This window comes from Aulonocara stuartgranti, assembly GCF_965226115.1.
Source record: "Aulonocara stuartgranti genome assembly, chromosome: 11".
Taxonomy (NCBI): domain Eukaryota; kingdom Metazoa; phylum Chordata; class Actinopteri; order Cichliformes; family Cichlidae; genus Aulonocara; species Aulonocara stuartgranti.
The window spans coordinates 1,602,385-1,660,978 of NC_138947.1; the positions used below are offsets into that span (position 1 = coordinate 1,602,385).

At 44.1% G+C, this 58,594-nt stretch overlaps 2 protein-coding genes and 1 long non-coding RNA gene across 5 annotated transcripts; all 3 read left to right on the forward strand.

Annotated features, from left to right (window-relative positions):
- Positions 1-13,389: 13,389 nt before the first annotated feature.
- cmtm6 (CKLF-like MARVEL transmembrane domain containing 6) lies at positions 13,390-31,109 on the forward strand. Of its 2 annotated transcripts, XM_082552744.1 has the most exons (6): positions 13,390-13,508; positions 14,319-14,481; positions 15,254-15,374; positions 23,654-23,830; positions 27,414-27,512; positions 28,673-31,109. In XM_082552744.1, exons 3-6 carry the CDS (start codon positions 15,261-15,263, stop codon positions 28,832-28,834), a joined length of 552 nt encoding a protein of 183 aa, XP_082408870.1. In that variant the 5' UTR covers positions 13,390-13,508; positions 14,319-14,481; positions 15,254-15,260; the 3' UTR covers positions 28,835-31,109. The 2 variants fall into 2 exon arrangements, with proteins under 2 accessions (XP_082408870.1, XP_082408869.1); XM_082552743.1 differs by lacking the exon at positions 14,319-14,481.
- Positions 31,110-35,228: 4,119 nt separating this feature from the next.
- On the forward strand, positions 35,229-40,632 carry LOC309718165. Of its 2 annotated transcripts, XR_014279896.1 has the most exons (4): positions 35,229-35,706; positions 35,796-36,055; positions 37,020-37,181; positions 39,438-40,632. It is a non-coding gene; the product is annotated as an uncharacterized lncRNA (long non-coding RNA). The 2 variants fall into 2 exon arrangements; XR_014279897.1 differs by lacking the exon at positions 39,438-40,632 and having other exon boundaries at positions 37,020-37,287.
- Positions 40,633-44,854: 4,222 nt separating this feature from the next.
- On the forward strand, positions 44,855-52,256 carry LOC309717864 (putative C-type lectin domain family 20 member A). The gene is made up of 5 exons (XM_082552741.1): positions 44,855-46,608; positions 47,573-47,932; positions 48,018-48,344; positions 51,070-51,167; positions 51,558-52,256. Exons 1-5 carry the CDS (start codon positions 46,428-46,430, stop codon positions 51,693-51,695), a joined length of 1,104 nt encoding a protein of 367 aa, XP_082408867.1. The 5' UTR covers positions 44,855-46,427; the 3' UTR covers positions 51,696-52,256.
- Positions 52,257-58,594: the final 6,338 nt, after the last annotated feature.

Below are 58,594 nucleotides of genomic sequence, written 5' to 3' on the forward strand. Positions count from 1 at the left end.
GCTGTCCAAATTCGTAGACTCCTCCGAATGCAGCCGACAAATGCGTCCTCCTTTTCCCCGAATTTGAAGGATGGGTCGGGTGTGTCCTTCGTGGCCTACCATATCCCAGAATTCATAGCGCGGCCCAGCCAAACTCCAGTTTCCAACAATGGCGGCCGCTACTAAGTTTTAAAATTACTCTTATTAATCTTTCTGGGTCACAAAATAAACTTTTAACATATTTTCAGGCGAGAAAGTAGCTGTGCAAACATCAAATATCTGCTCGGTTTATCAAGACACCACATATTTGCAAAAGTGCTTCGACATTTTCAGAGACGTCTTCTACCCACCAGCTCGACAGCTAGCCGGGAGCTCGAGGGTCACTGGAGCCGCAGAGAACGGCACAACTCCCGGCACATCATGTTCAGATCACCGCGGACTTTCGCTTCTCAGGTTAAACGTGATATATGAGTCACTTAGACAACCTAAAAATGTTATTGTTGGGCTTTTCTCAGTGTTTTATTTGTTCGTGAGTAAATCAGTTTGGCTGAGATTAATGTTATTAGATTAGATTAAACGTTATTAATCCATCGGGTGATTTTCACAGAGCTGACTAAACGTCAAACAGAAAGCTGATTAAACAGAAGTGTGAGACGGTCGAGAATTTACCCCAGTGTCCTGTTATATTTTAGATAGCAAGGAGCAGACGGCCGAGTTTATTAAACTCCACCGAGACAGCGGTGACGCAGATCAGAAGGCGAGACCGTTCCATTTCACAACCGTTTACTTCCAGCCTACCCGACCTTCTGAGGACCCGGCCACGTAGACTGCGAAGGCCGGGTCCTCAGGAGGATGCAGCCCATGAATTTGGACACGACTACTCTGCTGAGTTCAGAAAATCAGTGATGGAGGTGATGGGGATAAATAATCCATGAAGACGGCGATTTTAAACGCCAGGGAAGAGAAGAATCCCTGTGCTTTTATTTTGAAAGTCCTGTTAACCTGTTAACCACCAGTGGAGAAAAATACTTATAAGGCGGCTCATGACTTTTGCACAGTACAGTACTTTTTTCCCCTTTATTTTGTCAATAAGCAAACAAACATGTTAACCTGAAGCTGAATGGCTGAGAGCAGCCGGAGCTCAGGGATGAGCGAGTGAACTCTGGGTTAGCGACTTTAATTGGACTGAATTGGAATGAATGGGCCACTTCGTGCTGTTCAATATTCAGTTGTTGTGATTCATGACTGCGGCGCATTAAGCCGCATTCGGGGCAGGATGGAAAAACAGGACAGCTGCTCAGAGTTCATGCATTTTTCACTGTTAGCTCTGTGTTCACACTGGTTAAACAGGCCCGATCAGCTCCATTCAGCGTGTTCCTGAGTTGTAGCAGTTTGTCTCCACCAGCAGCACAAAGCAAACAAACTGATGGCTGCTTACACGTCGACCGGATCAGTATTAATGCGTTTCCTGAGAGTTGTGCAGCTTCACCGGCTCTGAATCGAAATGTTCTCGTGTTGAAGTTTAACACAAAGTGTCGATATCCATCCATCCATCCATTCGCTTCCGCTTATCCTTTTTTCAGGGTCGCGGGGGGCGCTGGAGCCTATCCCAGCTGTCATAGGGCGAGAGGCGGGGTACACCCTGGACAGGTCGCCAGTCTGTCGCAGGGCCAACACACAGGGACAGACAACCATTCGCGCTCACATTCTCTCCCGCATTCACACCTAGTGGCAATTTGGATTTTCCAATCGACCTACTGTATCCCCACAGCTGTGATTTACATTTTGATCCTCGAGTACAGGTGAAAATGACCCAGAAATGACCAGCATGTGAGGCTCTGTGATTGGCTGATTGCTAGTGAAATGCATTATTTTTTAATAGACACAAAAGGCTGCAGTTCCTCTGACGTCCAGCAGAGGCAGCAGTGAGTCAGTCCACCAGACTCCAATGTTAAAACTTTACAGCAGAAATAATCATGTTTCCAGCCTGAAACACAAACTGTTTGCTCTCTATATATCATTTCTCCCTCCATAACACCTGTACGGGGTAAGAAGGGTTTTAGAACTCACCTGTTTAAATCTCAAAAAGTCTTAAACTTTGACTGTCAGCTGGATGGCGACCAGAGATGGGCAGTAACGCGTTACTTGTAACGCGTTACTGCAATCTGATTACTTTTTTCAAGTAACGAGTAAAGTAAGGGATTACTATTGCAAAAACGGTAATTAGATTACCGTTACTTTCCCGTAGGAACGCTGCGTTACTGTAGGGTTGCCAACTCCCTGAAAAATAAATAAGGGACACCTCGTGGCCAGGGCCGGGCAACCCAGTTGTCTTCACCCTTCCCAGTGTGGTGAATTTTCTAGCTCTTTTTTTGTGTGTGAAATTATTTTTTTAACCCTTTGACTTGAAGTTGATTTAAGTAGATGTGTATTCTTTGTGATATGAACACATGTGAAACAAATGATCATTTAGCCATTTATTTTTAGCTCAAAATGACAACATTAACACAATAAAACAGGTCTCTTTCTTAAACAGAAGCCTGTCATGCTTAACTTTTGAGAATATAAGTAAATCTTTCTTTAAAAGAACTCTGTCCTGCTTAACTTAAAATAATAGAAAACAATAGAAAGAAAAACATTCTTGTAACAGTGCACATTTAGTGCATTTAGTACAATTGGCTTCAGCTGAGGTATTATTTCAGCTTTTCTAATGCTAATCAGCTGCTCCTGTTTGTAAACCCACTTGTTCCCATGATTACGCATCTTAACTCATCATCATTATTCATCTATGTATTACTTTTATGTATTAGTCATCTATTTGTAATCATCCATCCTTGCAGTTGTTTATTACACAAAATAAATTATATTATCACACTTCTGGCCACATAGCGCTGATATTCACTGCACATGCCCATATTAACTTTTTCCAGCCAGGTGTTTTCCTTTTCCCATTCTTCCCTTTCTCTGAGGGGAACAAACATTGCTGCTCTAATGCTGGGCTCACACTGTGCGGTTTTTGGCCCATTTTGAGCCGATTTTTGAGTGATCGGACCGATTTTGGCCTTCATCGTGCGTCGTGTAGTATACGTGGGGTAACGAGAAGCGATTAACACCTCACGACCAGCTCCCGATCATCAATCGCTCGTGAGGGTCTCATCACAGCCGCTCACACTGCTCACGCGCAAACACGTAAACGTCGGTGAAAAAGACGGAGCAGCACGGCTGTGCAGCGTGTGATCTGGACACAAGCGATGGAGGCACAACTTGGAGAACTTTGGAAAGCTCATCCGAGCCATTTCGATGTGGCATCACAAAATGATCACGACCACAACAACCGTGAAAATAGTTGGATTTACATGCTGCTCAATCACAGCTGCCTGATCAATGTTTTTCATTAGCAATTTAGCAAAGTTGATGGTGGTAGTGTGTCTGTGTGAGTGAAAGACGGAGAGAGCGAGCGACAGATTTTCTGTTATAACCTTCATTTTATGGAGGCACAGTGTGAGCACTCAGGTCGCATCAGAGCATCGGGCGGTATAGTGTGAGACCCTGCATCGTGACCTATGAACTTCTAACCCCTGCGAGTCAATCGTGCAGTTTGAGCAGGAGCTGAATAACGTGACTGAAAAAATCGCACAGTGTCTGCCCAGCTTTAGGTGTACTGTTGTCCGAGACTTGCACCGCAGAGTCGGCGTTTGTTTCCCTGTTGGCCATGCTTGTTGTTGTGGTCATCTGTTGTCTTCCGGTATTTTCTCCGTAAGCGACCTTTCCTCGACCAATGAGATGAGCGGTAATCTGAATTGTCATAAGTGTGCTGTCAGCTCATTGGTCACAAATCAGGAGAGGGGCTGGGAATTATGTTTTCAAACAAAGCGTTAATTCCATTAACATTTATAGACTACTTTTGATTCTCACTGTATTACGGGACAAAGTGCGTCCCTTATTAGCTCAATACGGGACGTGTACTTTTGTTTCGAAATACGGGACGATTCCGTTTTTTAAGGGACGGTTGGCAACCCTACGTTACTGCGTTACTAAAACCGTGATTTTTTGCAAGAATGTCTCATGACTGTGACGTAAGCGAGTGCGACGTTCGTGACAACAGCTGTGTGCAGATCAACAATGGATCACATATCGAGTGCAGAGAGAGTATGAGCGTGCAGCGTTTAAAGCGTGGAAGTACTGACCTTACTTTGAGTTTGATTCCATAAAAAGTGACAAAAACATTAGTGTCCGCTGTGCGTGGGAAGAAAACTTCTTTTTACAGCGAAAAAAACCCCTAAACTTCCAACAAGCACCGAGTAGCTACGACGTAATGGGAAACTCACAGAGAAACTCGCGGATTCTTCCACTGACCGCGGCACACCTGCACCAGGGTAAACCTCCGCCTGCCCCACTCCTGCTTTACAGGTGAAAATAGAGCAACAGGACCGCTGAGTCTTTGACTTTATTTATTTTCTGCTGTGTTTTACTTGCATCTATTTGAAAGACTGAGTGTAAACACAAAAAATATTTTATTTTATGTGCTGGAATGTGCAGAAAATAGGTTTAAATGTTAAACTAATTTCTTCCAGTCAGAGAATGTTGCAGATAATTAAATGTTTGCTTGATGCATAAAGTTAAAAGATTAAAACTAATAAAACAAGTTTTAAAAAGAGACTTTTCCATTTGATTACATTTTATATGATGGATTATGTAGAAAAAGTAGAATTGGGCTGAAAGATCTATCGCTTTATCACCTATTCAGGTTGTAAATCGTGTTTTTAAAAAGTAACTAAGTAACTAAGTAATTAATTACTTTTGAAAATAAGTAATCAGTAAAGTAATGGGATTACTTTTTTGGGGAAGTAATCAGTAATTAGTTACTTATTACTTTTTTCAAGTAACTTGACCAACACTGATGGCGACACAGGAGGATGTAGCTGCTCGCTGTCTGCTCAGCTTCACCTCAGCTAATCAGAATCCCTGAACTGGACCTTTGACCGTGTTTAGCTGTTGGAGCCGTTGGAAACATTTTTAATGACATTATCTCACCAGTAACAGGTAATATTGATTGTGTTAACGGACAGTCCAAGAAGTCTGAGCTCCGAGAGTGAAACTAATGATGTTACTGAGCAGTAAAGGCCAAAAGGCTAAAACTGAGAAGTCAAATCATTTGTCCGTCTTTCATCTATAGTCTTTGTTCTGTGCTGAAGAGGGGGGGGGGGGGGGGGGAGGTACTGTAGTACAGAAGTACTACAGAGTACTTTACTACAGTACCTATGTGCCTCAGGGGGCGTTGCCATGGAGATGGCTCCATCCAGAGCAAATCTGAGTCTCTGTTGTTCTGTGACTGAAACACACAGCATCCTGTGATCAGCTGATTGTCAGCATAGTGACGGAGAGGAAGAGTGACTCACCGTGATCATCACCTGCTGTATAAATAACACAGTGCTGCGTGAAGCTGTGAAAAACTGCCTAAACGTGCTGCCACTGCAGAAGGACAAATGAAGGGGGCGGGGTTTCTCGGGGGGAGTGGCCCGCGACTCCTGTCCCACTGACACAAATACTCCCTGAGAACGTGGATTCATCTGCAAACAGCAGCTGCTTCACACAAACACTTTCTTCTTGCAGTTAAAAAGTGACGATGCTGTTCGTTATCAGCGTCGCAGTGCTGATGCTGTGGTTCACCTCAGGTCACTGCTGTCCAACATGGACTAAAGGATCGAGTCCAGCGCTCTACATAGTTCCACATGTGTGAAAATATCTTCCAATAAAACACCCAGCTGTTCCTGCTCTCAGCACCACTGCAGACATGAGAATATGTGCAAAGTTTAACGTTTCTATCTCTGAAAAACCTGCTGTAATCATAAGAAAATAAGACTTTTTATTGAAATTACACTAATGTAGCGATTCATCGTGTGTTCTGTCAATGGAAGCTTATTGAACTTGGATTTCTTTACATTAAAATGAACAATACACACTTTGCTCTATTTTTTTGCCCTAAAAACATAAAACACAAAGCCTGTAAAAAAAAAAGAAGAAGTTACATTTAGGGTAAAATTCAATTTTCTGTAAGCTCCACCCCCAAATTCCAAATCGACCCAGAAAGCAGATTTTTACTTATTGAGTAACATATGTGTGAAGATAACGGAGTAGAGATGAAACCTGATGAAATATTAATCATGGCACTAATATCAGATGAGCCCTAAAACGTCTTCTTCTTCTAAATACTCATTCTTTTATTTTGAAAGAGCACGGTGCTTCCTGCTGTTAGACTCTGCTGTCTGTGTGGATAAAAACTTTGCCGATAGTTTGAAAAGCTCCGGATCGCTTTAACCGCCCTGTCCTGTAACCTGTTTCAGATGTTTGCGGATGAGCTGACGGGGGAGAGGTGGCGTCTTTACGAAAACCAGAGTAGCTCACAGGTAGTTCCACATTTGCTCACGCTGCCCCCTGGTGACAGCATACAGCTACAACATGGAGACAGCGATGTGCACCTGCAGACTGCCAACACACAACCCTGGCCTTTAAAGTGTTTTTTATATCAATTCTGTTCATTTTATGTGGCATTGTTTGTATTTTTAATTTGTCACAGATTCTGTTGATAACATGGAGTTTCTGGCCGCAGGGCGGCGTGCGTGCACGACGACTGTCTCAGGGTCGCCTCTCTCCAACCTCCAGCTGACACTGGGCTGGTTTGAGGTCATGCTGTGAGGTGGGAGAGCGCGGAGTCCGGGCAGAGAAGGAGTTACTGGGCCGAGTGGAGGAGTTTAGTATGTTGAGCAGAGTGAGAGGATTTCTGCAGTGGTGAGGACGCTGTGCCGTTCTGTGTGGTGACGAGAGAGCTGAGCGTGAAAGTGAAGCTGAATGAAACGTGGTCCAAAACTCTTTCAACAAGATTAGGAAAAAGAACGTTTGTAACTTTGAACTTTTCTAATCCTGTAAAAATAATCAAGTAATCTTGAGGATGTGAGCAGAGCGGGCTCGGCGGCCTGAGGCCCTGCGAGGCGTTCAAAGACATGGCACCAGGTATTTTTAGCTGAATTTAATGTCCGATTATGCAGCTGCGGCACAGGTTTATCTGCTCGTGTTTCACGGGTTTTTATCAAAGCTGCACCTTTTACATCTCCTCCCTGAGCGTTATCGCTCTTCTTCATCTCATCACCCCACACGTCTGCAAATCAGCCCAACTTCAAAGCAAATATTACAAATGTTTCCCAACCTCTGGCTCATGTGCTGCACAGAGGTCTCTGAATGCAAAACAGGTCCTCACCGTCCACTAACAGGCAGCAACCAGGACCAGGGAGTCACATGACCCCTGTGACTTTAAACTGATTGGCTACACGGAAAAGAAAAAGATGCTGGGATTTATGAGTATCTGTTTTTGCAAACCTAAACTAAGCATCTATAAGAAAACAAGAATAGATTTTTTAAAAATGTTCTCAAATAGAAAGAAAGAACACGTGAGACACAGTGGCCACAACAAAGATTACACAGGGGTTAGAAAAAGATGCAAAAGGGCCCAAAACATTAAGCAACATGGACACAGAGGGGATGCCCAAACGGAGACACCAAACTAACAGATGCACAAAAGCTAACTAATAAACCGAGAAGACATGCAAAACGATCACAAAAGAGTCAAATAGTGATCTCAGAGAGACGTGAAGGGGGGGGAGTGGTCACGTGTGCAAAATTGGATGTAAAATGAATGAAAACTGAAAAAAGTTGTAAAATGTTGAGACCGGAAGTTATTAAAAACATGTAAAATGATCACAAAAAGAAACAAACAGGTGAAAAGAAAACACAAAGGTGCATAAAGGGCCTAAAAAATGATGATTAAAAAACTAACAGACAGAAACTAAACAGGTTAAAAGTAGAAAAAAGAAAAATATTGTAAAAAGAAGCAAAATGACAAAAAAAAAAACAAAGAAAGAAACAAAAACTGTTTTTTTTTAAACGACTCTGGAAATAAACAACAAACTATCACAAAGATTCATAAACGAAGCACAAATTCAAAAAACTGACAGGAAGGTGCTGCTGAGGTCACTGTGACGTCACCACAGGTGGAGACGGACTCACAAAGCATCGATGCTCTGATCAATAAACACCGAGAACCATACATGATACCAAAGTACGAATATCCTTCATTCTCGGAGAATAGATCATAACCGATGCTTTATCGATCAGTTCGAGCTGAGAAGTTTTTCATCTGCAGGGATAATAATGAATAACTCGTCTCTCTGTGCGTGGTTCACATTTATGAATAATAATGATCCATCATATTGATTAATGAGCCAAACACACAAAGCGATTAAGGACAAACATCCGTCTCCAGTCAGAGCTTCACTGGCTGCGAGGAAACGTCAGCGCTACCGAAGCTTCTCCTGCTTTTCAAAGTACCCGTGAAAAATCCACAGACAGTCACGGAGCTCACTGTGGGGTCATAAATCAACACCTGTGCTGTTTCTCACAAAGAAACACTAACACTCAATCTCATTTCAAAATAAAGGCCCAGTCCTTTCATGTCCACGGGACTCAGTAAATTACGTGGGCTCATTTCCACATATCTGAAACACACTCAGCCAATAGGAGCACTCCAACATTTACATTTACCCCATAATTAATACAACTGAAGAACAAAGCAAAAGAAAACAAGACTGCATCCCTCACCCATCCACCCCTCACCTATGCATCCCTCACCCATCCACCCCTCACCTATGCATCCCTCACCCATCCACCCCTCACCTATGCATCCCTCACCCATCCACCCCTCACCCATCCATCCTCCGTGAGACTAAAGACATGAAGAGGAGAAGAGGAGAGTGCTTTGACCCTGAGATGCTCAGAGTGCTGGAGTGAATCCAGCTTTAATCACCTCTCTGTCATCATAAAGGTTAAAGAATCAGGCAGGAAGTCAGAGTGGAGACATAAACAATAAAGGAATGATGAGTAAAGGCTGTGAAAGACGAAGCTCTCTGAGTTTTTACCTGCTCAGATGTTCATGAAGAAGAAGAAGAAGAAGAAGAAGCTCCAGAGCGAGAAAAGCATCCAAAGTTTCCGCTCAGCTCAGACGGACTGAACTGAGATCAGCTGCGAGCGTACGGACACACAGCTTCATCTTCATCCTCCTCCTCTTCCACCTCCTCCTGCTCCTGTGGCTGCTGGAGAGCCTTTCCAGCTTCCAGTCACCTCGCGCAGCTTTATAGCGGGGAAAGCCTCACACACGCCGGCGGAGAGGGAGCGGAGGACGTGGGAGAGGAGCGCGGGCTGCAGCGACCCCTGCAGGCCGCACACCGGCGGCACAGGCGGGGCAGCAGAGCCGGAGGAGCGCCGCTGACTCACTTGTAATAAAGCAGTACGGTTCACATTATGATCAGAGACACGGGCAGTAAAAAAATACTAATTTATATTTTTATATCTGACTATAGATTTACGAGCTTCTTTTTCGATTCAGGTCATTTTTTTCTTCCCATATTTTTAAATTATGAATATTTTTGGTTTATTTATTGATTTATTTTATTTTTGAATTTGCCTTTTCCTTCACAGATTTTTGTTTATTTGTTTGTTTTTGTTAAATTTGGTTCTTTCTCTTTGTTGTTTTTTGTAAATGAAATTGTTTTTTCTCTACTCCGTTTCTATTTATCTGCAAACTTATGATTCTTCATTTTTTTGTTTTTTATGAATTAATTTTTTTCTCTTCAATTTTCGACTTTCCACTTTTTATTTTTATTGTTGATGATGTGTTTATCCTAAACGTGTGCTCTAGTAGGGTTGTATATTTTTACTCCATTATATTGTGGTTGAAAAAAATCATTTTGTACATTTTTGTATTTGAACCCTTTGGTTGTTTCTTATTCTGCAGCTAAAGTTATAATTCCCACAGGTTGCTTTAGTTATAGGTAAAGCTGTCACACACACACAACCCCCCCCCCCCCCCCCCCCAAAAAAAACCCCAACCCTAATATGGGTGTGTATATATATATATATATATATATATATATATATATATATATATATATATATATATATATATATATATATATATTAGAGATGGACCGATCCGATATTACGTATCGGTCCGATACTGACCTAAATTACTGGATCGGATATCAGAGAAAAATAAAAAATGTAATCCGATCCATTAAATATCACGAAAGCACCTCACAAAACTTGCAACACGCTGTAACTCGCCTCAGAACGTTAGCACGTTGGAGCAGTATGCATCACGTGATAGAGCGGGGGGACCTGTCGGTGGTCTGGATAGCATGTGGAGCTTCGCTAGCAACCCGGCATTTCATCTCCGACAAAGTTATCCCCGAGAGAAGTAAAGCACGTGTGTAAGTCCATCTCTGAATGTTTGTAAAGCATTCCTGCGTTAAGCTTAACAAGCGATATATGGAGCGACTGCCTCTCCTGCTGCTACTTCAATCATGAAACTGCTTAATGATCAGCTGATCGGCTTTTCTGTCGTGAGTCCGTCTCTCTTGTTTGTTTTTGGCCCACTTTGCAGCAGAAAGAGGAAACCAGCGGCTGAACAACAGAAGCACGTTTAAGCTTGATCAGCTGTTGTTAGAATTTATTTATTATTACTTTCTACTCGAGGATCTTTTTCTACGTAGCTGACGCTGGTAACTGTGCAGGGGCGGATCTAGCAAAGTTTAGCCAGGGGGGCCGATAGGGCATTAACAGGGAAAAGGGGGCACAAAGACATACTTTTCTTTCTTATTCTCATTTAAAATGTCGAGCTTTTAATAAATAATTATCTGACACCCAAAGTTTTAATTTGATGCAAAATGAATAGAAGTCAATTACTGTATATAGTGACTATTAAGTCTAATATATATACCCTAGTAAGCTATACTACTTTTTCCTTTGGGAAGGTACCATCTGTGCAGTCTGCAATTTTGTTGAAGAAAGATGTTGAATCTATTTAATATTTCTTGAAAAATAATTGATTTCTGTGCATTTTTTTCACACTGCATCAAATTAAGGTTGATTACGTCGATTAAGCATCATGAGGTGGAGCGTGAGGGGTGGTTCCCTATTTTTTATTTATTTATTTTTGTTGTTGCTGGGAGTTGGAACCCTATTAGTTAGGTTGCTTAATATTTATGCTAAGTACTCTTTAAAATACCAGAATAGGGAGGATGGTGTAGGTTTAAGTTTATTAGATTGATCAGTATTGCTGAACTATGAAACATTTTTTTTGTATACAGGTATAACAGAATAGCTTTAGTGTAGTTGTTGTTTTAAACTTGAGTATGAACTTGCAGACTTGCAAAATGCAGCAAGATATTTAAAAAAACAGTTTTGTTGGTTAAAAAACACTATATCGGATTCATATCGGTATCGGCAGATATCCAAATTTATGATATCGGTATCGGTATCGGACATAAAAAAGTGGTATCGTGCCATCTCTAATATATATATATATATATATATATATATATATATATATATATATATATATATATATCTGTGAGCGCTAAAATGACTCTGTTACTATGTTACTGTAGAGCCAACCAGTCGTTCTCTAAAATTGAACATTAACTTTCTTCAAAGTGATTTAAAAGTCCAAACACCCACAGCTACAAACATCTGGCTGGCACTACCCTCTTCTAGGTTCCCTGCAAAGGATTCTCATCGCATCATTATATGCAACATGCAGCTTCTGCGTGCTACAGTGTTTGTAGGATGACCACAAGGGGGCAGTATTTACACTTTAAACAAAGCCACTTTAACTGGAAGTGAACAAAAGCTGAATTTGCGAGCAATAGCATTTGCCTGCACATAGAGCTTACACCGCTGTCTGTATATGTCATCATCATCATTCATTTGCTCAGTAATAAAGTGACCGAGGTATTTCACCTTTTTATGAACTTAAAGAGTTTTTGGGGCCAGTTTAAACAAAGGGAAATTTAGCTGTTTATCCTGCTTGGTTCTACATATCAAAACAGCACTTTTAGCAGCATTGTACTCAATGTCATATTGCACACCATATTCAGTACAGACATTGAGAAGCTCCTGTAACCCAGCACTGCTTGGACTAAAAACAATCAGGTCATCGGCATACATGAGATGATTTATCAATGTTTTACTGTATGGACAGATCATCAACATATAAATTAAATAAAATTGGAGACAAAATCCCACCCTGTCTAACACCATTGCTGACACCAAAGGGGGCAGAAATACTGCTTCCTCATTTAACCTGCATGTTCTGATGAGCGTACCAGTAAGAGAGAATCCTCACGATGTACTGAGGAACTCCCCGTCTCTTCATCTTATCAAAAAGTGTTCTGTGGTTCACTCGATCAGAAGCCTGAGAGGCATCAATGAAACACATGAGGACAGATGAATTTTTAGCCCTGTACAAACTGACTATTTCCTTGAGTCACATGTCAGTGTCACAGTGGCACATGTCAGTGCCGTGCTTTGGTTTGAAGCCAAACTGATTATCCAGAGAAGAGATGAACACACTAACTCTGTCAAACAAGCTTCTTTCTAACACCTTAGATAAAATACTGGCTAGTGCAATCGGCCTGTAATTTTCCAAACATCTCACTATTGCAGCTTTGTCCTTCATAACTGGTACCTTTAAAATACACAGCACTGAGTCTGGTAATATGGCATGAATCATAAACCCAGTGAAGCAGAGCGCTAGAAGAGGAGCTAGCCTTAAACTAGCATGTTTTAAATGTTCTAACCCTAACCCAAACCAGAGGATTTATTATCAGATAACCTATGAATGGCTTCATATACTTCATGTGTCCTTACACTTATTGTGTCATTGCTCATGTCAGAATTGTCCTCATATGGTTCACTTTTTATACAGTTAAACGACGCGCTGTAATGCTGTCTCCATAACGCTGCAATGTTATCTGCCCCAGAAACACCTTCAACAGTTGATGGCAGAGATGGTTTACAGTTATTAAAAGCAAGTTTATTGAACCTATTAGTATTATTATTATTATTATTGTGCTGAATGCTGTTTTGGTCACTTTGTGTTTTGGTAACATGTTTCTTGTTCGAGTCCATTGTTTTTCTTCCTTGTCGCAGACACTGTCTTAGTCTTTTTTTCTTATTTTTGCCTCTTCATGTCTTAATATTGTCTTGTTATCACCTTATTTATTTATACTTGACATCTTATTTTGTTTCAATTTTTCCTCTTTTTTAACTTTATTTCCTTTTTCTGAATTTTTGTCACTCTCTGGTTTTGATCACTTTGTGTTTCATTTTGTTACTTTTCTCTGATTTTACTTTATTTCCTTTTATTGTCACCTTTTTTAAAGATTCATTTCATTTTTGTTTCTTTTCACGTATTGTGTCACCTTTTCACGCCTTTCTGTCTTATTTTGGTTGTTTGAAACTCTTTCCTTGTTACTAGTGTTGAGCACCTTTATTTTGAAAATCTTCCCGGTGTGTTAGGCACGGCAGGGCAGAATGCGGAAGTCTGAGTAATATTAGAGAGGAAGACGGCTTCGAGTTGAGTCTGAACTTTACAGCTGGAAACTTTATCTTCGTCCTTAGCGGCAGAAAACTGAACGGTGAGTTTCTGAACATTCGCGTTTTTATCCACTTCAAACTTTATCCTCACTTCCTGTTTTAGTGGTTACGTTACGCAGATTTCAGGCCACCATCAAAAGTCAATACGAAGCCCACTGCGCGTCCGTTTCACTGGAAGTGCGACGTACGCCAGACTTCTTTCAGAATTAGGTCAATTTTATTTTCCAGGGTCGTTTCTGGAGAAAAGCGCTGAATTAAAATCATCGCAGAATCTTCAGATATTTAGTGACCGAGCCGCTCTTCATTTCGGCAGCAGCCTCTTCGTCTTTATCGTGTATTTGATCGCGGGCCGTGTAGGCTTAAAAAGTTGGTTTATCACCGAATAATCTGCAGAGTAGGGGCGTGCCGTGTGTTCCGTTTGTCGGGACACTCTGACTGGACCTGTAGCTGTCTGTAATCACAAACTCGCTCATTATCAGCATTTCTCATTGCAGTTCAGTGTTGTGGTTCAAACATGGCCGACTAATGGCTTCATAAACTGCTCTTATCACACCTGAGCTGTGCTCACCTGCCCCGATCACTTTCGCTTTCACTACTGTGAAAATGAGAAATTGATCTGAAATGTCCTCGCAGCTCCGCGGAGAAGCTCCACGGAGAAGCTCCACGGAGAAGCTCCGCGGAGGCTGAAGTGCAGACGGACGCGTGCAGAAATACATTCAGCGACCTTTCAGCGCTTTTCACTTCATTTGTACTGCGTGACGTCATGTCGACCTTGTTGCTGTTTATGAAGACAAACGAGCCTGACGCCATATTTAGATCTGAGCTTTTTTCTTTCACTGTTTGTTTTTAAGGTGGACTTCGTGTTCCGGCTGCTCTGAAACAGGGATTTCCCATCGTTGGACATGAATACATCACATCTGTCCTTAAATCCAAATCACTGCTTTAGTTTTCTGCTCAGCAGCTTTAACTTCACGTTCATTCAGCGTTTTAAAAGCCTGTAATCCCACCTGCTGTGTAGGTGCAGCTGGGTATTATTATCACTATTATTTGTTGTTGGTGGGATTTTAAAGGTGGTCACGTGGTTCCTGTGGAAGTGGGCAAGCATTTGAGATATTATAAAATGACTTCGTCTCCCGTTGAATGTGACGTAAACCAGGATTCAGTGACGTGAGCTTTGACCCCTGACCCCTGGGACTGTGTGTTGATGTGGTTTCCGGTTCTCCTCCTTTGTGAACTTTGAGGCTGCTGCAGAGATGAAGTCTGATGGTGGGAGGAGCTTTAATAACGCTGCTGTCCTGAGAGCTGGCAGATCCGAGGCCTGCAAATCCGAAGCGAGGTTAACGGGTTAGCGAGCTTAAAGCCACGGTTTTCAGTCCTCTTTTCACCATCACCATGGTAACTGATGCTGAGCAGGCCTGACTTGAAGTGTGTTTAAAAGTGCCACGTCTGGATTCTTTAGCAGTTTTTGTGCTGAAGGAATTTCTCTATGAAACCTGCTGAGCTGGAACTTACCGACTCCGCTGAATGAAGCAGGTTGGGGCAGCAGCATATGTTGCCATGGTGATGTATCTTTGCGGTTATCCTTTCAGGTTTACCTGACGGTCCAGGTAAGCCTGAAGTTTCCTCTAAGCCGCAGGTCCCGCCTCGTGCTGCCGGCCTCTGGTGTGAGATTCGAGTGACATTTATGGCTCTGAAATATTAGCACTGCAGCTTTTTGTCCCTTTTAGAGCAGAAACCATGAGTGTGTGGTGTTCGTGATCTGACGCGTCTCTGTTCTCTCTCTCAGCTCCATCATGGCTGAACCAGTTTATACTCCCACCACGACCCCAAACCCCGGAAACAGCTTCTGCCTGATCCCTTCGGCCCACCTGGACAGAAACCGCTTTATCCTAAAAGTCGTTGAAGTGGTGAGTTCAAAGATGCTCAGACTCATGTGACTCTTCATTAGCCAATGAGATGCTTTCGTTTAGCATTCATTCACACCTGCAAACACACAAACTGTGTGAAACCTTCAGGGTTTCCTCATCGTCTCAGCTCATTGGCTGAAACTTAAACGTGAGCTGCTCTGTGAGCTGACACTGCCATCATCAGTGTCCTCTGTGTGCTGCACGTCTGCAGACCTTCAATTAAAACTGTTCAAGTAAAATATTCAGTTAAAAAAAAAAAATCACAACCTTCCTCAGATTTAAAGTTAAATAATTAAAAGTTGTTTTTATTTGAAATCAATGATATTTAGTTGGAATAAGAATTATCGAGATTGGGATTATTTAAACATTAATGTTGGTAAATGATTAAATCGTCCTTCAGAGTAAGTTTCAGATATTTGTATCGCTCTCAGGCTCTGGCCCGACCTGCACGCGCTCTTTAAACTTCCTTTAACAGCGAGGATCGCGCCCCTGCAGGAAGACGCCGGGCCCTTCCTGTGCAGAGGTGCTCAGTTTTCTGTCCGGTGTGGCAAACAGTAGCTCAGTCTGAAAGCTGTGACAGAAGAGCAGGTTTCTGATGCTTCAGAGAGGAAAGATTCATTATTTAGGTGCTGAAACTGTGTTTGACATGTTGCTGAAACTTTGCCTCAGATGTCTTAAAAGACTCTTTGTCTCTGCTCCCTCACCTCTGACTCTCTGCTGTGGGTCTGATGTTTCTGTAACCGTCCACTGTGCAGGAAAACAATGCAGCGGCTGCTGCGCTGTGACTTCCATGAATTATGCACATGTGCAGTGATCCTCAGTCAGAGTCAAACACTCAGGTTCTCCTGCAGCTCAGTGTTGGTGAAACAGAGTTCAGCTCTTTACATGTCAGAGCTACAGAAGGAGTAGCAGTGAAGAAACGCACATGCAAACACACGGGGCCCGAGGCGTGCCTGAGGCGTGCCCGCGGGGCCTCGGCTCTGCAGATCATAACAGTACAGCTCAGAGAAAAGTGACCACTGACCATCTGCAGGCTGGACCGTATAAAACAACCTGAAGCGACGAGTGATGTCTTGGTGGCCAAGCCCAGCTGTGTAGCTGACAGGATCTGTTCTAGTTTCAGCTCATTTCAGGGTTGTTACTGTGGAAACCCCCCAAAAACCGAAAGCAACCGGCTGCAGAGTCGATCCTCTGCGAGTCTCTGCAGGCTTACGACCATCAGCTGACTGACAGGAAACACTGAGTGTGAGAAATGGTGACAGGAATCCAGAACAGTCTGCACTCATCATCGGTCTGTAACGATGATGATGATGATGACTTGTTTGCTGCTTTTAAAAAAGACTTGTAACTCTGAGCATTTGTACAGCTGAGCTGGATCCATGCAGGTGAGGTGATGCTGTAATGTCCTGGCAGGCAAACATGCTAAAATAGGCGAGGAGTGATGAAGGTAACCAACAATAATATCATCGCTGTGGACAAATCCTCCTGGACCGAGACCAAAACAACTCTGCGCACCTTTCAGGATTAAACCAGGTGCACTTGTGCTTTCACCTCAGTTTGTTTAGGATGTGCAGCACGCTCCTCACACGGCCTCCCTTCAGGCTGCTCAGCACAGGAAATGCCTCCGCAGTTTGTGGCGCGTTGACAGTCCACTGCCAGTAATCAGACAGGAAGCTGCTCCACTCTCCTGCAGATCTGTTTAAAACGGGGTTTGCAGCTGGAACCAGATGTTTAACGGAGGCCTGAACAGAGCTGATGTGTCTTAGTTTGACCTCACGAAGCGCTGACCTGCTCGTTTAATAACTCCAAAGGAAGGATCTGTCATCAGCGTAGTCTTGTTTCACGAGGGATCCCCTCGCTCTTATTGTGAAAGTTCAGTTGCTGCTAACTAACTCGCCCAAGCACATCCTGTCCCGTGTTTCCCCCTCTGATCCAGTTCATGTTGTGGTGGTTTTTGACATCTCTTCAGTCACACGTATTCCAGCAGCCGGAGGTGGACGGCAGCACCCCCACCGTCCTGGGAGACGAGCAGACTAACAGACAACAACAAGAGTTGCTGATTATTTGCTCGTCTATTTGGTACGAAGTACTTCAGAAACCAAACATTTGCAGAGCAGAGTTACGCGTGCGCCTGTGTACATGTATGAAATTATGTACACAGCGGTGATATTACCACAACAACACTGTGGGACATGAAGCTGGATCTGCAAACCCCGGTGGTGCCGCCTCTTTAACAGTTGGGCTGTGCGCTCTTTACAGACGAAGAGTCGTCTGAGCTAGAGCAGGGCGATGCGACCGAAATATTTATCACGATGTACATTTGGAAATTTGCAATAACGATATAACTGACGATATAATTGATGCGAGACAAAATACTTTACAACTCCACAGCTTTATTAGTGCAAAAAACATCAATGTATTTCCACTGAAACAAGCAGCTGTTTTTTATCTGCATTAAAGTTATATAAACATGTAACAGTGCAAATGCAAACTCCTCGCTGACAGTTTAACCAAAAGGCATTTCCAGTGGAAACTGGCCGACACATCCTCAGCATAACCATGTATAATATCCACAAACCTTAAAAAGAGGTTATACACACACAATACGGTAACATTATGTTGAAGCACAGTACGTATCACTCCGCGAGGCTCCGCCTACGACAGCCGTAACGCTCCGACAATCCATCAAGCGGTGCGGCTTCGTAGCTCAGCAAAGTCGTACTGAAACATCTGACAGATGTTCGAGCGCCGTGCACATAAAATCGTTTCGAGGTCAGTAAACACAACCAGAGTTCATACATAAGGCACACGGGATTATAAGGGGCTCTGTCGACTTTCAGACAAATCAAAGGATTGATTTTAAGTGCGCCGTATTTTCCAAACAACACAGTAATAACGACGGCCCGCTAGCATGCTCTACCAAAAATAGTGCTTTGTTGTGTATCTGACGGACGAAAGCTAAACCAGTTCCACCAGTGAAGCTGCAGCGTTTTTACAAACCAGTTCTGGTTCATGGTTTCATTCAACGATCCGCTTTCGCTCTTCTGGTTCTGCGTCGCCGCCATGTGCGTATGTAAACAAAGGCACTGCACATGCGCGTTTTACCCATATTCTATCGCCATGTTTCATTTTCTTATCGTTGCCCAACATTACACCAGTGTTATCGTGAACAGTATGATATGACCCAGCACTAGTCTCAGCCGACAGCAACACAAAACCTGCTGCTGAAGTCAGGCGCTCTTAGATAAACCGTGTTACCGCCACGCACCGAACGACTGCGCGGAAACACTCCCGGCGTGAAACGTGCTGACATCTGTGAGTGTCACACCACGGTTCCAAAAACAAGAAGCGAAATCTGCGTCAGCTGCTTTTAAGCTGACTTTTTAAAAGTGTCGCTGCGTCAGTGAATCAAGCAGATATTCAAACACAGCAAAACAAATGCACACTCATGTTTCTGTCCATTTTCTCCCATCAGCAGGGGGCGGAGACTATTCCATCTGGCGTCGTACTCACACAGGTGGTAAACACATTCATGTGTATGTCCTGACCTGTGTGCACCGGAGTGAGGACGCTTTTATTGCTCTCAGAGCTGCATGGCAACCACTGGTTGCTAGGGAGAAATGTATATCTGTTGCTTTTGTGCAGCGATATGGCAAAAGTTACCGACAGTTTCACTGAGAGCAGTTAGCGAATGTTTGGAGACACGTCTGCGATCTGTTCAGGACCACTCACTCTGGTGCAGCGCTCTCTCTGCATCTGACCTCTGACCTCCAGCAGCCAGTCGAGGAACATGCCGTGGTGTCTGCAGGCCGCTGCATGTACCACACGTGTGCAGGTGCAATGATGACCAAACCAGTCTGTGACTTCCTGGTTACAGGAGACGGGGATGAGGTCGCTTTGGTGCTTTTAATGTGGAGGTTCTGTCTTAGCTGAAGTGTGACTCCACACTCACATCCAGTCTGTGGCTCCGGGCTCGGCGGCTTCTACATCACAAACTTTAGACACAGAATTTAACAGCAAAACAGGAAGTGGAGGTTCGTTTGTTGGGGACTGTTTTCAGGACAGATGAATGCGCATTAGCAGCCGGACGGTGAGGAGCGGGATGGGTTGGTTAGCCGTGCTCCGTGGTGCGAGGGAACCAGTCGCTGTGTTTGTGTGTGACCTCTCTGTGACTGGATCTTCCTCATCCAGCAGCTCTTCAGGAAGCTGCAGAACGGGAAGTGAAAGTATTGCGGAGCGGTCAGTTTGGCTGTCGTTAGCAGATCTCAGAGCTGCTGTTGCAACAGCTCAGTGAGGTGTTCGGTGGGAGGACGACGCCTGCATCCGGCCCCGGGAGTCTGGAGGGAGCTGGCGCGGGTGGGTGCTGGGCAGAAAGAGGATGTGCGGTCAGATCTTTGTGAAACCTTCCTGCAAAATAAACTGAAAGCCACAGACTGAAGGAGGCCCAGGTTAATGTTTTTCCACGTGGGCTCCACCAGAGCAGCTTTGCATGAGTCACAGCTCAAAATAATCCATGTTTATGTCCATACTCAGCCTCTGTCCATCTAAACTTCTGATTGGCTGCCCCTCATAACTGCAGGTTTGAAAACCAGTATGTAGCATTGCGTTACACTTAACCCCAGTCACCACATGCATGTGCCGTCTGCCTCCAGCCTGTTCATCCACAGAGGTGTAGTTACAACAGCTGAGTGTTTGGGTGGATGTAGACCACTGCAGGCGGAGGACTGCAGTGGCGGAGGACTGTGGACTCAGCTGTGAGAGATTGGAACAGTCTCTGACATTAATCCGTTTTGGGCATAAATCCTATAAGTCGTTTAGATCCTCGTCATGTTGCTGCTTATTGTCTTTGTTTTAATCATGTTAGAAAAATATAAAAATCTCTGAAAGTTGAGAATCGCTAACAAACACACACATGCACCTCCTGGTCGTCTGAAGGTTAAAGCAGCGCGTTTGCTGTTGTCCAGCTCCAATCCCTGCCTCTCCAGGTGCTTTCACAATAAAAGCTGTCCACTGTCTCAGTGCTAAATAAGTTTATTGTGAAACAGACAGGAAGTCCCGGTGAGTTTTTAACAGCAGCTTCACTGTAGACTCGTGCGGGATTCCCACTGTGACTTCCTGTGGTGAGTTTAACCCCAGTCAGCTGATTCGCGCCGGGTCACGTCTCACCTGTCCGTGCTGAACAGGAAGTCTCTCGGGGTGATCTCAGGGTGTGCACGCTGGCCTGTGTAGGTTTCTAAAACCCAGCGTTTCATGAGTGACGCGTTTGTAACGTTCAGTGTTTTCATTACTGCAACGCCATCAGACGTCTGCTTTTACAGCAAGATGAAAGGACAAGAAGAGCTGCTGTTTTTCACACGAGCGACCGCAGAGGCGCAGCCGGGTGTCGATGCAGTTACTGCAGCTGTTTAAAGCGTTGATGAAAGAGGAGCATAAAGAACAAAACACGTCTGAGACACTGAGAGGAGCTGGGCTCTTTGTAGTGAAGCTTAGTGGAGCGTAAAGCTCTGATTGAAACGAGCAAAGACACTGAACGCTGCTTCACCTTTGAACCCGTTAAAGCGTAACAGGAGGGACCATCAAGGTGACCTGAGCAGTTTGTCATATTTCAGGATCTTTGTGGGACAAAAGGCCTCTGTGTGCATCACATTCAGTGATGCACACAGAGGCCTCGAATCAGAGCAAACTTCGACTTTCTGTTCCAGGTGACCTCAATTTCATGCGAGTTTCCAACCCTAAGACCTCAGATTTGTTTTTGAGCTTGTACATCGACAGTGAGACGAAGCTGTCAGCGTGGAGTTCCACATTACCGCCCCAGGGCGAGAGCGTTTTCGCCCGCCCTGTTCTGCAGAGTCGCCTCTTTGTGTTCCCTAAAGTAAACCAGCTTGGACACGTGGAGGAGATCCAGCGCCGGTGACGGACACACGGTCTTCTACAGACATAAACACAGCAGAGGTGCACGAGAAGGTTTTTGATTTCCACGCTGCTCCCACTCGCTGCCTTTCTGATTTGACTTGGAGATTAATGTTAACAGCACGGTGGCGGCAGCCTGACTGATGACAGCGATGCTGGAATTCAATCTTTGCATATTTATGTTCGTATAGTTCCACGTAGTGAGGGAAGTGAGAGCAGATCACTCAGCACGTGCAGGATGTTGGTGACGGGCACAAACACAGTGGCAGTATTTACAGAAACACTCAAAAGTCACTCAGATTCTCTCACGTTTCACGTTTTCTGCTCCTAGAACCAAGAAATATGCGTCCCTAAAAGTGTTCTGGTGGTACAGAACATGTAATCAGATTACTGAAGGAGAATGAGTCATGTGTGTGTTGCTGACTGAAGGATAAAAGTATCGGCGCCGCTCTCGCTGACGTCAGGCGGTCTGCTGCTAGCTCTGTGGTTCTGGGTTCGTCTGTCTGAAGAAAAGCACAAAGCCTTTTTATAAGCTGAGGCTCACTTTAACATGGAATATTCCTCCAGTTAAACTCGCCGCTGTAACGGAGACAGAGGCTGGCGTTCGGTTTAACCACGAGGACAAACACGCGACAGCGAGAGGAAAGTATCCCTGCACACGTGCACAGACGCTGGTTTGTTCCGCCTGGTTCCTGATGATCCCGACTCTGGATCCTGGTGCTTATCTGTCGGCGTGACGATCTCCTGGGTCTGGACGAGCGTCGACTCTACTCTCAGCTCTGTCTTTATGCTCATTTTGCAGCTTTACTCGTGATTTTATTCTTTTACGAACTACCTCATGACCACGGGTGAGCGTTGGAACGTAGACGTGCTCTCAGTCATCTCATGTCCCACCTTCCAACCACCGTGAGCTCAGAGGGAGGGCTCTGCAGAGAGCCTCAGGCCTGAAGCTGCCGTCTCGTCCCAGCTGCTCCGCACTCGCCTACGAACCCGGAGGTCGTGGTGTGAAGAAGCCGACGGGACGGCGTCACCTGCAGAAAGGAGGTGTGCAGCTCTGACACGCCCCTCGAACGTTTCAGACGGAGGAAATCTGGCAGGCTTGGACTTTCTCGAGAGTGCATTCGACACATCGTGTACTTACATCTGGACCAATCAGAGCACACTAGTGTCATTTCTTAAGGTTTCTGTCCTGATAAGTGGTCAGAGAGTTGGTGTGGTCCTGACTTGCTCCTTCAGCGGTTACAGGAAGCTCCTCCTGCACTGCGCTGCTCTCTGAGTCATTTAAAGGTCTGTTTACATTCACAACACGAGTATTTCTTTATAAAAACAAAGTCGAGTGTTTGGGGCCTGGAAGAGCTCAACCACAAACTCCTCCATGTTTGTAGTCCAAACATCACCCCCTCCCCAGGCTCGCACTGCCTGCTCTTTCAGGTCCCCAAACCCGGGGGGGTCTGAGGGGTGAAGCGCTCCTATCGACTCCTGCTGGGTGACGGTCTCGTGGTCTCGCCGCTGTGGTGGTTCAGATGTGCTCAGGGCGTCCCTGCGATGGCTGCTGGTGTGGAGCAATCGCTGTTGTTGCCGCCCACACAGAGCTGAGCGGTCGGAGCGGTTCGACCACAACTTCTAATGAAATGCAGCAGAGCCGGCGCCTTTGTGTTGTCACGCCGGCCTGAAACTGCCAGCAGCCGCTCAGACTGGAAAGAGACGTCACATTTCAACAAATAAGCTGCCGTCGTCTCAGACAAGAGGACGAATACACGGGGCAGCAGCTGACAGAGGCTGGAGGTCTGTTTCATACAGGAGGAGGAAGTGGTGACTATCAGGTCAGTTTCTCCCCGTGTGTCGTAGTTGCAGCGTTCGATGCCGGGAGCAGACGTGCAGAATAAAACAAATCAAACACGCGGAGCGTTTTTGGCGCCTGGTGAATAAGTGAGCTGCTGAAGAAGCTTTCAGCGGGAAAAGTGAAACAAAATAACATTTTATGCAATTATTTCTTCATAATCATCGAAATGTCTGACAAAATATGAGAATAATCATTATTGTTATCATGTCAAACTGCAGCCCACTGTGGTCCTGAGTGGGCCGGTCCACTGAAACTGCACGTTTTATTGTAAGACTCAGGTTTAACTTGGTGAACCTGCAGGTCCATCTCTGCATAGCGCCGTCCTGAGTAAGTGGGCGGCCGTGGTTTCACAGGCCGTGACAGATTCACAGTAGTGTTCACAGGTCGGGCTCTGCTTTAGGAGAACATGTCGCTCTAACACGCCGACCGTTTGATGTATGAAGCCAACAGGAGTGGTCCCAGGAGCCACCCTGACTTGTGTTTCTATTCTGTGCTCACCTGTGCTGACTTCCTGTTTCTCCCTCAGGTGCTGTCCTTCATTGCCTTCATCCTGGAGGAGACGGTGGACAGCTGCTTCACCTGCTCTCCTCTCTACTTCTTTGAGTTCGTCAGCTGCACGGCCTTCCTCTTCACCCTGCTGCTGCTCGTCCTCCTTTCTACTAAGCTGCATGAAAAGATTCACATCGGGGCCTGGCCCACTGTGGTAAGAACCTGGAGATCGTGTTTCAGTCGCTCTTCTCCGCTCGCGTGAGAAAGATTCAGAAGCTCAGTGACCTGAACAGAGTTCATGTCTGGCTTTATTTAGAGTCACTTCCTCTTTCAGAGCACAGTCTTTGTTCAAGCTCACTCCAAACTACAATAACGACCCGACCGGCAGTCGTTAGAGGAGCAGGTCGCTACATACATGTTCAAAGTAACCCGAGTCGGCCCAGCACTCGTTCATGAGCTGTCCAGAGAGTGCTGAGCTGGCATTAACCCGGCAACACATGATGCTCGTGGTCCGTGTTATTCATAATCCAGTCCTTTGACTTCAGTTTACACATTTAATTTTGCATCGTTTTGAATTTCTGGACAGATGAGGAACTTTTTACTATTTTAACCTTGACTATAAAAACTGTCTTTGCATTGGTTCGCTGAGCTGCAGCATCAGAGCACGGACAGCGCAGCGTGCTTTCTGTCTGCGATGTCAGAGTAACTCTGAGGGAGTCGGGTACTCGTGTGAGTACTCGAGTAAAATCAGTCTGAGGAGGATGCGTGGCGGTGGCGTTTGTCCCGGCTCTCCTCCTGCGAGCTTCGCTGTCGTCTCGCACCAGAATGAAAACAGACGGTTTATTTTAGTCTCTCCCTGATGACACTTCCAGCTCGCAGTCTTTCATCTTACAGCGTGGGTGCAGTGAAACTCGAAAACGAGAAGCGGACTGTTTTCTTTTTGCAAATTCAGACTCAGCAGGGTGGAAATGTTTGCATGTGGAGCTGCGAGTTCGACAGCTGTTCTCAAAGCTAATGAGGGTTCCAGCTTCAATCGAGCCCTCGCCCTCTGCCTCTCTGATTGGCTGAGCACAAACCAGGCCGCCCCCACCTTATTTGTTTTTCATAGAGATGAGATTTAAAGTTGGCCAGTCAAACGAAACCTCCCTGTTAAATCATTCACGTGGAAATGAGCCACCTAAATAAAGATGCTCATAAATAACTTCAGATTAAAGTAATTAAAGCGTTCCTTCATTTTCACGTCCACATGGAAAAAAACCTGCTCTGAACTTTGAACCAGGAAAGCGTGGGATTGGATGCGAAGAGGGGGAGGGGTCAGAGCATCAAGAGTTTGATCCAGTAAAGTTGGCGTGAGTTCACGGCTGGTATCTGCAGCCGTTTAAAGGCCGACCTTTGAGAAATGGCGGCGCAGCTTCATTGTTTTGGTGTCAGCCTTAACTCTGCCAGAGACGCTGCTTCCTCTGCTTTTCAGAGGAAAAGTGAGCGTGGACAGGAAGCCGGAAGCTGAAGGCCGAACCTTTCCGCTGCACTGATCTTCAGCGGCGCTGTCTTTCCACCGGAGGCCTCAGCTCCACCGTGGTGTGTGGAAACAGGAAGAGGACACCGACCGCAGCGCGGTGCTCACTAACACCAGTGTCTGCTCAGACGGCTGACGAGCCACAGAGTTCTTCCTCATCGTAGCCATTAAAGAGAAACCTCAACATGACGAGTCTGCCCGCAAAGAAACACCAGACAGGAACAGCAGCAGCTGAACTTTCACAATAAGAGCACGCTGTCACAGGGAAGCGTGGTGAGAGGCATTTGAAGCCCACGCTTCCACAGTCAGGTTTCAGAGGTGACCCGTTCCCATCTGTTTTATTCCTGCTGCTTAGGAGGGGCAGCCAATCAGGAAGAACTGTAATGGCGGTCCGAGTGTGTCTGTTTGCTCTGTGTGGTCTTTGTAGTTTAAATGAAGCTGAACAAAAGAACAGAGGAGCTGAAAAAACCGTCGATATGAGAGAAGCGCAGAGGCTGAAGCATTTTAGCCACCGCCTCGCCATCAGCGGCGGCTTCCTGTTTAGCACTCGGGCCTAAAGGCTGATGGCGTCGCCCTGCTGTCAGGCAGCGTGGACGCCAACGACTGTGACAACGTGAGAACGAGGTAATGTAAGATTGTCACGGTCGCTCCACAGACGCATCTACTGTGTGTTTGACGAGTTTGGATCTCAGTGATCGGGAACGTTTGTGAACATCACCTTTCACTTCGGTGCCACAGCGAGTGCCCGCCAGCTGTGGTGCGTTTAAATACGAGTACGAGCGGTCGAGCCTCGTTAGCCTCAGAATGATGGACTTATTCGTTCCCGCTAAACGATGAATTAAAACGAGATACGGCCCCAAACTCAAAGCGTGCACCGCACCGTGTCTGCAGACACGCCTCACACCCGCAACAAGTCACACAAAGTCTGAAGTCAGAACTTGGTTTTATCGCAGCTACGACTTTAAAGACGTCCCAGAGTACGTACACACACACACACACACACACACACACACACACACACACACACACACACACACACACACACTGTGGCTGAAAACCAGTAAAAGCAGCTGTCATATAACTGTGTGATGCTGCCACCTACAGTCTGCAGACTGAACTGCACTTGTAGCCTCCAGTCAGATTCCGGAGTGTTAGAACTTATCTTTGTGCCACTACTCTGAGCGCACGTAAACAGAGTTTTCAGGTGCAAGTGTTGTATTTTGAGGAGAAATTTATTTTGAGTGAACAAACTTCATTGCTGCGTGCAAAAAATGTATTTCAGTGTTTGCTATTATCTCCACACACACACACAACAGCAGCTCCTCTCGCTCAGTTTTTGCACTTATGCAAATATGTGACATCTTGATGAATCGAGCAGATATTTGAAGTTTACACAGAAACATTCTCGCATGAAAATATCTTAAAAGTTTATTTTGTGACCCAGAAAGAGTAATATTTCAAACTCTGCCACTCTGTGTTCCTCCGCCACTGCCTCCTTTGAGTTTTGGATGAAATGCATTCTGGGATATTGCATTTTGTCATTTCGAGCTGATTGGAGACCAGAACAGCCAATCAGATATTTTTGCATCCAAGTCTGTGATTGGCTGGTTTTCTGGCACAAATATAACGGTGTAGAGAAAGAGTTGAGCGCGCACGGGCATAAACGTTGAGAGCGCGAGCAAGTGCAAAAACTGAGCGAGAGGGTGTGTGTGTGTGTGTGTGTGTGTGTGGATAACAGCAAACACTGAAATACATTTTTTGCACGCAGCAATGAAGTTTGTTCACTCAAATTCAGCTTTTCGTCACTCAAAATAAATTTCTCTTCAAAATGCAACACTTGCACCTGCAAACTTTGTTTCATGCGCTCAGAATAGTGGCACAAAGATAACATCATAGAACTGATGGATCAAAGCAGCAAAACATTTTAACACACCGAGACTTGTTGGATTGTAGCTCTGAATATGAACTTGGACTTAAACCAACGTGTGGATGTTCAGCAGGATTGTCTCCATGAAAATCTGTCACATGTGAAGTATTACAAACAGAGCTTTATTATTAAGTACAGTGAGGCCGTGAACGGTGAGTCGAGGGTTCAGCATGCTGAAAAAAATCCAGACTCAAGGCTCAAAATGAAGCGTGTGGCTGTTTTACGTCACGCTGCAGCGCCTCCAGTTTGAGAAAAGTCCACTTTTATTGTTTTGTTGATCCGGTCAGATTGAGGGCGGCAACTCGGAGACTGTCGGAGGCGCTCGTCTCACCTTCTTCTTCTTCTCTTTTACAGGACATGATTTACACCGGGGTCATCGCTGTGCTGCTCTTCATCTCCTCCTGCGTCTTCGCCGCAGACCGCGGCTCTTTGGTTCAGGCAACCGTTGCTGTGGTGAGAAAACGTCCTCGGACTCGCACTACCCTCCTTTCCTACCTCCTGAATCTTCCTTTTCCTTTTCTTCTATATCTCCTCCTTTCCTTTCCTTCCTGGCTGACAGTGTGTGTTATAGGGCTGCCACAAAGGATTATTTTGATAGTCGACTAGTCACCGATTATTTTTGCGATTAGTCGACTAATCAGATCATCATCCATTGGACGTACAGGTACAGCTTATTGCACCAGCAGCATCTGCTCTTATATAACTATCATTAGCTTACAGCTTTAAGTGTTTAAGGTCTGTGCTAACTGAAGATAAAGACAAGATGATAGTTTATTAAATTTTAATGAAATTTGCAGATTGTTTCGGTGAAGTTTAATAAACTCCTTGCTATCTAAAATATAACAGGACACCGGAGTATATTCTCCAGCATCTCACACTTCTGATAATCAGCTGTCTGCTTGACGTTTATTCAGCTGTGTAAAAACTATAACTTTAATCTCAGCCAAACCGATTTACTCAGGAACAAATAAAATACTAAAAAAAGCCAAACAATAACATTTTAAGTTATCTAAGTGACTCATATATATTTAACCTGAGTAGCGAAAGACGGTGGTGGGTTTGAAAACGATTTGCCGGGAGTCCGGTGTTCTCACGGCTCTAGTTAGCCTAGCCCCCGGCTAGCTATCGAGCTAGTGGGTAACAGACGTCTCCGAAAACGTCGGAGCGCTTTTGAAAATATGTGGTGTCCTGATAAACTGAGCAGATATTTGAGGTTTACACAGCTACATTCTCCATGAAAATATGTTAAACGTTTATTTTGTGACCCAGAAAGAATAATAAGAGTAACATTAAAACTAACTAGCTGCCGCCATTGTTGCAAACTGAGCTGGGCCGCGCTATGAATTCTGGGACACAGCTGCTTCTTCTTCTTCGGCGTTTAACGGCAGCTGGCATCCTTGTACATGCAGTGCTGCCATCTTCTGTTTCAGTCCGTTATTACACTCTTAAATCCTGCTACTTATTCCTGCGTCTTTTGGGATCTTACAAAGCTTCAAACGACGCGTCGACTATTAAATCAGTCGTCGACGATTTTGATAGTCGACTAATCGTGGCAGCCCTAGTGTGTTATCAGGTCACCTACAGCAGCGCTCTTCTTCTTCTCTGTCGTCCAGGTCTTTGGGTTCTTGGCGACTGTGGCGTTTTCCATCGACTTCGGCCTGATGGTGAAGAGCAAGGGGCTTCCCTTCCTAAACAAAGACAAGAAGCAGGAGCACACTAACGGCATCCAGACGCCGGCAGAGGAGGAAAGACTCAAAGCCAACGAGACAGTTTAAGCGTCTTTCTGCTCATACGCGTGAGGTCGCTCATTACTTTTCCCAATATTCCTCTAACATGATAGTGAAGGGGTGGAGCTTCCAATGCTGACCTCACGTCCATGTTTTTTTTCTTTTTAAATCCAGTTTGTAGTTCTTTTCCCAGCGCTGAGGGCGCTCTGTTCAGAAATCATCACCCTGTCGCTGTGCAGAGCGCCGAAAACGAGAGACACTAAAACCATCAAACCACTAAATCTTCTGCTGTAGTTTAGATTGTAGGATTTATTTTTACGCAGTTTGTGATAAACGCTTTGCTTTATCGTCCTGTTGTCATAGAAATAATCAGATGGACGAGAAGGAAAATCACAGAAGTGTTTTCGAAGGCGTCGGCATCTCCGATTGGTCCGAGTCTCTCCAGCAGAATCCTGATATTAAAATATATTCTCCTTACTTTTAATTTGAATGAAATGTTGCACACCAAGGAAAATATTCCTGATTGTTGAAGTACCGTCTGTGTCCCTGAACGCCTCACGATGCTCAGGTCGAGACTGAGAGCGTGCTAAAGTTGATTATTCATCAGCCTTACTTGTGTTGAAATGACTCGGAGTGTCCAGCAGGGGGAGACGTCTGCTCGTCAACCATCCAGGGGCTGTTTCATAAACGCTCATTTAGTTGATGCAGACGAGTTAAAGTTCATTTCATGTTTTTTATCTGGACACTGTGGAAATGCGGTCCTTTGCCAAACGTGCCTTAGTCCTCCTTAAATTCTCCCTGTGGACCAGTCAGGTTTATCCATAGCCTGTATCTAAAAGATGGACCTAGCTGCTGTGACATCACCTGTTGGTTGGTGATGCACGCTTCTGTTTTTTGTTTTTTTTTTGTTTGTTTTTTTTTTTGAACGCTTTCACATGAAACGAGCGACAGCCTTTGTTTTCCTACCAGAGTCGTCGCCCCCTGCTGGACATTACAGAGCATTAGCTTTCAGGTCTTATAATGTTTTGTGTCACTCTTGACATTTTAAAAGTGAAATTGTGCCTTTTTTTTAAACATACTTTTTTACTTCCTGTCTGTGTTTGATATCTTTGATGCCGTGTGGACAAATATGAATATCGGGGGTAATTTAGCAAAATCAGCTCAGAGCTTTTGATGATCTCTTTTAATGCTTTTATTAACTGTTATCACTAATTATGGCCTTGATTTTGGGCTCAAGCTCATCAGATAAGGGAGAGGACTCTTAGTGACTCTTGGTGATTCTAATCGCTGACGTGTGAATGTGTTAAAATGTAACAATGAAAGGGTGAATATCAAAGTGTTTGTTTGAGGTTTTCTTCCGTCTTTGCTCTCTGCTGTTGGCGGCTGAAGCTGACGTAGCTGCAGGTGTGTGAGGGCGCCGTGGAGGGGAAGCCTCCGCAGCATCGTTAAAAAGAGTAACATTAGAGAACTTGAAAAGGATACTGCGTGCCTACAAATGATCTAAAATTGAAATGTAAGAGGAATGGAGCTCTTTGAGTGAGCAGGGATTCTCCTTTTCTTCCTGTTCCTGCAAGTTTTTCCTCCTGTCTGTCACTCGCTGATGGGTTTTCTCTCCAGTACTGTCGGGCACCTCTGTCGTTGTAAATGTGTCCGTGGTTCAGTAATCCGTCCCCCCACACACACCCACACACACACACTCAAACTTCACTAAAGTCACATCAAACTCTAAATTTTATGCCCAGAAAATGAAGCGGACTGCAGTTTAAAGGCAAACGCCATCTGTTTTTGTTTTTTTTACTACAAATGTAATATTTTTAAACGTTTAATTATAAAAAGTGTTTTTTTTTTCTTTATTTCTGAGGTCTCATATTTTTTTCTTTTTTTGTTTTGTTTTTTAAATTGTGTCCATTTCTCCAAAGTCTCAGGAAATAAAAAGTCACATTAACCATGAAAATGAAATCAGTGAGAAGTTTGAAATTCAGAAACATTTGAGAGCACATGAAGCAGCAGACTAATAAAGAACAGGTTTTTATACAAACTTTTCTACGTTTGTAAAAATGAAAAACACTCTGTGATGACGAGGACATTTGTTAGTAATCACAGTACACTGGACACTTCCGTGTGTGTCGAACAATCCAGAAATCTGAAATCATTTCTATTTGGGACCAAGTAAAGTTGATCTTCGAGACAGAGCCCGTTTGTTTTGTATATAAGTTTCTCTGATGTTTGTCAGCCTGTGTGTGAACGTACGGTTAGGATTTCACTGTCTGTAATAAATTGCTGCAGTTTCTTTCTGTCAGGTGATAAAGAGATTTTCAATAAATACACGTGTTCGGTTTCTGTTTTCACCCACAAACATGAAAAACTTTGGACTGAAGGTGAGTTCTAGAAAAATCTGACCTCATGTTGAAACAGAAATGGTGTCAAAGCACCCACAGCTTCAGGAGGGTCTCTGAGGAACTCTTCATTAAAATACATCAAACTTATGTCCTAATAAATATATTCCTCGCAATGAGGGAGGAGCTTCAGAGAGGGCGTGGCCATCTGTGAGCCTGTGACTTCAGTTGGTGGAAGGCTGAAGCACAGAGCAGTGTGACGGTTTCACCTATGACGAACTTTTTATCACCACTGGAGCGGATTATTCTCAGTCTTCATTAGTTTTACTGAACGCTTGCTAATATTAACGATTCGTGTCAGAATCAGGAGACTTTGTTTCCATTAAACATCAAAGTGCAACATGCATAGTAAAACTACATTAATGAAAGAAAAAAGAAGTACTGTGGCTGTGTGATCATGTGTGTATATGCAGATGACAATGAAATCAATAAAGGCTGACATCATCAGTAAGTAGAGAAATTTACATTACACATGCTTCCCTTAGGCAGTATCGTTAGAAGACATAACGTCTTGATGCATCTCAATCATCCAGGTAAGTAAATCTCCAGAAGTTGATTCTGTTCATCTGGACGTAGCGTTTTGTGGGAGAAACGTTTCGTCATCATCAGGTGACGTCTTCAGTCTCAGCTGACTGCAGGTCTCAATCTTATAAACAGTTCATTTGCATAATGACTGAAACCAGCCCACTGAAGGAACAATGGGCTGGGAGGTCAGGTCCTTAATCATAATTATGCAAATTCTCATGACCATTGATCAACAACCACTGACCAAAACCCACTGATCAAAGACCATTGACCAACGGCCATGAGTACCATTCGCAGAGGCTGGAAGATCAAGGTGCACCCGGTGGAGGTGGGGTGCAGGGGCTTTGTTGCCAGTACAACAGCAAAGCTGCTTAGAGACTGGGATCAGAGGACAGGCGCAACGGCAGGCTATAAGAGAGCTAGCTAACACTGCTGAGAGGACCAGTCACTGGCTATGGTTAAAAAGGGCTGACATCACTCGGTCAGCTAACCACGAGAGAAAAGAAATTCTCCGCTCTTCTTCCCTTATCTGGGAGGCAGTGGGGAGGAAGAGCATACAGCCGGATCCGGCGGGGAGGTGTGGGAAGCCAGATCGGGCGCCCCCCTTCCAGCTCTCCTCTCTGCTCTCTCCTATCTTGTCCCTTTTGTCTTACTTCTCTCGATCACCTTTTCTATCCCTTTGAAGAAGTGAGGCTCCATAAATGCTAAACAGGTGAGTATTATTTGTAATAATAATAGATAGAAAATAAACTGTAGGAAACTAAACAGAAGAAAGAAGGAGAGAAATAATAAGTTAACATAAACCACTGACACTCCAGGGCCTGACCAACCCTGGCAGGGCCTCCTTGGATGAGGGATTCTAGTGATAATGGCCGAAACACCCGATGAATCCAAGGTCCACTGCTGATGATGTGTCCCAAATTTAAAATGATAATCTAGATCAGATCTCTAATCCCTAAACCTAGCCAAGAAAGGAAAATGGCAGATTAGCCTGGGTAAAAGACCGGCAGTTGAGGCACACAACGATGCGTGCTGCTGGCAAAGTTTCTGGGCTTTCCTCATAACAGCCGTCCCTCAAGAGTCTCTCCATCTAAACAAGCATTATCAGGGACTGTAACACCTAGTCCTCACTGAATCTCTGTCTCTCTTCCACAGCATGTCTTTATCCTGTCTTCCTTCTCTCACCCCAACCAATCACAGCAGATGGCCCCGCCCCTCCCTGACCATGGTTCTGCCGGAGGTTTCTTCCTGTTAAAAGGGAGTTTTTCCTTCCCACTGTTGCTAAAGCAGTGGGGATCGTATGCGATGTTGCCTGTAATTTTTCATGTGTCTGCGCAAACACACAAACACCCTGAGCGGTGCCTTGGACCACTGTGAGTAACATCAGACGTGTTCAGTTTAATTCTTCTGTTAAAGTATTTCTGTTAGAATACACTGGAACTTACGAATACCCCGTTTCATGAAAAATTCAAGTTATGAATGCGCTGAACGGCGATATTTCTGCCCGTGTTACGGCAAAATGCCCGCGTAACGAAATCCGCTGGCTCTGATTGGCTGAGCCTCCAATGCCCACAATGTCTTCTGAATCACGTGACAACCCCTTGGCTTCCGTACTTGCGTTTCGCTGTTCCACTTGAACGATTTATTGTTGTTCTAGTTAGCAATTAGCCTACAGCCTATCGTTCAGCATCGCCTCACTCAGAACACGCGATGGGTGCTTCGACCCTCGGGAACAAATCGGGGTTCCGCTGTAGCTCTAATTAAGTGCATTAGCCCACTTACAGTGAAAAGTGCAAACATCTTGTCCATGACCTGTGCAGTATATTAACACCAAATTGGAAGTGAAAATTACTTAAACCCCAATTTTGAAAACAATATTTTTTCATGCTCTGACTTGTATAACGAGTCTGTGTGAAGCTCCTGCTGTGGTCTGGGAGACAGTCCTGGAACTCTTTGTCTGCAAAATACACTATTTAATTACCAATGTTGGGCAAGTTATTTTGAAAAAGTAATTAATTATAGTTACTAGTTAATTCTTCAAAAAAGAGTTTTGCAAACAACAAAGTTGCAGCTGTTTACCTAAAAATGCAGCCGAGGCAGTTTTTATAACCATTTCAAACTATTTACAGAACAATCAGGTGTTCTGCATCAAATATGAGTCACGCAAATTATTTGTGTCCACTACAAAGGAGAAAATCACAGCCTGATCCCTGCAGGCCTGACAGCAGCAGGTGTAGCACTGCTCCTGCTTCCACCTGCGTTTACACTTTAATCTGCCTTTGGTGGCTTTTTGGCAGAACTGCGACATTCAGCAGCCGCCTCATTGTTCTGACACACAAACTAAAACTATCCACAAAACAACACATTAACTACACACTCCAAACACGCTAAACGTCACAAATCTCTCACATCTAAAACCTCGCTCTCTCTCACCACCGTCACTCCTCAAATGAATTGTTACGTATTGATTTCAATTTGAATGAAGGTTGGATTGTTTGTGCGCGGAGACTGCGTCAGCAGGTTTTGCATGCGCGCAGCTCAGAGGAAACATTTGTGTTTTCTCTGTTGTCTTTGTTAATGCAGGGTCTTCACCTTACAATATGAGCGCCTCGAGGCAACATTTGTTGTGATTTTGCGCTATGTAAATAAAGCTGAATTGAATCGCGTGACGTTGACGTAGAAAAGAAAGAAATATGTGCAACAAAAAAAACCTGTTGCATAAATCAAACATGGCAAAAGCCGGAGTGACGAAATTAGAAGAATGATTGCAGCCTGTTGGCAACAAACTGACAGCAATCACATCCTGACTCCCACATGTCACAACCCGGTGTTTCAGCTAACAGGGCGAGCTGAGGATCCAGCAGACATTCCCAGGAAAGCATCATCAGCGTTCACAGTCTGATGATGGAAAGAGTCGAGGATGGTCCACGTATCACATGTAGGTTAAAAATAAGAGCACATCACACATGATAACAAACATGCACTTTTCAAGCTTTGTCCAATGAAAGATCAGAAAGCAGGTCAAACATCCAGGGTACCACAGATCCTTTCACAGACTGTTATACTGTGATGCTGATGTTCAGCGTGGTTTCTCACCAGAGCTCAACAGAAGCATTAAATCTGATGTTTACAGTGAAAAACAGCAGATTGGAGAGGGGGAGGTGAGAGGCACATCAGCAGCATTTTTCCACTGTTTGGTCATTTTGATGAAATGTTGCGACAAATAGGAAATTTCAATGTTTTCTATTAAGAGGTAAAAGAAAATGAGGTTCAGAGCTGATCGCAAAGAAATCAAACCCAGTGTGTCAGTCAGTGTCTTCATCAGCACTGCTGACCACACGTTTAAAGAAGTCGTCATTCAGTCGGCTCATTAAAACGTAAGGATGGCAGTTTGGGACAAAAACAGTCTGTGGGCTCCTGTTCCTGCTGGCAGGTAAGACGTGTTTAACATTTTTATGTGTCTTATTGTAGCTGCTTGTGTTTTCACGTCAAACCTTTCTTCCTGGCAGCCCGACTTCTTTACGTTTCGGAAACTTTGTTTTAGAGCTTCACACACAGCAGTCTGTATTTTCTGTCTGTGAACTGAGTCACTGTGTTCGGATCTCAGCTCTGTGTTTGCTCTTCTTTAGGTGCTGTGGGTCAAACTGTGATCTATCCTCTCAGGTCTACCTGTGATGTCAGAGGATCCACTGCCACCCTCCGCTGCACCTTCACACCTCTGAAGTCTTTCAAAGTGAATCAAACAGAAGTTCCACCAAAGATCGTCAGAGTCCTCTGGTGTCAGAACCACCGGTACTGCTACACTAACACTCCGTCTGTGTGTGACAGTGACTCAGCAAACATCGATCCTCGTTATCAATATCTGGGAGACAAGAAGACAAACTTTACAGATCAGAGATGTTCAGCAGGGAGACAACGCAAGCTTTCGCTTCAGGATGGAAGCTGATCATCCTGAAGGACGTTTTACTAACCAGACAGGAGTGACTGTCAGAGTTGATGGTGAGAGAAAAATGTCCTGGTTCTGACACAAATATTAATCTTTAATATTAACGACTGTTTATTAAAACTAATGATCACTTTGATTTTAGATTCGTCTAAAATGAGAATAATCAGCTCCAGTGATGATAAAAAGTTGAGCAGAGGTGAAACCGTCACACTGCTCTGTCAGTCTGCACTTTCCACCAACTGGAGGTCACGTGGTTCAAAGATGGCCACGCCCTCTCAGACACTGGCCCCTCCCTCCTTCTCATCCTGACTGCAGAGGACTCTGGGAGCTACACCTGTGCTCTGAAGACCAACATGGAGACTGTCTCTGAGCCGCACAGCCTGCAGGTGGAGGCAGAGGCAGGTTGGTGTGATCAGTTTCTCTCAGATTTTCTTCTCCGTCAAACAGCTGCATGATGTTAAAAGTTTAGGTGGTTAAAATTGAGTCTAACACAAGTGCAGCCTGTTATTGATCCGTCTGCAATCAGGGAGTCTTAAATCAAGCCCACAAAGGTCTGTCAGTGTGTTTGGAGGCACCGTTTCAGCTTCCTTTTGCTTCTTGCTTTAGTTTCAGCTGTGAGAAAACACCCAGTCTGTTTTTATTCAAACACATGGATATATTCTTATTTCTGTGACAGCTTTGATGTTGGTTAAAATGATTCAGTGTTTCTTTGCATTGCTGCGACTCATTAACAGTGTTGGGACTAACGCGTTATTAAGTAACGTTACAGTAACTACGTTATTATTGTGGTAACGAGCACGGTAACTAGTTATTATGCCAAAATCAGGAACGCGTTACTCGTTACTGGGATTTAGATAGGCTCGTTACTCGTTACTTCGTGTGGTGGCATCGCGGAGCTTCCACAGATTCAGTAACATTAGCAAGTGGTGGAGGCAGCAGGTGGAGGAGGGAGGAGAGACCCGAGGCGGCCCCCGGTCCGAGTGTCAGGTGAACTGAACTTCAGGTAAGAAGTTACGACCTGCAGTCTCTCTGGGTCAGATATGAACCAAGTTTAGGTGGAGTTTATTTTCGTTATGCTGACTTTTTCGTACTGCGTAGTAGCTAGCATGACGGAGTTTCTATACAGCTGGGTGGTGCTATGTTACTGATGTTGAACTTTATTTTGTTCATAAGGTTAATTATTAGAGTGGGAAGTGGGAAACATCCCGTAAAAAACGGAATCGTCTCGTATTCAGAGAAATTATTATATTATGTAATATTACGCGCTACAATGAAAAAGACACAAAGCTGGAGTTATTCTGTCTTTGCTGCACAGCTGCCTCTTCTTCTTTCATCCTCTCCCCTCCCTCTCCTTTTGCTCTTTCAGTCATGAAACTGATCGATCTGATGTTGGCTGGAGCCACAGCTGTAAAGCTGCTGGTCATGATGTCGGTTGGATGTGTGGTGAGAGGGAAACATGAAGATGAAACCAGCAGATGTCCTTACTGAATCATCAGAGCTGTGATGGAGAAACAGGTTTACCTTTTAGGTGACATGAATGAGTTGAAGTTATGAACTGTTTCTGTGTGTCCTTCATGGTCCACCATATCCCAGAATTCATAGCGCGGCCCAGCCAAATTTCAGTTTCCAACAATAGCGGCTGCTACTAAGTTTTAAAATTTCGTTTGGCTGAGATCAAAGTTATTAGATTATTAGATTAAATAAAACTTTATTAATCCATCGGGTTGGTTCCTCCGGGATTTTCACACAGCTGAATAAACGTCAGCGGGTGTCGGAGTGGAGGATGCCATCCTGTACCTCCTACACAGAGCCCACTCACACCTGGATGGGGGAAAAGGCACGGTCAGGATCCTGTTTCTTGACTTTTCCAGTGCCTTTAATACCATCCGGCCCTGTATGCTTCAAGAAAAACTGAACAGGATGGAGGTGGACCCCTGCCTGGTGGCTTGGATCTCCGACTACCTCACCGACAGACCACAGTACGTCAGGCTGAAGGACATCACGTCTGACACTGTGGTCAGCAGCACAGGAGCACCACAGGGAACTGTGCTGTCCCCTCTTCTCTTCACCCTGTACACCTCTGACTTCTGCTACAACTCTGAATTATGCCACATTCAGAAGTTTGCAGATGACACAGCCATCATGGGGTGTATCTGGGATGATCAGGAAGAGGAGTACAGAAGTCTGGTGAGGAACTTTGTCGCATGGAGTCACACAAACCACCTGCAACTCAACACCTCAAAGACTAAGGAACTGGTTGTGGACTTCGGGAGGTCCAGAGAAGGTCCACTGCCGGTTCAGATAGAGGGGGAGGAGGTGGAGGTGGTCAACAAGTACAAGTACCTCGGGCTGTGGGTGGACAACAAACTGGACTGGTCATGCAACACAGAGCACCTGTATAAAAAAGCCCAAAGCCGACTGTACTTCCTCAGGAGGCTGAGGTCTTTTAACATCTGCAGGAAGCTCCTGAGGATGTTTTACCAGTCAGTGGTTGCTGGAGTACTTTTCTATGCTGTGGTGTGCTGGGGGAGCAGCACAGCAAAGAAGGACTCATCCAGGCTGGAGAAACTGATCAGGAGGGCTAGCTCTGTGGTCGGCATGAAGCTGGACACTCTGGTGACAGTGGCAGAGAAAAGGACACTAAAGAAACTGATGGACATTATGAACAATGCTGGGCATCCTCTGCACACGGCCATAAACAACCAGAAGAGTCTGTTCAGTGACAGGTTGCTTCTCCCCAAGACAAGAACTAACAGACTTAAAAACTCCTTTGTCCCACACGCCATCAAACTGTTTAACTCCTCTCTGGAGGGGAGAGGGAGGGGAAACAGGAGGACAAAGGAGGGAACAACTAAGCTGTAGTGCCTCTGCACCTCACTGTGCAATACCTTTTGTGCAATACTTTTTGTGCAATAGACTCAATACTTGAAATGTGCAATTCACTTGTATTTTTATTTTTATTTTTATTTTTATTCCTATTTATTCTATTTATCCCCTTCGTATATTTTATTTATATTGTCTCTGTATTTATATATATATATATATATGTGTGTGTGTGTGTGTGTGTGTGTGTGTATTATATATATATATATATATATATATATATATATATATATATATATATATATATATATATATATATATATATATATATAATATTCTGTAACTCTGTAACTTCTGTCGGTGCTGTGCTTTTTTGGAAATCGAATTTCCCAGAGGAACCCACCCGAGGGATTAATAAAGTTCTATCTAATCTAATCTAATCTAATCTAAAACAGAAAACTGATTAAACAGAAGTGTGAGACAGTCGAGAGTTTACTCCAGTGTCCTGTTATATTTTAGATAGCAAGGAGCAGACGGCCGAGTTTATTAAACTCCACCCACACAGCGCTGACGCTAATCTGAAGGCTAGACCGTCCCATTTCACGGCCTCGCACTTCCGGCCTTCTCGGTCTTCGAAGGACCCGGCCCACGTAGACCGCGAAGGCCGGGTCCTCCGAAGGATGCGGCCGACGTTTTGGGACACAGCTTCTGTGTCTGAGCACATGTGACGGTGCAGAGCCGGGGAAGGCGGGGCTTGTTCCTTCCTAACCAGTAGGGGTGTTAAATAAACTCTTTGGGGTTTTATTTCATATTTATATTATTTATCTGTTATTATTGATTTACTTTAGCTCAACTCAGTGATTAACAGAATAATGAGGAATCACAATTAACAATAACAATGTTGTATTGCATTACTGAGTCGTGTAAACTCACTGGGTTACAACATCATTGTGTTCTCTAGTTCTTTGCAGGAACGTGAAACCAGGCTTCTACATGTCATTCAGCAAGTGGGAGAATATGGGTTGAACCTTTCTCCCCAAAAGTGCTCCTTTTCCCAAAGTTCAGTGCGATACTTGAGACACATTGTTTCTAGCAAAGTTGTAGAGACTGATCCCGAGAAGCTCAGAGCTCTCAGAACCTGGCCATGACCCCAGACACTCAGTGAGCTCAAGTCTTTTCTAGGCTTTGTAGGGTACTATCGACAGTTTGTGAAGGACTGACCAAAACCTGTCAAACCCCTGAATGATTTCACCAAAGGCTAACCACCACAGAGGAAGGGCAGAAAGGTAACACCTGGCCCTAGTGGGTATTGAACCCTAAAGTGCTGCTTTCCAACTGTTTTTGAAGTAATCATAGATTTAATTGGAAAGTAAATCTTAAATGAAATTAAATCTCTGCTCCAGCACAGCTGGATTTCATTTCATTGATTTGCACATCATTGCTGATCATGTTGTTTACATTTTCACAATAACTGCTGAATCCAACTGTTACATTTGCAGTTTTAACAAACAGTGAGGAACTATTACTAAATATATGTGTTGGATATGTTTAAAATGACATTTTGAATGAAAGATATCTGCTGGTGTGTGAGCAGTTGAGCTTTTCCGCCCTTTCCAGAATTATAATGGTTACAGCTTCACTCAGATATCACTGAGGCGGTGACGCAGCCATGCAAACACAGTGATCGCATGCAAAACTCTGCTTCACATTCAAATGAAGACACAAACCTGAGACCTGATGCAGCAGACGTGTTCAAGGTTTGATGCTGTGAGAAAAGCTTTATTACACTTACAGACTAAAACTGCAGAAGAAAGTCAGAGAGGATGAATACATGAGCAATGTTTACTGTTTATGACCTCAGTCTGGCTTCATGGTTTCACAGCTCACTCACCATGTGGTGGTTGATGGAGGTCAGTTTGAGTTTGCTTCTCAGATGAATTTGAATAAGGCCGATTTTTGCATTAAGAAAATACTCCTGATATCTTTAAACAAATAAACCTGAATGAACACTTTCAGCCTACGTCTGGCTTTACATGATGTACGAAGCTTTTCTGAGAGAGGATTTAGGAGCAGATGTTTATTATGTGGATGATTTTAACTGTTTCCAGTTCAGCAGACTGGATGCTTCTCTTCCAAATAAAGATGATCATATTTCAGTCCTCACTGTGTTTTTGTTTATGCAAGAAAATGACCAGAGTGAGAGCAAACGAGGCTCCATTTAAACATGTAACTCAGTTACATGTGGAGATGTTAAAAAACAATAATAAATTGGTTTAAATACATTTTATAATATTTATTATGAAGAGAGAGCTGAGTGTAAAAGCAGATGATGTCACTTCCTGGTGTGCAGACTAAACCGACCCACAGTCTTCCTTCTCACATATCACAGAATTCATAGCACGGCCCAGCCAAATTTCAGTTTCCAACAATAGCGGCTGCTACTAAGTTTTAAAATTACTCTTATTAATCTTTCTGGGTCACAAAATAAACTTTTAGCATATTTCCAGGCGAGAAAGTAGCTGTGCAAACTTCAAATATCTGCTCGGTTTATCAAGACATCGCATATTTGCAAAAGTGCGCCGACGTTTTCGGAGACGTCTGTTACCCACCAGCTCGATAGCGAGCCGGGGGGTTCAATGGTCACTCCAGCCGGCGAGAGCAGCGGACTCCCGGCTTCATCGTTTTCAGACCGCCACTCTGTCACTACTCAGGTTAAACATGATATTGAAGTCACTCGGAGAACTTTCCTTTTTTCTGTGTTTTATTTGTTCCGGAGTAAATCGTTTGGCTGAGATCAAAGTTATTAGATTATTAGATTAAATAAAACTTTATTAATCCATCGGGTTGGTTCCTCCGGGATTTTCACACAGCTGAATAAACGTCAAACAGAAAACTGATTAAACAGAAGTGTGAGACGGTCGAGAGTTTACTCCAGTGTCCTGTTATATTTTAGATAGCAAGGAGCAGACGGCCGAGTTTATTAAACTCCACCCACACAGCGCTGACGCTAATCTGAAGGCTAGACCGTCCCATTTCACGGCCTCGAACTTCCGGCCTTCTCGGTCTTCGAAGGACCCGGCCCACGTAGACCGCGAAGGCCGGGTCCTCCGAAGGATCCGGCCGACGTTTTGGGACACAGCTTCTGTGTCTGAGCACATGTGACGGTGCAGAGCCGGGGAAGGCGGGGCTTGTTCCTTCCTAACCAGTAGGGGTGTTAAATAAACTCTTTGGGGTTTTATTTCATATTTATATTATTTATCTGTTATTATTGATTTACTTTAGCTCAACTCAGTGATTAACAGAATAATGAGGAATCATAATTAACAATAACAATGTTGTATTGCATTACTGAGTCGTGTAAACTCACTGGGTTACAACATCATTGTGTTCTCTAGTTCTTTGCAGGAACGTGAAACCAGGCTTCTACATGTCATTCAGCAAGTGGGAGAATATGGGTTGAACCTTTCTCCCCAAAAGTGCTCCTTTTCCCAAAGTTCAGTGCGATACTTGAGACACATTGTTTCTAGCAAAGTTGTAGAGACTGATCCCGAGAAGCTCAGAGCTCTCAGAACCTGGCCATGACCCCAGACACTCAGTGAGCTCAAGTCTTTTCTAGGCTTTGTAGGGTACTATCAACAGTTTGTGAAGGACTGACCAAAACCTGTCAAACCCCTGAATGATTTCACCAAAGGCTAACCACCACAGAGGAAGGGCAGAAAGGTAACACCTGGCCCTAGTGGGTATTGAACCCTAAAGTGCTGCTTTCCAACTGTTTTTGAAGTAATCATAGATTTAATTGGAAAGTAAATCTTAAATGAAATTAAATCTCTGCTCCAGCACAGCTGGATTTCATTTCATTGATTTGCACATCATTGCTGATCATGTTGTTTACATTTTCACAATAACTGCTGAATCCAACTGTTACATTTGCAGTTTTAACAAACAGTGAGGAACTATTACTAAATATATGTGTTGGATATGTTTAAAATGACATTTTGAATGAAAGATATCCGCTGGTGTGTGAGCAGTTGAGCTTTTCCGCCCTTTCCAGAATTATAATGGTTACAGCTTCACTCAGATATCACTGAGGCGGTGACGCAGCCATGCAAACACAGTGATCGCATGCAAAACTCTGCTTCACATTCAAATGAAGACACAAACCTGAGACCTGATGCAGCAGACGTGTTCAAGGTTTGATGCTGTGAGAAAAGCTTTATTACACTTACAGACTAAAACTGCAGAAGAAAGTCAGAGAGGATGAATACATGAGCAATGTTTACTGTTTATGACCTCAGTCTGGCTTCATGGTTTCACAGCTCACTCACCATGTGGTGGTTGATGGAGGTCAGTTTGAGTTTGCTTCTCAGATGAATTTGAATAAGGCCGATTTTTGCATTAAGAAAATACTCCTGATATCTTTAAACAAATAAACCTGAATGAACACTTTCAGCCTACGTCTGGCTTTACATGATGTACGAAGCTTTTCTGAGAGAGGATTTAGGAGCAGATGTTTATTATGTGGATGATTTTAACTGTTTCCAGTTCAGCAGACTGGATGCTTCTCTTCCAAATAAAGATGATCATATTTCAGTCCTCACTGTGTTTTTGTTTATGCAAGAAAATGACCAGAGTGAGAGCAAACGAGGCTCCATTTAAACATGTAACTCAGTTACATGTGGAGATGTTAAAAAAACAATAATAAATTGGTTTAAATACATTTTATAATATTTATTATGAAGAGAGAGCTGAGTGTAAAAGCAGATGATGTCACTTCCTGGTGTGCAGACTAAACCGCCACAGTCTTCCTTCTCACTGTAAGCGGCTGTCTCCTCCTCTCTGTGGAAAACCTTCCCATCAGGCTGCGTCCTCCACCTCAGCTTCACCTCCTCAGTGACTCCTTGCTCCACCAGCTTCTCCCTCACCTGAAACACAGTTTTCACACATTAACAGAAGCTCCTCATTAATCAATCACTGAGACTGATTATTGACAGTGTAGAGAGAAAGCGTTATAACCTGATAAAGACACAGTGACTGATTTCTAACCAGCACAGGATGATTGAATTTCATTCTTCCCCAGTGATGTATCTCATCAGCAAAGACACACAACTGTCAAACTTGTCTCCACTGATCTCAGTGACATGTTTAACAGTTGTGTATTTGGACATTTTCTTCCCGCTTGTTTGAAATACGACATGTTATCAAAGTCAGAAAGGTCGAGATCCTAAAAAGCCTGTGCCCCAGTTTGGCTGGAAAAGCAACGATGATGATGATTGGTCCACCATCACACAGTCCCCATCTCCTGATTGCAAAGTCAGAGGCAGGAGCTGGACGTCGCTGCCATCGGACCACTCCCAGCTGTTGCTCAAACCAATCCAGGCATATGACAAAGAGGGAATCAGCCATCTATTTCCATTCACTGAATAACTATCATACATGTCTGACGCCAGCAGAGTCACGATCTCCGTGTTGTTCACCACACTGTTGACGGTGCTCAGGTCTGTGTACCTCTCCCTGCAGTAGGACCGAGCGCCATGAAAGCTCCTCGAGTCCTGCACCAGGATGTAACGGCCAGCATCACCTGGAAGAGAAACGAGCAGACAGAGTCAGAGCACAGGCTGGAAATGTTCACCAACAACATTCGCCTTTTTTAAACTACAAACTGATATTTTTAAGAAATGCTGATCATGATATCTTTTCTTCGACTAAATGTGTTTTAGTTGTACATAATAATATAAATATATAAATATATCTATCTATCTGAGAGACTATTGTTCCTTCGTCGTGGTGCTTTTAGGTGCCGATGCCACTCACCGCTGTAACAGATGAAGTGCTTCTCTTCTGAACAGTCTCTGGTCGACCAGAATCCCAATGCAGATACCGTCACACACTTCCCCACACCAGGCTCGCCTGTGCCCCAGTTTGTGACGGTTGATTTACCTGTTCCAGTATAAAACCACTTCCAGGGTAACATTATACCACGGAGTCAGGTACTTCTGATTTGAGACCTTAGTTTTCACAGGAGCTACAGTATCCAGAGTCGTACGTAGTGAGGAGGTAAAATTATTAACAAGATAATCGACCTCTGTTGGGGTAGTGTCCAGATAGCTGCTCTGCTCTATGTTGGTACAGGGCATTGGAGATGATAACAGTGGGTGGATTATATTCTTAAACTTAGTTACAGCGCTTTCAGAAAGACATCTACTGTGATAAAGTCTACTCTCCACTGCTGTGTAATCAATTATTGTAAAAGTAAATGTTATCAGGAAATGATCAGACAGCAGAGGGTTTTCAGGAAACACTGTTAAATGTTCAGTTTCTATGCCATATGTTCAAACAAGATCTAGAGTGTGATTAAAGTGGTGGGTGGGTTCTTTTACATTTGAGAGAAGCCAATTGAGTCTAATAACAGATTAAATGCCATGTTGAGGCTGTCATTTTTAGCATCTACATGGATGTTAAAATCACCCACAATAATTATTTTATCTGAGCTCAGAACTAAATTAGATATAAAGTCTGAGAAATCAGACAGAAACTCTGTGTAAGGCCCAGGTGGACGATAGATGATAACAAGTAAGACTGGTTTCTGAGTTTCACAGCTGGGGTGGACGAGGCGAAGCATCAGGCTTTCAAATGAATTAAAAGTCTGTCTGGGTCTTTGGTTGATTAATAGGCTGGTGTGAAAAATTGCTGCCACACCAATTGTGGGCATATAAATAATGTTTTATTGAACAACTGTGTTGAAAATGTGTTTTGTGAGGCTCAACCGGCTCCTTCATAGAAACTGCCCGGAGCCTAACCAGAGGCTGAGCTGGAGGCCTCAGCTACCTCTGAACCAGTGGGAGTTTTTAAGTCGGACCTGCCACGTCAGCTGGAAAATTGAGGTTTCTCAGTCATCCAGGTCATTGTATTCTAAGGAGTGGGCTTTAAGGTGTCTGGGAAGGGATCTCAAAAATCCTCAGAACTCTATATTGGAGACACCAAAAAGCCATTTCATAAAGGCATGGCACAACATAGAAGAGCCACCTTGGCGGGACAGGACTTGGCTCTCCATCTGCATCTAAAGGACAAAGGTCACTCTTTCAAGGACACTAATGTTCAAAATTTGGACTGAGAAGACAGATGGTTTGAAAGACAAGTGAAGAAGCCATCTATGTCCACAATGAACAACCCTCTTTGAACAGAGGCTTTCGACACCAACTGTCTGCCATCAATAAGCCAGTTTGGTGATCCTTCCTAGACGCCTTAATGCCCGCTCACATCATGAACCATTTCAACTCAGGAAATCACATGATAGGGTGGGGCTAAGTTTCACAGTGAGCTCACCCGAACTCTTGGCTGATTGTGACCCAAACCCGTTTTCACACCTTGGCCCGTGTGATTAGGTAGAGGATCAATAGCGGGTCCATGACCCCCTTAGGGGACACTCCCATAGAGCTTGGAAATCTGGCACTCACCACCAATTGACCTTAAAACTGAAGAAGCTTCTCGCATGAAACATCTTCAAGAAAATTAAAGAAGATCAGATGCTTTTCTTTCCAAATTCTTTAGATTATTCAAGGAACATTGAAGTGGTCGGGCAGACGTCAGTCTGTTTGCATCTGTAATAACTTTGAATAAGTCATCTTCAGTTAAACGACTCTGAGCATCTTTAAACAAATGCACTTTAATGAACACTGGGCTGCTTTCTAAAAAACCACTTTTACAAAGTCTCTGATGGACGTGGGAGGAGGAGCGAGGATGACATTTATATCAGATGAAGAGTTCTGACTGTGTCACAGCTGCACAGACGTCTCATCGTGTCGGGTATGTTCTGCATATGTTTGGTTTATTTGATAATCTCACACATTCATTGTCTGGTATTCTAATAAACAAAATGATGATAATTGAAGGAAGACAACATTTTTAAAGTTGAACGTTTCAAATGTTGAATATGTTTGATAGTTTTGTTTGAATGATTAGATTAGATAGAAATGGAGTGAATGACAGAGACAGCTGCCTCTTTGTTGATGCTGCTTTAAGTGTTATGATTAATAATGAACGAGCAGCTGCAGATGAGATTCATGAGGACGTCTTCACAGTTTTTCAGCTCTCAGTCATGAAGAGGTGTGGACTGATCCTGCTGCTGCTCTCAGGTCTGTGAACTCATCTCAGTCGCCTCATTTACAGTTTGAATAAAACTTTTGATGTCAGAAAATCAAAGAAAGCACAAAGTGAACTGCTCCATAGGGATTATTTTAAAGGTGTCTGTAAACGAGCTTCAAGCAGTCACAGGAACACTCGTACAATCTCCAAAGACCTTTGTCATGTCAACTAAACTTCTAAAGGTTTCTTTGGGTCCAGTTAGAAGTTTGATTGACAGTTTAATAGTCGGTAGTTTGTAAGAGTTTGTATAAAGTGAAGTAAAAGAGTAAAGAAAGAAAGGAGGGAAGAGTCAGTGCATGAACGTGGCTGTTTGTGTGCACTGCTGAGAAAAACACGTCTTGATTTTATTTTCTGTGTAGAAATCTGACTGAAAGCCTGAAACGCTGCAAACCCGTCAGCTCGCTGAAAAAGATCCTGACTGCTTTTACCACGTCCGTGTGCACGTTAGAGCAGGGCGATATGACCAAAAATATTTATCATGATATTTCATTTTCTTATTGTTGCCTAACATTGTACCGGTATTACCGTGAACGGTATAATATGGCCCAGCCCTAGTGCACGTGTTGTTCAGCTTTGAGCCTCGACCACTAACACGTCGTTTTCCTTCATTGTGCACACTGAAGAGGAAAAATCGTCCAAATACATGTGCAATAAGGCCAGAGTGAAAAACAAACTTAGCACTGTTAAAGCAGCTTTTTAAGCTGATGTGAGAGTTTCGCCCTGGAGCAGGAAACCAGTGTGTAGGTGTCCACAGGCACCGTAAAACAGCTTTTAACCAGTACACGAGTTACACATCCTTTGAAGGACACATATATTAACATATATTCACGTCTTTAAAGATGTCAACAAAAAGTTTGCGTTGTGGTAGCATGTAAAGAATTTATTCTCCTGATGACTAAAATAGTCGAGCTGAGGTGAGTCTGTGACCGCGCTGACTGACTCGTGTCCTCTCAGGTTACGTGATGGTCTGCCATCTTCAGTCTGATCAGTTAGTCAGACAGCTCCACCTGGTTGACCTGCAGAAGTCCTGGAACGATGCTCAGCAATACTGCAGAGATGAGTACATTGACCTCGCCATCGTTAACAGCTCAGCTCTCATCCAGGAAGCCCAGAAAAGGGCGGGGAGCACCGAGGCGTGGATTGGACTCTCCACGAGCGGCTGGAAATGGTCTCGCCTCGGTCCAGTTCAGTCATCCTGGTTTAACATGTGGTCACCGGGACAGCCAGGGACCAATGAGTGTGTTACAGTATCTAGTGATGGATCATGGTCCACAAGACCGTGCTCAGCTACTTATTACTTTGTCTGCTATGACGGTGAGTGTTTCAGACTTTGGTACCAGGGTTTGACAAACTGAACATTTTAGCTGCAGGTTTGAATCCGTCTGATCTTTTGTTTCAGCTGCGACTAACAAACACATCCCGGTGAGGAACTCAACGACCTGGTCTGATGCTCAGTCTTACTGCAGACAGAACTACACAGACCTGAGCACCATCACCAACACGCAGGACAACAGCCAGGTCGCTTCTATGTTGCCATTTTATTATCCAGCCTGGATTGGACTGTACAGAAAATACTGGACGTGGTCAAACTCGAGCACAGCCTCCAACCTGCCGTGGGGGCCCGGGCAGCCTGATGACAGCGTAAACTGTGCCACAATAGTCGGATCAACAGGCTCCTTCAACAGTCATAACTGTAGTGACCAACGCCCCTTCCTCTGCTCCAGAGGTGAGTCTGTCCTCTGTGTTTCTGCACAGTCTGGTCCTCCTGGGCTCATCCGGACACTCTTGGCACAGCACTGCCGATGCTTTGGGTGGCGCTGTCATTTAGTGTTTGCTCTGTCTGCGGTAGAGTATCACTTCCTGTTCCTGTTTCAACACAGGAACAGGAAGTAGTAGTTGAGTAGCTTATCTGCGTAGCAATTTAATTAAAAACCTTTAGATAACTTCTGTTTTCATAGTATAATCTTCACGTGCACCATGGCTACTTCACCTGTCCCTCCTGCACTTTCTTGCTCATTGTGTCAGATGTTTAGTTACTCCTTTAGCAGTAATGATATCTGTAACAAATGTAGCATATTTGCAGCTCTGGAGGCCAGGATTACTGAATTGGAGACTCGGCTTCGCACCCTTCATTCACCCATAGCTAGCCAGGCCCCTGTAGCTGGTGCAGCCGAAGATAGCGTAGGCCCCGCTAGCTGTTCCCCGGCAGACCCCAAGCAGCTGGGGAAAGAGGGCGGCTGGGTCACGGTGAGGAGGAAGCATAGTCCTAAACAGAAGCCCCAGGTACACCACCAACCCGTTCATGTGTCTAACCGTTTTTCCCCACTCGGCGACACACCCGCCGGGGGTCAAACTCTGGTAATTGGTGATTCTGTTCTCAGACATGTGAAGCTAGAGACACCGGCAGGGGCCAGAGCAGGCGACATTGAAGGAAATTTAAAACTGCTGGCTAAGGGTAAACGTAAATTCAGTAAGATCATAATTCACGTCGGCAGTAATGACACCCGGTTACGCCAATCGGAGGTCACTAAAATCAATATTGAATCGGTGTGCAACTTTGCCAAAACAATGTGGGACTCTGTAGTTTTCTCTGGTCCCCTCCCCAATCAGACCAGGAGTGACATGTTTAGCCGCATGTTCTCCTTAAATTGCTGGCTGTCTGAGTGGTGTCCCAGAAACGATGTGGGCTTCATAGATAATTGGCAAACCTTGTGGAGGAAACCTGGTCTTGTTAGGAGAGACGGCATCCATCCCACTTTGGATGGAGCAGCTCTCATTTCTAGAAATATGGACAAATTTATTAAACCCCCCAAAATATGACTATCCAGAGTTGGGACCAGGAAGCAGAGTTGCAGTCTTACACGCCTCTCTGCAGCTTCTCTCCTCCTGCTACCCCCCAAAAACCCATCTCCATAGAGACTGTGTCAGCTCCCAAACAGACAAAAAACAAACTAAAACCAGAAACAAACAACTTAAACATAAACAATCACAAAGAAAGAACAATACAGTATCCACATCTGAACCAAAGAGTAAAACAGTGAAATGTGGATTATTAAATATTAGGTCTCTCTCCTCCAAGTCTCTGTTAGTACATGACTTAATAATTGATCAACAAATCGATTTACTCTGCCTTACAGAAACCTGGTTGCAGCAGGATGATTATGTTAGTTTAAATGAATCAACACCCCCGAGTCATTCTAACTACCAGAAACCTCGAAGCACAGGCCGAGGGGGAGGTGTGCTGGGCTGGTTCTAGACAGGCATATATGAGGGGGCAGACAGAAATGTAAAGGGGGCACATGGTGGCAGCTGAGGCGAATGTGGGGTGCTCTGAATAACTGTTTTTGTCATGTAATTGGATTGCACTTTGTCAAACCTCTACCCTAAAACCTGACCAACTTGGGTGTCCCCCCTGAAGGCTCAGCTTCTGCAGGTCTAGATCTTAGTGTCACTGAGGCACACAAACCCCCTGACCACGTTAAGGTGGCAATCACTCAGGAGGAAAACTGAAAAACAAAATAAAAAATAATAAAATAAAATATTGCTCATCAGATTCTACCAACTAAAAACATGACATTTACCTTAATTAGATGCCCTATGTTAAATACATTTGAATCCAACCATAGTACTTCTCACTATTGCCAATATTAACAAAACTAAAAAGGGTAGGCCAAGTTATGAAAAAAGGGCACTTCTCCAACTCTTGAAAAATAGAAATAAAAAATACATTAAAATATCCATCCAGTTCTTTAAAACCAACAACATAAAATCTATCTTAATTTGATTGCCTAAGTAAAGTATCAAATCAATTTTATTTATATAGCACTTTTACATTATACATGCTTCCCTTAGGCAGCATCATTAGAAGACATAGCATACATTTACACTGCTATGCAGATGACACCCAGCTCTATCTGTGCATGAAGCCAGATAACACACACCAATGAGTTACACTGCAGGAATGTCTTAAAGACATAAAGACCTGGATGGCCGCTAACTTTCTGCTTCTTAATTCAGATCAAACTGAGGTTATTGTACTCGGCCCTGAAAAGCTTAGAAATATGGTATCTAAGCAGATTCTTACTCTGGATGGCATTACCTTGGCCTCCAGTAACACTGTGAGGAACCTTGGAGTCATTTTTGACCAGGACATGTCCTTCAACGCACATATTAAACAAATATGTAAGACTGCGTTCTTCCATTTGCGCCCCTCCCTGAGCTCTGAGTTCTGCTGGAGGTTTCTTCCTGTTAAAAGGGAAAAAGTTTTTCCTTCTGACTGTCGCCAAAGTGCTTATTCATAGGGGGTCATTTGATTGCTTGGTTTTTTCTCTATATGTATTACTATAGGGTCTACCGCACAGTATAAAGCGCCTTGAGGCGACTGTTGTTGTGATTTAGTGATGTATAAATAAAATTGAATTGAATTGAATGGCCCTTTTCTTTCTCTGCAGATGTCAAACCTTCAGCCTTGAGGTCAGTGAAGGTTCAGCTGAGGGCGGGATCTGCAGACCTGAACGACCCCACAGTGCAAGAATCCATCCTGCAGCAGGTCAGAGGTCACACGGGCCCCGATACAAGGAACAGACCGCTATAACTACTGTGAAATGATAGAGAGCAGTGAGTCTGTGCAGGTTCAGGGACACGTGACAGCACACAGCTGCAGAGATACGGGGCTCGTTTAATGCAATCCCATCCATTTGTATTATTTAACCTTTTTAACTGGTAACTTGAAGAAGTCACTTAATTTCAGATTGCTGTGAGGAGACGACGTGAACCAATGACAGGCAATGAGGCCTAATTCCAGACTTCAGTTTCATCCCCAGCCAGTTCATTTAGTTCATTTCCCCCAGAAACAGCACCAACAACGTTTTCTGCTCACTACAGAAACAACGGCTGATTAATGAGGAGCTTCTGTTAATGTGTGAAAACTGTGTTTCAGGTGAGGGAGGAGCTGGTGGAGCAAGGAGTCACTGAGGAGGTGAAGCTGAGGTGGAGGACGCAGCCTGATGGGAAGGTTTTCCACAGAGAGGAGGAGACAGCCGCTTACAGTGAGAAGGAAGACTGTGGGTCGGTTTAGTCTGAACGTTATTGGCTGATGTTCCTCAGATGATCTGCTGTGTAATTCAACTTATTTCCATCTCTGTACTCTGACTGCTGGACTGTAACAGCGTAGCTTTGCATGACTGACAGTTGGAAATCATCCTTCTTTATCCTAAGCTCAGATCAGAGTGTCTGATGAGCTGTTTTATGCCTCTTTGTTTCTTCTGATTGGTGAAGCTAAAGTTTGCAGGTGAGCGGGTGGGCGGACCTTCTGTGTCTCAGATATAAATGTTCATGATATCCTGTCTCTACATATGAAAGTTCAAGAGGAGAAAAAGGTGAAACTGAGTGTTCAGAGCAGCCTGATGTCTGAGCTTTTTGACTTCATACTTTATAGTTCAAATGAGCACCCAGCAATATAACAGTAGATATGCCATATATGTCAGTGAATCGCGCATTTATGCTCTCTATTATCATATTAAATATACATTTTTCTGTCTCAGAAATGTCTCTGCTGCTGTTTGATTCTGTAAACTACAGTCATGGCTCTGCATCCATCTTCATTGTAAACTCTATTCAATAAAGTCTATTGATATTTTATTGTCCTGTCAGAACTTTCAGTTGCTTCATTTTTATGCTCTTATTTTGAATTTGATGCAGTAACACACATCATAAAGGCTGAGACAACATGAAGTTTAATGCTAAACAATAAGAGTCTCACATACAGTGAAGCTGATTGGCGGGACAGCAGTCACATGACTGGCTATGAAATCCCAGACAGACAATCCAACAGTTTGTGAAACATCTGAATGTAAAATGCTGAAAACTTCTGCTGCTCATCTGTTCACAGAAAAATCTGTGAAAGCGACGAGACGGCTGTGTGACGGTGATTTTCAAAATAAATTCAGATCAAATATTTTCTGTTTTAAAACACAAAGTGTTTCACAGTCTGATAAAACTCCACATTAAGACCAGAGTACCTGTCCACACAGCGGTGCATTCACTGCTGCACACACACACACACACACACACACGCACACACACACACACACACACGCACACGCACGCACGCACACACACACACACATTAGAGGAACAAAAGCCAAAAACAACAGGAAACAGATTAAAGCTCATCTATAAAATGAGTTTTCAGCAGTCGCTGCCCTGACATGGACATGGCTGATGTGTTTACAGATTCTGCACTGTAACAAATGGCAGTGACATATAAACCATGTAAAATCCCTACAGAAATGTATAGTAAACCCCAAAACACATTTTTTCTGTTTCAATCACATCGAATTTTTGTAAACTATTAAACAGAATGTTTTTGTTACATTTACAACATCAATGTGTGATTATAATCAAATTTATTTGTTAAAACTACAAATATTGGGAACAAAAACAGTGAAATACTTTAATATTCTAACAAAACAATTATGTTAATTTGACATGCAAATATTGTAAAAACTATAGTTTTAGTCAGTTGTTTTTAAAATACACGAATTATATGTAAGTCACTTTACAAGTTTATACTGTAGGCCTGTAACATGATTTCATGATTCATGAAATTATGCAAATTCAGGTATAGGGCTAATAAAAATGTATTCACAGAAAATATCATTGTGAACCTGAGAGGTTACTTCTCTATTTTTATGCTATACAAAAATATGCAATTATAATGACATTTTTTAATTATTCAGGCTATTTGCAGCCTATTGTACAGTAACCTATAAGAAATTATTATTATCGATATCTTAGGTAAAACTTCTGTTCAGTCGTAATCCTGATATTCTTTATGTTTCTTTTAATTGTAATGTGATACTTAGACTAGACTACTGTTTTTGGGTTAGGTCAGCAATGTATCATATCACAGGCTAAACAACCTAACAGTGCCTTCCATAGGATGTCTATGGTGCCTCCTCTCCACAGAGCTGTAGCTACTGTAGCCTGCACTGTTAGGAGCTGGGTTCTGCTTATATGGTGTTTTTGTCTGTATGTGTTTTTGGTGCCTCCCTTTTTGTATAGGTAGGCGGGGCAGTGAGTCACTGAACCTGGCACACCTGTTACTCATCAGCTACATTCTTCAGAGGAGCTACCTGACAGAAGACTAGTGTCGGAGTATTGACGTTTTTGGAGAGTCTGTAATTCTGCCCCTGCCTGCTGGAGCCGTTGGATTATTTCTGGTGACTGTAAGAAGTTTTGTTTCCTCCCCAGGATTTCGCCTCGTCTGGAGGTTTTGGCAATAAACAGTACCAAGTAAGCTCTCTGTAAAGTCTACTTTAAGCTTTTCTCAGTTATCGGTTATCATTTTTTTAGATCGAGTGCACCTGTGTACCTGTGTGTGTTTCCGTCACCTGCACGTCCTGGCTCCGCGTCCACATTCATACGCTATTGTACATACTTTGTCCTTGTAAAACCTCCCCATCACTGTAAATAAACTGTCTTCACCGCAACTCTGCCTCCGTGCGTTCTGTTCCCTGGGTCCGTCTGCATTTGCCATAACACTGAGTGCGCCTAATTTTGAATGTGCATCTGTAGCTCGTCTCTGATTGGATGAGGGCGGGAGGAGCGGGAGAAGAGCTGCTGGTTCACGGCTACAGCTAACGAACCAGCAGCGTGCACAGTCTGCAGAGTGGAGAGAGAACAGAAAACGTCGAGCTTTTACCAAGGACGTTTTTAGGACAAATCACAAATATGCGATCTGTGGTTCATCTGAAAGTTTGCACGGTAAGTTTAACATCTAGGCTACTTTTTTCGAGACCAAAACATCACTAGCACCAGTTGATATTTAGACTAATACTTGATAACTTAGCGCTAGCATGCTAGTTCAGCTGAAAAGCACTGGCAAACTTTTTAAATACTAAAAATGGTCACCTGCGTCTTTTGTAAAAAGATATCGGTCACATTAAGAGGCTGTGTACAGTGGTCCTTCATGTGGTGTTTCGACAGAAGAACGGAGACGGGCTTGGTTTATCATGGAACGTGTATTCAGCAATAGTTCGCCATCCAAAACATATCACAATACACTTCTCTTCTTCTATCCTTCTATCACTATTAGTCACAGAGCCCCCTACTGGTAACTGAGTATATGTTCATATTCAGTCCCCCTGTAAAGCAACCCTTCACCATCTTAGCAGTGTATGTAAACATAACATCTCTCCTCATTCTCACAGAATTCTACTACCTCAGTATTACTTACTTAGCATGGTAACATTACTATTTGCACATAACATTATCAGTAGTAAACTTTGCAACCAGACAGCATTTCAATACTGCTTGCTGAACCTATTTCACCTATAACACTACTGGGTGTTTGAACTATACCTGTGATCTTAACATACCCATCTTGTTATGGTGCCTAAATCGTCCTTTATAATGAATACTTGTACAGTTAAGGTTACTGTAGTAACTGAACAACCTTAAGTCACAAAACTTCACAAATAAATCATAGTAAATCAATCATCTATTATACTTGGACCTCAGAACTAGCAGTATGGAACTTAACATTAGCATCCAACAGCTCAAGCGTGTTATTTTCCCACTTTTTTTTAAAAACTCATTTCATTACATAATCCTTGGTCCAAGCTGGTAACTGTCTTGGTCTGTTAGGAACAGAAGGTCTTTTAGGAGTTTCTCTTGTGTTGTTTTCAACCTCGTCACCAGCCTGCAACGGCTCAGCATTCTCTGCTCGGCAGAGTGAGAGACGGGCTGCATTCCATCTCTTTCCATCACTCAAGATGAAGGTGCTCAGTCCAGTCTGTTGCTGCACTGGCAGTGGATCAGTGAACTGTCTCTCTCCCTTCCCCACTCGGAAAGGCTTACGTATCCGCACCCTGTCACCGACCACAAGCTGGGGAGGTTTTGCCCCCCTCTTAGCATCAGTGTAGCGTTTATTCCTACGTTGCTGGTGAAAGACTCTGGCCTGCATTGGTCATACTGTCCTGTGTCTTTGGGAAATGGCAGGACATTTAGCTTTGTTCTCATTGGTCTCCCTCTGAGAAGCTGAAACGGAGCTGCTCCAGTTGTTGCATGAGCTGTAGCATGGTAATTCTGTAGCATCTCTGTTACCGCGGGCTTCCACAGCTTCTGGGACACCTGTGCAGCCTGAACACAGTCCTTCAGCACTCTGTTGAATCTTTCAACACACCCGTTCGCTTGAGGGTGATACACACTTGTTCTAATGTGCTTGATGCCCCTTTCAAAGGCAGATGAAGTGAATTGTGGTCCATTATCTGTCGTAAGCTCACAAGGGTTTCCCTCCCGTGCAAAAACTGAAGACAAGAACCTAATAACAGTGTCTGTAGTAGCTGATGAAGTAAAGGCTACTTCTGGCCATTTGCTGAAGTAATCGACCAGCGTGATAGCAAACCTGCAGTCCTGCGACCCACGGTCAAAAGGTCCAACAATGTCAACGGCCACATGCTGAAAGGGACCATCTGGAAACGGAACCGGCTGTAGGGGAGCAGGAGCAGTTTTGGCCGTTTTGTCACACGATTGACAGACTGAGCACGATGACAGAATCACATGGACTTGAGTATCCATGCATGGCCACCAGTAAAGCTCTCTGAAGAGCTGCTTTGTGCGAACTATGCCCTGGTGACCTTCGTGTGCGAGGCATATCACCTTTTCTCGCAGGGACCTTGGGACCACCAGACGTGTCCCCCGGAAAACCAACGGTGATTCCACAGCAAGTTCATGTCGCAACAGGAAATACGGCTGCATCTCAGGTGGGAGAGACCTTTTCACCTTAGGCCAGCCTGAGCGGATAACCTGTCGCAGCAGAGAAGGGTCAGGGCAGTCCTCACATTCAGCTTTAAAATCCGTCAACGGTGTCGCTGTCAAGAGAGGAGAAACTTCAGCTATCTCCAAGAATTACTAATAATAGTTAGTAATTCTTAGTTAGTAATAATAGTTAGTAATAGTTACTAATAAAACACTTCCCTGAAATTTAAGCTCTTTCTTTTTTTATACAATGATGTGTTCCCTGTTTGTGGGTTTAACAAACTTTAGAGCTTCATAGCCAGTCATTGTTAGTGCAAACCTTTCATTCTTTGGTTTAAACATGATGGACTTTAATCAAGCTATGCTGAACTCATAAGAGCTTTTAGCAGCCAAAACATTGTCCAGTTCATTTCGTAGTTCTGGGTAGGACGTGTATGTCCATGGTAGTTCCAGAAGAGGGCCGCATGTGTGTGCCACAGGTTGTCGTGCCAGTCCATCCACAGGCGTGAACAGTACCTCAACCTTGTCAACACAGATGACATCTGACCCAGTAAGAACCTGAACATCCTTCTGAGCCCTGTATCTTCAAGTCCTCTGATGTACTGGTGCAGAAATCTGAAGCTCTGCTTCTCTGCTTGAGTGGTGGGAGAGGCAGTAAGCAACTTCAAAAGCTTTCTCGTTGTTGGCTTTTTATCTTCATACATTAGTAGGACACGCACTGGAACGGTTTGCAGCCGAGTGTGAAGCAGCAGGAATGAGGATCAGCACCTCCAAATCTGAGGCCATGGTTCTCAGCCAGAAAAGGGTGGAGTGCCCACTCCGGGTCGGGGATGAGTTCCTGCCCCAAGTGGAGGAGTTCAAGTATCTCGGGGTCTTGTTCGCGAGTGATGGGAGAAGGGAGCCGGAGATCGACAGACGGATTGGGGCTGCAGCTGCAGTAATGCGGACGCTGCACCGGTCCGTCGTGGTGAAGAGGGAGCTGAGTGTAAAAGCGAAGCTCTCAATTTACCGGTTGATCTACGTCCCTACCATCACCTATGGCCACGAGCTGTGGGTAGTGACCGAAAGAACGAGATCGCGGATACAAGCGGCAGAAATGAGCTTCCTCCGAAGGGTGGCTGGCCTCTCCCTTAGAGATAGGGTGAGAAGTTCGGCCATCCGGGAGGGGCTCAGAGTAGAGCAGCTGCTGCTCCACATCGAAAGGAGCCAGCTGAGGTGGTTCACGCATCTGACAAGGATGCCCCCTGGGCGCCTCCTGGGTGAGGTGTTCCAGGCATGTCCCACCGGGAGGAGGCCCCGGGGCAGACCCAGGACACGCTGGAGAGATTAAATCTCTCGGCTGGCCTGGGAACACCTTGGTGTTCCCCTGGATAAGCTGGAGGAGGTGGCCGGGGAGAGGGAGGTCTGGGCCTCTTTGCTTAGGCTGCTGCCCCCGCGACCCGGCCTCGGATAAAGCGGATGAAGATGGATGGATAGACATTAGTAGGACATCTTGTGGGCTTTGAAAAGTGTCTTTTAGGAAGTGGCTTACAACTAAGGACATTTTCTCTGCGGCATATGCTGGTTTTTGGATTAATTGTTTGTGTGCGACTTTCAGAAGAAGGCCTTTTAAGTTCTCTTTGGTTGGAAGCACTGATACATCCAGGCGATCCATGAGATCCAGCACTTCATCCCTGTCTTCATCTGAAAGATCTTCTTTTAGTGCCCTTGTTATCAGATCCCTATCTGATTGACTTAGGTAAAAGAGAAGACTTTCAAACAGCAGATCATCTGATACGTGATTCTCACCGAAGATGAGTGCCACTGTGAAAACAGGAGCAAGGCGACAAGGGAAATATCCATGGTCTTGAAATCCCTTCAGTAAAATTCTACCCATGGATTTCCACTCTTCTTCCCAGGGCCGTGCAGAGAGGTTTAAAGGGGCGCGCGTGCTTAAAGCTAAAAAGGGGCACATTGAGCCAGGCTGAATAACAACAACACACATTCATCAAGAATCTAATATGGGCAACAAGGCAAAGCAAACGTAGCCGGTGTTTTACCTGATGGGTACAATGTTGCTGTTGAGGGGTTGCTGTGGATAGTGCTGGAGGGCAGGGGCCTGTTCTTCGTACCTCGCTAAGTAGGTTAGCTGGATTTGATTGTTGACGATTTCGCGTGATCTTGGATCGCTCGGTTCCCCGAAGCTCATCTGGGACTTGCTGCCATAGCAACAGA

Excerpts from the sequence above, each read along its gene's own strand:
- cmtm6 (XM_082552744.1), top strand. The coding sequence starts at position 15,261 with ATGGCTGAACCAGTTTATACTCCCACCACGACCCCAAACCCCGGAAAC. Across the intron at positions 15,375-23,653 it reads TCCTAAAAGTCGTTGAAGTG|GTGCTGTCCTTCATTGCCTT; the intron begins GTGAGTTCAAAG and ends TTTCTCCCTCAG. Across the intron at positions 27,513-28,672 it reads TTCAGGCAACCGTTGCTGTG|GTCTTTGGGTTCTTGGCGAC; the intron begins GTGAGAAAACGT and ends TCTGTCGTCCAG.
- LOC309717864 (XM_082552741.1), top strand. The coding sequence starts at position 46,428 with ATGATTAGATTAGATAGAAATGGAGTGAATGACAGAGACAGCTGCCTC. Across the intron at positions 46,609-47,572 it reads GATCCTGCTGCTGCTCTCAG|GTTACGTGATGGTCTGCCAT; the intron begins GTCTGTGAACTC and ends GTGTCCTCTCAG. Across the intron at positions 48,345-51,069 it reads CCCCTTCCTCTGCTCCAGAG|ATGTCAAACCTTCAGCCTTG; the intron begins GTGAGTCTGTCC and ends CTTTCTCTGCAG.